The 70,253-nt window shown below is 49.2% G+C and overlaps 4 protein-coding genes across 5 annotated transcripts in view; all 4 read left to right on the forward strand.

Annotated features, from left to right (window-relative positions):
- LOC114220638 (latherin-like) overlaps positions 1 to 4,662 on the forward strand; it is an 8,319-nt gene extending 3,657 nt beyond the window's left edge. The window contains 4 exon segments of the mRNA XM_028118592.2: positions 701 to 850; positions 2,461 to 2,542; positions 3,392 to 3,455; positions 4,607 to 4,662. Coding sequence (XP_027974393.2) covers positions 701 to 850; positions 2,461 to 2,542; positions 3,392 to 3,455; positions 4,607 to 4,662 — 352 coding nt within the window.
- A 13,895-nt stretch (positions 4,663 to 18,557) lies between these two features.
- BPIFA3 (BPI fold containing family A member 3) lies at positions 18,558 to 28,406 on the forward strand. The gene is made up of 7 exons (XM_028118491.2): positions 18,558 to 18,681; positions 23,193 to 23,343; positions 25,179 to 25,286; positions 25,922 to 26,071; positions 27,333 to 27,417; positions 27,812 to 27,875; positions 28,372 to 28,406. The coding sequence occupies exons 1-7, from the start codon at positions 18,558 to 18,560 to the stop codon at positions 28,404 to 28,406; spliced, it is 717 nt and encodes a 238-aa protein (XP_027974292.1).
- A 7,242-nt stretch (positions 28,407 to 35,648) lies between these two features.
- On the forward strand, positions 35,649 to 41,792 carry BPIFA1 (BPI fold containing family A member 1). The gene is made up of 8 exons (XM_028118940.2): positions 35,649 to 35,693; positions 37,198 to 37,369; positions 37,541 to 37,700; positions 39,138 to 39,245; positions 39,387 to 39,536; positions 40,396 to 40,480; positions 41,314 to 41,377; positions 41,752 to 41,792. The coding sequence occupies exons 2-8, from the start codon at positions 37,210 to 37,212 to the stop codon at positions 41,790 to 41,792; spliced, it is 768 nt and encodes a 255-aa protein (XP_027974741.1). The 5' UTR covers positions 35,649 to 35,693; positions 37,198 to 37,209.
- A 23,843-nt stretch (positions 41,793 to 65,635) lies between these two features.
- The window catches only part of BPIFB1 (BPI fold containing family B member 1), an 18,400-nt gene continuing 13,782 nt past the window's right edge, over positions 65,636 to 70,253 (forward strand). Inside the window, exons 1-5 of one of the 2 annotated variants that reach the window (XM_088026268.1) lie at positions 65,636 to 65,697; positions 66,140 to 66,300; positions 67,396 to 67,537; positions 68,226 to 68,333; positions 69,697 to 69,846. In XM_088026268.1, the coding sequence (XP_087882394.1) occupies positions 65,687 to 65,697; positions 66,140 to 66,300; positions 67,396 to 67,537; positions 68,226 to 68,333; positions 69,697 to 69,846 (572 nt within the window). In that variant the 5' untranslated portion in view covers positions 65,636 to 65,686. Of the gene's footprint in view, positions 65,698 to 66,139; positions 66,301 to 67,395; positions 67,538 to 68,225; positions 68,334 to 69,696; positions 69,847 to 70,253 lie in introns of those variants that run through there. The other variant, XM_028118778.2, reaches the window with a different exon arrangement.

The following is a 70,253-nucleotide window of genomic DNA, read 5'->3' on the forward strand; positions in this document are numbered from 1 at the left end:
TGTTCGGTCTGCACGGTGCATCTTCAGGGAGAACAGGCATTCTTCAGTTCATCGCAGCTGTCACCCCTCTCTGTGAAAACCAGTCCCTGGTCTCCCTTACTCATTTCCAGCTCAAACCTGGCCCTGGAGGCCATGGAGTTTGTGACCTCTAGAAAAGTACTTTCCAAAGTCACAGTTTCTCAGTTTTGATAGGATCCTATACTTAGAATCAACCACTTCCTTTCTAACTGTCCCTTGAGCCAGAGATAGGGGGTATCAGTTATACACCCTGAACACAGACCTACCTGGCTTCGCCACTGGCTGGATGCACGACTTGGAGAAAGCCATCCCCGTTCTCCCGAATCACCTCTTTTGAAAAATGAGGAAATGATCTTCACAGGGTGATTTTTTTTTAAAGATTTTATTTATTTATTTGAGAGAGAGAGAATGAGAGACAGAGAGCACGAGAGGGAAGAGGGTCAGAGGGAGAAGCAGACTCCCCGCCGAGCAGGGAGCCCGATGCGGGACTCGATCCCGGGACTCCAGGATCACGACCCGGGCCGAAGGCAGTCGCTTAACCAACTGAGCCACCCAGGCTCCCCTTCACAGGGTGATTTTGAGGGTCCTCCACAAACATGGGGGAACTCTCATTCTGGAAACAAATGGCAGGAATTAAGCTCTGAGACTTTCTCCCACCAGCCTTCATTCTTCCCTCCCACAGGTTTCCGGCTCTTAATCCCTGCATATTCCATGTACGGACAGATATGATAGTCCAGCTTTATTTGGAGAAGGGTGAAGACAGCAAATACCAACTTGCCTTTGGGCATTGCAGGATTGCACCTGACACTGTATGGATCCAATCCGAAAATTTGTAAGTTCTCCATGATTCTCTCTCTGCATCCAACTGGTTGTGCTGTAGCCCCAAGGAGGCTTCACCTGAAAGACCTCACTAGCAAAACAATCCCTTCTCCAATGAGCCTTTTGTGTATATGGGGATGTGTGTCTTACAAAAAGAACTTCATGTCAGTTAAAATTTTTGCTTATTATGAAAACAATATTTTCACTGGCATGAAAAGAGATTCACTGAATAGTACCAAGGACAAACAAAGCAGGCTCACTCAATTATTGGCTGACATTTAGGTTATTTCTGAATTTTTTGCTGTTGTAAATAATCCTGAACCTTTCAGTGCAGGAAATTATAGATTCCTAAGATTACTTAAAGAGTATAAACAGTTTTATGACTTTTAAATTTGAAGGTATGTAATAGTTTTAAGGCATTCCAAATCCCCTACCAAATACCTCGCCAATAGAACTGAAGTGAGGTGTTTCTGGCTGACATTGGTCAAGTTTCACCCCATAGCCAATCTGGACCAATTATTCTCATTTTTACAACTTTTCTCTTCAGTAGGGATTTTCAGCAGAAAATCCCATGGATGCCATTCTCTTGACTACCAGTAAAGCAAGGATTTTACCATCTGTTTATTGGTCTGTGATACTTCCTCTTCAGAGTAACTGTTTTCAGAGGTTTGCCCTTTTACTAAGTGTTATCTTCTAAACTTATAATCTCTTTTTTTAATCTTCTTTATAAGATTTTTTAAAATTTAGGCTCATGTCCATGATTAACTGAATCCAATAGTCATCACCAATCTATTGTACACTGGGTCTTTTTCATTCATGATTTCTTTATTTTGATTCATCTCCCAGCTGCTCACTTGATCGAGAAAGATCTGAGTGTGGAATCCTTTCTGAGTTCTTACACGTTTGGTAATGCCCTCCTGTCCTGTTTTCCAGGTAAGGACACCCTTGACTCACAGCCATTTCCCCCAAGGGAAATTCTGTCAGTGTGGCTCTGTATCTTTTTTTGTCTTTTGAGATGTTGAAGGAAACTAGTCTTTCCTTTGAGGGAAATCTGCATCCTCAGGCTGGAAGTGGTAGATTAGCTGATTTATATATAAAGCAAACACTTGGCCTGAGAATGAGATTTACCCTTACCTGTAAGGATTATGGACTGAGTCAGGAATCTGAAGACACATTTACACTGCTATTTCCCCGCTTCTTTCTCTTCTCCCCCAACTGGAGAATATTACACTACTCCTTCCATGAAGGCATGACCATTGGGCTAAGGAGAAAAGTTCTGTTGGAGCATTAGATAATGAGAGGAACAGGAAAGTGCCGGAAAGAGAGTGATCAGGACCTAAAAGCGTGGTAGAAGCTGAAGAGGGAATTCCAGGAGAGAGGAACAAAATAGGCAAGGAGAGGGGGTTCATGGGAAACAATGATGAGGGCAGGATGATTTCAACTGAAAGATTAATTTTAAGGAGCCCTAAGACGTAGGTTGGAGCAGAAGGGCAAGGCTGGGTCATGGAAAGCTGTGGAAACAAGGAGACTTCAAATAATGTGGGGTCAACTGAGCACATAAGTGATGTAAAGAAAGGAGAATTTGGGAAAATTTAATCTGTTCTACTTTCATTCTTCATTTAGCATCACCCCAATGAAACAAATTATTGTGGAAAACGTAGAAAGAGTCCTGGGAGACCTGATAATCAATAATTTGGGAGCAAAAGTAAGTTTATAAACCCAAACTACTTCAGTTTTTTAGTCTAAGACCCAGAGCTTGGTGGACTATATCTTCTTAATAAACTGGAAGGAAACCGGGGCACGTGGGTGGCTTAGTCAGTTAAGTGGCTGCCTTTGGCTCAGGCCATGAGCTTGGGGTCCTGGGATTGAGCCCCACATCGGGCTCTCTGCTTGGTGGGGAGCCTGCTTCTCCCTCTCCCTCTGCCCCTTCCCATAGTTCTTTTTCTCTCTCTCTCCCAAATAAATAAATAAATAAAATCTTTAAAATATATCTATATAAACCGGAAGTAAATCTTTCAGACGGAGAGTTAGGGAGAGAAGAATGGCATTTACCAAGTTCCCATTTTGCAACCAGCATTGGTAAAGTGCTTTACAGATATTATTTAATTCTTCAAGTCAAAATCAGCACCTGTGTCGCTGGAGATAAGTTGATAAGCCTCTCCAAGACTCAGTTTCCTTATCTCTAAAATAAGTATAAGTAATCATAAAATGAACAGCTAATATTCATTAAGCACACAGGCACTGTGCTAAGGAACTTACATGAATTTTCTTATCCTCCAAAACAATCTCATATTCTAAATAACAGTATTATCTCCATTTTCCAGATTTAAGAAAAAGTTCCAGAGATGGCCAATGACTTACCTAAGTCACAGAGCTGCCAAATAGCTCAGCTGACATGTGACCTCTGGGCAGTCTGTCCCCCCAACCCCCCTACTTGGTTGTTCCCTAGGATACATTGTCTTAGAAGGAGAACTTGCCTTGACTGCCCTGTGAATATTCAGCCTCCATTGGTGAAGCCCTCCTCCTGACTCTTGCATACTTTCTTGTCTTTCAGACGTGTCCCTTCATTAATTTGCATCTTTATAATCTGAATCCGCAAGTGACTAACGAACTGATTAGTAAGTGCTGTTGGTGAGAAGACAGAGGACACCCCGGGACAAAGCTCAGACTCCTCCCTCACCCTTTACATCTCCTCTCCCCTGACACTTCTCCCAGACAAAACATCCTGGCCTCCATGAGGCAGAATGGTCCCTGCTAATAATGATCCTCATAAACTCAGGGACCGCTTGCTGAGGGAGTCCTGGGCACCACGCCCAGGGTTAAGCACTCTGCCGCATTGGCCATTGAACCTCCACCACTAGCCAAATACAGGCTGGTTTCAATTCCATTCTGGTCCCAAAGCTGAGACAAGCTGAGATATAAATGGGAGCTTCTCTGGGGAAGAAAAGCTGCCTGATTTTTCATTTACCCTTCTAGATTGGATGGTGTTGCATAACGAGCAGAAAATTGGCCTGGTTTCAGCCCAAAGACTGCTCCCTTCCAGTAGTCTCTACCTCCAGGCACCCGAAGTTTCCAGGTCCAGAAGCCGAAGCAGGCAGCTGGGAATCTGAATCTGAAAACCAATGGGAATCTGAAAACCAACAGAATTTTCTGGGCGTAAAGGACTCTTCCTTCATTCACTGAAGATTCATTAGTCCTATTAAGTGCTAGCTGCTGGGGTTTCTAAAGTTCCTTTAAATATCTCTCCCAGCAAGCACTTTTCTGTCTTCTGCTCACATACCTCCACTGACAGGGAGCTCACTATTTATGAAGGAGGAAGCTTGAGGCAATTAATCTGAATGAGTCTTAAAGCTCCCAAAGTGCAGGTCCCAGATTCTCCCAAAGTAAATGTGAGTGGGGCAGCTTGACCAATACCCTCACTCCGCTGATATTGGGCCACCATTCTGGAGACATGGCCATGGAGACCACCAGCTGCTGTAATGTCAACTTCCTCCACGGTCTTGTTTCAATGTATAGTTCTTAAGTTACTAGCTTGGGAGGGAGCAGTTCTTCCCAGTTTATGGATGAGGAAAACAAGGCCCAGAACCGTCAGTGAAGTGATCAGAGATGCCAGCCACTAAGCAGAGCCTCCAGCTCCAGCTTCATGTCTTCAAGTGTTTGGCTCATTCCTTGACCCTGCTCTGCCCCCATGTGGAGCAGGAGAAAACTCCTTCAGCCTCTCTGATCCTCCTTTACTCCCACTGTCTAAGGTATCTGTTTTGCCTTCTAGGTCTGCTGCTGTAGCAGGGCAGGTACCAAGCCACCATCCAAATATCCCCAAAGTAAAGAAGCCATGGTTGTGCCAATCTGGTGAGAGATCAGAGCATATTTCCATTCCTTAGTGATGGCACTTGGACTTTAGGGTCATTATAAATGGGTCGTTCATTCATTCTTAAAATGTCAGTGAAGCTTCTACTATGCACTAACTGCTAGGGATATGGCCCTGAACAACACAAGACTCTGTTCTCCTGGAGTTTCTATCCTAGTTGGGTGTACTGACAATGAACTAGGAAATAAATGCATAGTCAACTAAATTTCAGAGGATGGTGGGTACTGTAAAGGAAACCAAGTACGGTGTGAGAGAGTGACGGGAAGGAGGCATCAAATTAAGAGAGTAGAGTCAGGCAGAAAGCTCTGTGAGATCTTTCGGCTGAGCCATGAACAATAAGGCAGGAGTTGTGCCAGGACCGAGGGGAAGAACACCACAGACAGGAAGATGAGCGTGTGCAAAAGCCCTGAAGTAGGAATGAGTTTTCCTTTCAGAAGCAAGAAAGGAGAGCAATGTGACTAGATGTGGAAGGGGCTCAGCCATACGAGGCATCTTTCTGTAAAAAGAGTTTTATTTATGTATTCTGTATTTATTTGCAACTATTCTATGTTGAATACACTCTGCTCAAGTGTCATCATCTCAGGTCTCTCAAAAAAAGCATATCTCCCACTCTCTTCCCTCCTTAATTTTCTTCATAAAATTCATTATTATCTGACTTTTTACTATACTGTTTCTTTTCTGTCTCCACTACTAGAATGTATATTTCATGCAAGAAAGGACTTTTTCTTATTTCCTGTTGTATCCCAGGTGCCAGCATTACAAAAATGAATTAGACATAGCCCTAAGAGTCCCCAGCCTAGTAAAGGGTCAAACAAATAAATAGGCAATTTTATATGCAGTAAAGTGTTCTGGTTGGGAGTCTGTGGAAGCAGAGAGGTAAGATCCAGCAGCATTGCCTGGGGACTTCCATGAGGGCTTCAAGAGGATGCAGGATTTAAACTGGATGTTGAAGAATGATTAAGAGTTTTCTTTATGGGGGAAAAAAAAACATTAAAAGCAGAGGATACATGATATGCAAATACACAGGAGTAGGAAAGGACCTGATGCTCTGAACAATGGGCAGAAGCTCTAGGTGACTGGTCATATGAGTCATGGAGGATGAGGGAATGAGTGGTAAGGATAAGTTTGTAGCAAACTATACACATGCTTTCTGAGAACAAGGGTTCATGTGATGGGTTGAGCCACCAAGAAGAAGGTGCAGTCCATGAAAGGAAATGTAAGAAATCGAATGGCCAACAATATAATTGAATCTATGTCTTTGGGTTGATAGCTTAGTTATGTAAGATTCTAAACTAATGCTGTCCAATAGAAATATAACACAAAATACACATGTAACTTAGAATTTTCTAGTGATAAAATTTTTAAAAGGAAAAGGAAACAGATTATATTTATAGCAATATATTTCATTTGTCAAATATATCCAAAATATTATCATGTCAACATTTAATCAATATAAAATTATTAATGAAATATTTTACCTCCTATTTTTTGTGCTAAGTCTTTGATATCTGGTGTGTATATCATACTTATAGAACATTTCAGTTTGGACTAGCTGCAACTGAAGTGCTCAACATCCACGTATGGCTAGTGGCTGCCATACTGGACAATGCAGTTCTAACTAACTTGCTGCCAATTGCAGCACTTTGAAAAGCCTAGAGCATCTCATTTTATACCCACCAATATATCTGGGCTGCCATCTATCACTGCAGCTCCAAACCGTGTCCCCATGTCATATTCAGTCTACATATTTGGTTCAACCTAGAAAGTATTTTATAAATGTGACTGTGTTGCCAATATTAAAAGTAAGAAATATGTCCTTTGATCAAGCAGGACATTTGGCAGTATTTTACATCCTTGTGTCATGAAGTAAGTCAAGGTGACAAGGAAAATCCATCATAGTTGATGAGAGACACTACAGGGAACAGAATTTTTTATCCAGGGATAGGCAGTGGCTGGATGTCCAGACTGGAAGATGGTTCAGCACCATGGATAGTGGACAGCATTACAAGGGAAGTGAGCTAGGGGCGAGGAAGAGGCTCTCAGCTCTGGTTTACACCCTCCTTAAAGAGGGGTACGAGGTTGACTAATATCTTTATTATATCACACAAAATCAGGTCCCGCTTGCTGATCTCCTCCTTGGAATGTCCTCCACACTCCAGACCATCACCTATATAGATGTTCATGTTGATTATTCAGATGCCACCTGGAGTTTCTTTACCCACCCTGGACTCCAGGGATCTCCCCTACTTCTCTGAATAGACGCTATTTCCCTGTAACTCCCCACCAGAATCCATGTGCTGATTCCCTGTAATCTTTTCACAATAAACTTGTTTTTTGCAGCTCTGAACTGCGGGATGTCCTGCCTCCGTAGTGCCATGTGAGCGGGGGGGGGGGGGGGGGAAGATAGCCAGAGATGGCAGTGGGTCTGATCATGATGACAAAAGTTTGCAGAATGGGGGAGGATTCCTAGGTTAATTTAGCCTTTATTTCAGAAATGCCTCAACACTCTGGCCTGGGGTTTCCCAAAAACTAAGGAACAAGTCTTTCTGTCTTGTCTGAGATATTTTCTGGATGATTCTGTGACCTTGGGTAGCTTGGCCACAATCTCCTCACTGTGAAGTGAGAGTTTTGGTCTCATCCAATAGGTCCCTCAGGCAACCTGCAAAGTTGTGGTTTATGGAAGAAAACTTCTCTCGGCCCTGGTAATCCCATTTTTCTTCCCTCTATCGCCAAACTTCTCAAGAGAGATATTGCTATCCATTGTTTCTACTTCCTCACCTTTATCCAGTGCTCAATTTTGGATAATCTGGCTTATGCCCCCAACTCAAGATAACTTACTTTAGGTCATCTATGACTTCCTTCATGGCCAACACCAGTGAGCCCTTATTCAGTGTTCATGTTCCTCAAGTCATTAGCAATTAACTTTGCATGACCACTCCAAACTGCTCCCCCTCCTCTTTTTCTCCTTATCACTACCTCGATTCATGCCTGGCACCCTTCTGTGCATACATACATTACATCACTTACTCTTTTAAATAAATTGTGGTGGTTATTAAGCTTTTATCTCTTGGTTACATATCTATATTTCTGTACTCTTGTTTTGCAGTGCTGGGTCTGGGACTCTGAAAACCACCTGTCTTCTTTACTGGTTTGCTCCTTTGTTAGGATCCTTTAATGGAGGAAGATTGCAAGGCTGAAGGAGGAGAAAAGAAAACTCTTGTCTCCTGTTTGCTTCCTCTTCCTCTAAACATCACCCGGCAATGGCTTTTCACCCAATCAGGGGAAGTTGGTTTCAGTTTACAAGTTGTTAGCTTTTGTTTTTGTTTTTTTAATGCTCCAAAACCAGCTTTATTACGTTCCTCAGAATACTGCACCAGCCAACAGGAGCCCCTTTCTCAGAAGTCTGCTTCCCAGTTGCATGAAGTTTCTCCTCCAAGATCCTTAAAACTCATCCCAACCACTCTTTGTTGCCAGTAGACCCATAACTTGGTTCAGATCTCAGCATGCTCCAAGGGGACAAGAATAAAGATTAAACAACTTACTCAAAATAATTACTTTTTTTGTTAATTTCTATCAGCAGACATGGGGAATATGTATAGCAACTGATGTGAAAATGTTAGGGTTCAGGAGCGAACGGTCAAGAAAGAATTCTTGAGATGTCTTCAGTGCAAAAAGGTAGTTTTATTAAATCATGGGGACAGGACCCGTGGACAGTAAAAGCTTCACTGGGGTTGTGAGGAGTGACTGATTATATACTTTCAATATAAGGGGGCTATGGATAGCTTAAGTCTCTAAGGAGTTTGGAAGCAAAGTTTCCAGGACCTTGAGGGACTAGCTGTTGTTAGGAAAAGGTCATTTACTACTGTCTAGTAAAACCCTAGTCCACTAGACTCTTAAGATGTATATCAGTGGGCCATATGCTTGGAGGATGATGGCTAACATATATCTTAGGGGGTAGTGATAACAGAAGTTTCCAAAGGGATTTTTATATGTTGAAGAAGATTTACAGGATCCTGGGGGTTAGGCGACTGTTAGGTTAAGGTTGCCTTTTGCCTCTGGCCAAGTATTAACACCAAGGCAGCTAAACTCCTTCAGGAAGGTCACTCTGCCAGTCCCAAGTACTTGTCAATAGGCTGTAAGTTATAAGGAAGTTTAATTCTTTTTCTTTTGCCTTTGTTCTCCGATGAGGGAGTAGAAGGCTAGCTGAAGACAAAGCACAAGCTGACACCTGCAACCTCCCCTCACCCCCACTCCCAGGTGGGACATGTGTGACATTCTTCCAGGAATCTCCCAACTATCTTAATGTTAATACCTTGCTAGTGGGGAAAACAACCTTAACTTGACAATGCCAAGGCCGCCAGTATCTTGTAGGTCCTCTTTAGCATATGAAAGTTCTTTTGAAACCTCCCTTTTCCTTACTTCCCAACTCCCAAGAATATAACCACTGCTCCTCACGATCCCAGTGCAGCAGCTCTTTCTGTCCTCCAGCCCTGTCCCCATGCTTTAATAAAACCACCATTTTGCACCAAAGACGTCTCAAGAATTCTTTCTTGGCCCTTGGCTCCAGACCTCACCCCACCAAACCTCACCTATATTGCAAAACCACATCATTCTCCACATCAGCAATTGATTCTAAATATGTTAGACCAAATAAAATATAAACTGGGTTGCTCCTAACTAATGGATGGGTACCTTTATCAAAGATTCTGGATTTAATATTAGATCACACAGCTGAAAATGGCTTTGATAACTTACTGTGTTGGTTACTGGAAAATAAACTCAAAAATGGCCTTCATTCCATGAGGCTGAGAACTTTCCAGGTTCGGTATAAGTAAGGAATCCAAAGGCTTGGGGAGACTGGACTGTTGGAGTGGATTTATCTTTTGCCAACACATGTGACCCCACCATTACTTTTCCTGAGAGGACCCAAACAACAATCTCTTCACTAAAAAATTGAAAAATACATTAGTTAGGAGAGCATCCATATTCTTGAAAAGCTGTTTTCTATTACGTCGGAAATGCTGCCATTGAGAAGCACTCCCTGATTTCAATGGGGGATGATGAGATATATGAGCAACATAGAGAAAGTGGTGGAGCTTAACTGGCAGAAAAAAAGACGGCACGCTTATTGTAATGGATAGCAAGGATGAATTGGTAATCAGAATATTTGGCAACTGCTAATTGATCACAGTTTCCCTAGAAAGGAAATAGATGGCCCACCTATTAAATGTTAATTGAGGGCGCCTGGGTGGCTCAGTTGGTTAAGCGACTGCCTTCAGCTCAGGTCATGATCCTGGAGTCCCGGGATCGAGTCCTGCATCGGGCTCCCTGCTCGGCAGGGAGTCTGCTTCTCCCTCTGACCTTCCCCCCTCTCATGTGCTCTCTCTCTCATTCTCTCTCTCTCAAATAAATAAAATCTTTAAAAAAATAAAAAATAAAAAATAAATGTTAATTGATCAGGAGGATCTCCAGGTTAGAAACTTGACTTGGGTTGCCAAAATGGAAAGTCAGAACTTTTCATCCAATTTCCAGTTAAAAGCCAGTTCAGGATCAGGAACCCCTTGATTGAAAGGGAAGCAAGGGATCCTGCAAATTTGCCACAGCATGTACTCCAAGTCTTCCTTCAAGTCTTTCCAAATTGGCCTGTTGACATTTATGAGAATCATGGTGCCCTGTGGAAAAATACCCAGAACTTTTGGGGATATGCGATACTGGCTCTGAATTTATGCTACTTTCCAAGAACCCAAAATAATTTTATGGTCCACCAAAGTGGGCTAATGGTGGTTAAATGGTAAATGGAGTTTTGGCACGAGTTTGATTCAGAATGGGCCTGATAATTACATGGACCTGTTCTGTGATTATTTCTCCAATTCTTTAACGTGTAATTGGAAGAGACATAATTAGCAACTGGCAGAATCCCCCTGCGGCTCTCTGATCCATGGAGGGAGAGCTTTTGGGAGAAGAAAGGCCAAGTGGAGAGCTTTCTCTTCTAACAGGATAATAAGCAAAGCAATACTACTGGGGGAAATTGGAGAGACAAAGGCCATCATTTTAATTTGAGAGACAAAAGGATGCTGAGACTTGTATCAGTCAGGATTAATGCAGAGGAGAGAAAGAGACAAAGAGAGGGATTACAAGGCATTGATTTACATGATTATGGGGGTTGGTTAAGCAAGATCAAAACCCATAGGTCAAGCCATGAGGAAGGGAGACTCAAGCACGGAAGCTGTCCACAGGAAGTATTTCTTCTTTTTCTCCTCCTCCTTCTCCTCCCCCCTCCTCCTTGTTCCTCTTTTCCGTCTCTCTCTCTCTCCCCCTTTCTCCCTCTCTCCCCTCAGCCTTACTTTCTAGTCCTCCCAACTAATTGTATTAGTCCTACCTGGATTATCCAGGATAATCTCCCTTACATTAAGTCATCTCATTATGACTTTATGGACTTTAATTACATCTGAGAACTGCCTTCAGATCAACACCTAGGTTAGCATCTGATTAGATAATGGGATTGTAGCCTAGCCAAGTGAACACATTAGGAAAAAAAAAAAACCTCACAAGACTTATCCCACCCCCATTTAACAAGACTTTTCACTGTCCTTAAAGTCAACCCAGCCCCTGACACCTGGGATTCACTATTGCCCTTGAAAATGTTTTTCCCCCTATTTCAAGGTGTAGGGACCATCAGAATCAGCTTGCTTTTACTTGGCAGTGCTATCAGGACAGCTTCATAGTTTTTCCCAGCACTACTGTGCACTCTACAGTAACATAATCTATAAAAATCTTGATCATATGGACATCACAGAACATCACATATGTCCAATACCTTGGTAACATTATGCTGACTAAACTTGATGAGCAGGAATTAATAAGCATTTAAAGGCATTAGGAAAATATACATGAGGAAGAAGGTGAGATACAATCTCATAAAAGCCCAGGTCCCCAGCACTTTGATGAAGTGTCTGCAAGTACAAAAAGGCACAAAGCTTCATAGGCCATTTTAATTTTTAAGGTAATGCATACCACAATTAAAAGTGTTATTCTGATGCATTTACGAGTAACTCTTAAGGTACCGGTTTGAGGAGGAATCAGAGCAAGAATAGGCTCTCCAGCAAGCAGTGCAAGTTTCTCTACCACTTTGTCCTTATGACCTAGCCAGAACCAAGTACACTTTCAGAGTATCTGTGGCAAATGAGGATGTTTATGGATGCTCTGGCAAGCTCTAATAAGAGAAACACAGCACAGATGTGTAGGGCTTTAGAGAAAAGCCTTATCCTGGTCTACAGATAACTGTTTTAATTTTGGAAAACAGCTCCTGTCTTGCTACTGAGTCCTCGTAGAGATGAATATCTAAGCATGGGACATCAAATACCCATGCAATCTGAGATGTCCTTCATGGACTACATATCAAGTTTCTTAATATGAGGTATTATACTGATTTTCAAATGCTAAACTAAACTTGATTTCTTGAGACAAACCCCCACTCAATCATGATGCATTTAAATCTGTATTGAAGTCACTAATACATTGTTGAGGATTTTTGTCTCTATGTTCATGATAAATATTGGTCTGTAGTATTGATCCTAGTCTGGATTTTGTATTAGGGTGAGGCTGGCTTCATAGAAGGACTAGATAAGTATTCTCTCCTCTTCAGTTTTCTCGAATTGCTTGGGTATAATGTGGTGTTTGGTGATGAAGCAATCTAGTTCTAGAGTTTTCTGTGCACTAAGATTTTTATCTACAAATTCAGTATCTTTAATAGATACAGGGCTTTTCAGGTTATCTATTTCTTCCAGTTTTGGTAGTTTGTGTCTTTCAAGGAATTTGTTCCTTTTATCTAAGTGGTAGCATTAATTGGCATAAAGTCATTCATGATATTTCCTTATTATCCTTATAATATCTGTAAAGTCTGTAATGCTGTCACCCCTCTCATTCCTGATATTGGTCATTTGTATCTTCTTGCTTTTTCCGAATCTACCTGACTAGAGTTTTATCAATTGTATTAATCTAAAAGAACTGGCTGCTGACTTCACTGATTTTCTTTAATGTTTTTCAGTTTTTATTTCATTAATTTTTATTCCAACATTTATTACTTCCTTGCTTTGTTTTTATTTTTTTTTAAGATTTTTTTTAAGATTTTATATATTTATTTGACAGAAAGAGACACAGTGAGAGAGGGAACACAAGCGTGGGGCAGGGAGAGGGAGAAGCAGGTTTCCTGCCAAGCAAGAAACCCTTTGTGGGGCTCAGTCCCAGGATACTGGGATCATGACCTGAGCCAAAGGCAGACGCTTAATGACTGAGCCACCCAGGCATCCCTAAAGATTTATTTATTTATTGGAGAGCGAGAGAGAGAGAGAGAGATCGCACACACAAGCAGGGCAAGGGGCAGAGAGAAAGGGAGAGAGAATCTCAAGCAGACTCTGTGCTGAGCACAGAGCCCAAAAAGGGACTTGATCCCAGGACCCTGAGATCAAGACCTGAGCTGAAACCAAGAGTCTGCCACTCAACCAACTGAGCCACCCAGGTGCCCCTGCTTGCTTTGTTTTTAGTTGACTTTTCTTGTTCAAGCTTCTTACAATGGATGCTGAGGTCTGATGTGCACTTTAAAGAGGACTTAAGCACATTTCCTCCTCCCCACTGGCTGACATTTAAGGCAGGCGTGGCTCTTGAATAGCTGGTCATTGTGAATGGCCTGCCTCCCTCATTTTCTCCTGAGAACATCTCCCCTAGGTAGGACCCTGGGCTTGATGCAGCCAGTTCCTGCCCCCTAGTGGTTCAGAGAGTTCATGGTTATGGTGAGACCTGCAGTTTTCACTCCCCCTGGTGGATCAACTCAAGCTCTGAAAATCTTGTGATAGTTGCCATGCATGTCCCCTGGAGTCTTTAGTGGCCTCTCTGGAATATGAGAGGAAATGCCACTGGACAACACAGGCTCACAGAGCCCAGGATGAAGGGCAAGGGCTGTGGGTGAATTTATCTAGAGATGAGATACTGCCTACAGAGCCAGACAGCCTGGGTTTGAATCCTGGCTCCAGGCTTACCAGCTGTGTGTCCTTGGGCAAGTGACTCCATCTCATCTGTGTGTCTCAGGCTTTGCATCTGTGAAGTTCAGTAATAACAACACAACCCTCCAGGGCTATTGGATTTTTTTTAAAGATTTTATTTATTTATTTGAGAGATAGAGAGCACGAGAGGGAAGAGGGTCAGAGGGAGAAGCAGACTGCCTGCTGAGCAGGGAGCCCGATGTGGGACTCGATCCCGGGACTCCAGGATCATGACCTGAGCCGAAGGCAGTCACTTAACCAACTGAGCCACCCAGGCGCCCCAGGGCTATTGGATTAAGGAAATTAATCTACAATGAACGCCTAGAGCAGAGCCTGGCACAGAGTTGGGACTCAATACGAGCCCCCGGTTGTTCCTCCTGCCTCTCCCTGCAATGCCTGTGGGGGCCGTGGGATCGTGTGGGGGAGCGGAGTGGGCTGTGGAAGGAGGAGGTAGATGGGGAATGAGCGACCGCTCCTCTGATCTCCCCTCTGTGGGTCTGGCTGCACTGCTCCTGCCCCAGCCCCACCTGGCCCCAGCTGGTGGCTTCAGGGATTGTGTTCAACTTCTCTGTGCCTCTGCAAAGGGAGGCCAATCATGACAGTACCTCCCTCACAGGGCCGTGTGGAGGATTAAAGAAGCAATTACAAGTAAAGCATTTAGACTGCCCTCTGAGCACAGTCAGCTCTCAACAAATATTGTCTGGCACCATCTTCCTACTTCAGTTACATGGTTCTCGTGCACCATGTGCAGCAGACTCACCCAGAAGCTTAGTCCCAGGCCCCACCTCCAGAGACAGACTCAGTTGCTCAGGGGTGGCCCAGGACTCTGCATTTCTACAAGCCCCACTTGTCCTCCCAAAAGCACTGCAAGGTACCCAGAAACTCCAGCTTTTCCACTTTCCCTTCCCTGCTTCAGGCCACACCAGAACCCAGAACCTCATCATCGTTTGTCAAGCCCGATATTCCATTCAGAAGGCACCCCACTCCCCTCCTACCCCTCACCCCCTTTTCAAGGAATTTTGTCTTTGGGTTAAAGTTCCAGTCTTTAGACTTCTATGATTGTTAAAAACATATATTTCTAAAAGAAAATGGAATAAATGAATGCCTGCGTGAATGATGAATTCCATTCCATAGAAGAGTGATTCTCAGTGAACTAAAGCAGCCTCCCCCGCTACTGAATCAGGTGCAGGAATCTTCCACCACTCTGTTTCTACCCATTCTGCTGCCCCCTGGAGTTTCAGGGCCTCTGCCTTTGGCTGGGGACCTGGAACTGCCTTAGAGCCCAAGGAGCTGCGGGGGGGGGGGGGATTTGTAGGGTTGGTGGAGGGTGGGCACCTCCGCCCGGCTATAGGAGGGTGCTCATGTACAAAAGCCTGCTTGGCCCTTGTGAACCAGGGGAAACTCCTGCCTCCTTGTCACACCGGACACCCCCTCCCTGGAGGCATGGGTGGGAGCCTGGGCACATGGGCACCAACTTCTGACCCAGCAGATGCAGCCACACCCATCTTCCTTTGTTCCTCCAATCTGCTGAGACTTTTCCCACCCCAGGACCTTTGCCCCTGCCGTTCTGTCTGCTAGACACACCCTCCCCCATCTACATTCAGTGTAGGCTCCATCACCTCCTGGACTCAGCTCAAATGTCACCTTCTTGAGAGACCTTCCCTACTCATCACCCAAAGTGGACTCCCTCCTATTCTCAATCTCACCCAACTTCTTCCCTTTGATACGATTTGTAATTATTCCATGTATTGTTTATTTTGTCTGGTTCTGATTCTCTCACCAGACTAAAAGTTGCTGGAGAAGAAGGGTGTCTGTTATTGCCTAGAGCCAAGCACAGGGCCTGGCACATCGTAGGCCCACAGGAAGCAATGGTTGACTGGATAAATACAATTTTATCCAAGTCAAACTCCTTGAAAGTCAATTACCCAGGAGAGCAGAGGTTTTAATTGGTATTGATGGGCACACCTTAGGAGTATGACGGAAATCCTGCTACTATGAGCAACATTTTTTAAATAGGTACATTTTGTTTTTCTGGACAAACCAAAGTTTTCATCACTTTTCAAAATGCCCCCCAAAAAGGTAAAGAAGTTTGTTCTAAAGAAAGTTCTTTGAAATAGTAAAGATCATGGCTAATAGATGAGCTTTGGGGCATCCAGCAGCTTCACCTTCCAAAGGAAACAACATCTCACAACTCAGGGGAGGACCAGAGAGCCTGCTGGGGTGGCAGCTCATCCTCATCCCGCTGGGAGCTCCGCAGGCCGCTGGCTTCCTCTGGGTTCCCGCCCCCCCACATGTGTTATGAGGGTGGAATGAGATCACCCGTGGGGCTGGCTTAGCACAGTGTTCGAGGCCCACCAAATAAATGTCAGCACCACCATCCTCGGAGGTAGCTGCTGGGGATTGGGGCAGGGTGGGGGGCGCTGGAGGGGATGGAGACACCACACCAGCTAACCTTTCCCTTCAATGTCCACTCAAATTCCGTCTCCTCGGGGAGGTCATTTCTCTGATAACCCTCTCCCCACTGCTCAGGTCTCCCCTCACTGGGCCCTCACAGAGCACCTCCCGCCTCCCCTTCACAACCACACGTCACCATCCCGTGCTCACAGCAGGGATGGTTGAAGACTGGCAGTCTCCCCACAGGGGCAGGGGCACCACAAGGACAAGGAACTGCAGAGCTCACCCCTGAGCAGTGCCTTCCTGCTCCCCTGTCCTGCACCAGGCTTGGAAAAGTCTACACTCTCCACCCCGTCATCTCTGTAGACTCGGTGGCCCTGAGAGCCACAGCCTGTGATGAGGCAGGACTAACAGCCCTCCCCACTCCCCAGTTCAGACCTCCAAAGAGCCAGGGACAACAGGTTTGTTCCTCCCAACAGTGGCCACTCTTCTCCAATTTTCTGGACAAAAAATAACAAAATCCCAACTGGTTACACAAGACCAGGAAGACTGGAAAAGTACATTTCGAGGTAATTGATATTCTACAAACATCCCCAAGGGGAGTGTGAACCCTTCAAGGACGTCAATTCCGGAAAGCCATCACCCTGAATTAATGCTTTCCTTATGATCTCTTACAAAACTGGATGCGAGGTGCCCAAGGATGGCCCCAGGGCTTTGTGAGCTCTGCAAAGGACCCTGCACATTCCCTACCGCCAGAGAGGAGAGCACAGGGAGTGAAGAGTGCCTTTTGTCTCAGAGCTCCCAGCAGCTGAACGGCTGAACTGTGGGGCCCAGACCCCCGAGGCCTGTGTGGCTGCAGTGGGAAACTTTAGAGAATTTGGAGCGGAGGAGGGCCCTGGTCTGATTAACATCTTAAAGTGATCTTGCAGGGGGCACTGCGGTGGCTCAGCTGGTTAAGCGTCTGATTCTTGGTTTTGGCTCAGGTCATGATCTCAGGATTGTGAGATCGAGCCCTCCACTGGGCTCTGCGCTCAGCAGGGAGTCGGCTTGAGATTCTCTTCCTTTCCTCTCCCTCTGCCCCTCCACCCACCTCAAATAAAAATAGATAAATCTTTTTTAAAAAATGACTGTACAGGCTGTTGTGTACAAAAGAGATTGTAGGCGGGCAAGGGAGAAAGCCACAAAATCAGGTAGGGACACCCCAGAGTAATCCAGGCCAATGTGAGGGTGGCTGAGAAGGAGCTGCTGGACGTGGTCAGATTCTGGAAGTGTTGGCAGCATTTTCTGACAGATGGGCTGTGGGCAATGAGGAAAGAAGAGTCAAGAGGAACTCCAAGGGCTGAGGCCAGAGCAACTGGATGGACTGTGGCACCATTTCTTGAGATGGTGAGGACAGGGGGATTTGAACCGAAGTTTCTCTGACCTCCAACTCCAGAGCAATGAAGTAAACCTAATGCTTTGGCTTCAAGGCTCTCTGTCTACCTCCTGTAAATCTTATCCATAAACCATCCATCCAACTGTTCATTCATTCATTCATTCGTTCGTTCATATCATTTAACAAACATTTATTGCTAACTACAGTGCAGTAAACATGGGAGGCACTGGACACTTGAGGATTAATTTGACTCACACCCTGCCCTAGAGAAACTTATATAATTTGGTAGGTGGTTCAGAGATCAACTATTCTCACTCATTCATGTATTCAGTCATTTAGTCACTCAACAAACGTTCATTAACACTAATTTCTGGCAAGCAAGCATCACAGTAGGCACTGCGAATGATCTTGCCCTTAAGAAAGTCCTAGGGGCGCCTGGGTGGCTCAGTCGTTAAGCGTCTGTCTTCAGCTCAGGTCATGATCCCAGGGTCCTGGGATCGAGCCCCACATCGGGCTCCCTGCTCCGCGGGAAGCCTGCTTCTCCCTCTCCCACTCCCCCTGCTTGTGTTCCAGCTCTCTGTGTGTCTCTCTCTGTCAAATAAGTAAATAAAATCTTAAAAAAAAGAAAAGAAAAGAAAGTCCTAGTCCAATTGGAAAGCCTGAAATTAGCCATCCTCATTCATTTACTGTAGGATCCCCAAGGATCCCCACCACCCAGCCTGTGCGGGGTCAAGGAGAGGACGGCTGCTGGATGACCCAACAGTGGGCTCTACTGGGCGTATCCAAGCAACACGGCCTCCCTCTGGGTCCCTGGCCCTCCCCCCAGGGTTCCACCTGCTGCCCTCACCATGTGAGCAAAGCCCAGCAGCAGCTGCCAGAGCCCATCACGACACCCGCCCCCCCGGCCACGGCATGCTCAGGGCTGACCCTGGTGTCGTCCTCCGACAGAAAACTATGAGTCCACTCATTCAGGCAGCCAACCCTGTAACCACCCTCCTGGGTACCATCTGACCCTTCTTGACACCCGCAGGTCCCAGAACCCAAGATGTGTCCAATCTGGAGGCTCCTGGTCCTCCTCAGCTTGCTGTCCGTGCCCTCAGCACTGCACGAGCAGCCCTGGCGTGGCCTGACCAAGACCCACATGGACAGCAAACCAGCTCTGGCGAGAAGTAAGCTCAGCCCGTGCTCTGCCCACGGTCACAGGGTGGGTGGGGAAGGCATCATCCTGCTGGGTGACCTCGGGTCAGTCACTCTCTCTCTTCCTTTTTCTCTTAGACCTCAAGTACAGAAAACTGAGGTTGAATTGATCATATGCCAGTTCACAGCACGTCATCATTACAGTGAATCATGGCAAGGCCCTCTTGTGTTTTTTTGTTGTTTTCCCCTTTACCGCTTATTCTCACTCCCACCCCCCTTCCTCAGCAGGCCCTGCGGTGTGTTTAACGCATGTGTTTATATATGCTCATGTCCTGATACAATATACAGTGTTTTGATTTGCATAGATGATACTGCCATATGGATCTTGTTGGTTTTTACTGTTTTCATTGGACACTGTGCTGTTGACGTCGGTTGCTTCAGGCTAGTACTGAGAAGTCCATGAGATTGGACTCACCACTGCTTGGCCATTTCCCTAAGGACAGGCACCTGTGTCGTCTTTAACTCCCCACTATTAGAAGCTACCCTGAGAGGAACATCCTTGCACGTGGCCCTGTGAGGAGCCAGGGAAGAATGTCTCGGATAGACCCAGAAGTGAACGGGTCGCTGGGCCTTAGGGTGGGTACAAATTCAATTTAACTAACGACTGCCAGATTGCTCTCTAGAAGGGCTGTGCTGGTCTATACCCGCCCCAGAGACAAACGAGCACAGCTGTCTCCCCACACCTGTTCCCCAACACTGGAGAGGACCCATCTGCCTCAGTCTACTCCAGTGGCCACAGCAAGCTACCACAGGCTGGGGGGCTCAAACAACAGACATTTCTTTTCTCACGGTTCTGGAGGCTGGCAGCTCAAAATCAAGGCGCCCACAGGGTCGGTTTCTGACGAAACCCCTCCTCTCTTCCTTCTGGCTTGTGGGTCTCTCTGCCCTCTCCCTGTGTCCTCACATGGGCCTTCCTTCTGTGTGTGCACAGAGAGTGCACTCTGCTATGTCTCTCTTTTCTTAGAAGGACTCCCCGTCCTTACCTCTTGTCCATGTTTCTCTTTGCCTCCCGGGGATTTTTTTATCCTCTCTGATTTGAGTGTTAATTTCTTCTTTTTTTTTTTTTAAGATTTTTTATTTATTTACTTGACAGAGAGCGAGCACAAGCAGGGGGAACGGCTGGCAGAGGGAGAGGGAGAAGCAGGCTCTCTGCTGAGCAGGGAGCCCGATGCGGGGCTCCATCCCAGGGCCCTGGGATCATGACCCGAGCCGAAGGTAGTTGCTTAACCAACTGAGCCACCCACGCGCCCCTAGTGTTAATTTATTCTTGATGCTGGTCCTTCATCAGGTTTAACCAGTGCTAACATTTCTCCCAAACTGTCATCAACTTTGTTTGTAGGTCCTTCACCAAACAGGAAGATTTTCAAACTCATCAAAATTTCATCCTATGGTTTGTGTTTGATGAGTCTTAAACCCTTGTCTCTACCCCAGGCATCTTCTACTGTTTTCCCTAATAGCTATATTGTTTTACCCTTCACGTTCAGGATCTTAACCCATCTGGAGGCCACCTTTATGTTGCTTATGCATGTAAGTCACGGCCCCAGCCTCACTTCCATCTGTGTAAGGAGGCTGTTTTCTCAACCCATCTCTGAAAGATCAAGTTCCCAAGCACATGGATTCCCTTTGGGGCTCTGCATTCTGTGTCTGTGTAACTATTTCTACACCACCAGCAGAGTATTTTAAATACTACATCTTTGTAAAATGCGATTTTATCTGATTTATCTTCTTGAATTTTATTTAGAGTGTGCTGAGTTCTTTAAAGAAAAAAATTACCTGGAAATTTGATTTGGGTTTCACTGAATTTGTTAATTTAGAGAGACCTGACATTTTTGCAATGGGAGGTCACCCATTAGAAACTTAGTGTATCTTTCAGGTTTTTCAGATTTTTGAAATCTTTTTTATCATGTTAAAGAAATCCCCGTAGTCCTGGTTTTCTGAATTTTTCTTAATCATAAATCAGTATTGGCTTTTAACAAATGTTTTTCTGCATCTAAAAATTACTCCATTTTTTCCTCTAAACCATTAATGTGATAAATTGTATTAGTAGATTTTTGTCTGTTGAACCCATCCCAGCATTTCTGGAATAAATATGATATTTTTGTGACTTACTAGAATGATATATCCATACTGTACTATTTTTATAATGTATTAGAATGTATTTATAATGTATCATATTAAAATATATTTTATAACGTAATGTATTTTTATAATGTGCTATTGGCTGGCTAGTCAATTTGTTAGGTAATAATTTTATAGGACTTTAGCAGATTTTTCATACATGAAATTGACGTGGACCTTTCCTCCCTGTACTATTCTGGAAGCTTGGCAAGTTACACTAGCTCATAAAATGAATTTGGCATCTTCTTCTTTTTTTATTTTCTTTCACAATTATCTCTTTATATAAAGTTTGGTCAAACTCTTCCCCAAAACCATACAGATCAAAAACTTTTGGGGAATGAAATCTTCAATTACTATTTCTTAAATCTTTTAGATTATCAATGTTTCCCACTTCCCTCATCACAACTTGGCATTTTATGGTTTGCCACAAAGTTATCCATTCCATTTAGGTTATAAAACACATTCATGTGTATTTGGGAGCCCATGCATCCTCATGGTTATAATGGGTGTAGTTGGAATGCTATTTCATGGGGCTGCCCTGGAGATTTAAATGACAAGAAGCATGTGCCAAGTGCTTTTTCAACTGTGAATATATTTATCACTATAACCACCTCTCATATCAGTTAGGGCACTTAGCTGCACAGAACAGAAAACCCAACTCAATATGGCCTAAATGATGAAAAAAAAAACAAAACGTTATTTCATATAACCAAAACTCATAGGCAGGACAAACCCCAGGTCTGAGTCAGTCAGCAACTCAAAGGTGCCATCCATCCAGAGCTGGATTTTATCCTTTTTTTTTTTTTTTAGCTCTGCTCTCATCACAGTTTCATCCTCAGGCTGCTAGTTCCCAGTGTGGTAGGAAAATGGTGGCCAGTGACCAAGAGAGCGACAAACTGGCTTGCTCCCTCCCAGGAGGAGACAAATAAAGAAACTTCCCCTCAAACATGAAACATAAGATCTTCCGTTTAGTCTGATAAGGCCAACTTGGGTCACATGCCCACTTTAAACCTGAAAGAGTCACTGGGCAATGATGGCTCAGATAATCAAAGGCCTCATCTGGACCAGGAATTGGAGAGAGTGCCTGAATCAAGACAGGGTTCAGATGGGAATGACAGGGTGGATGAAGGGGAGGATGGACAGACAGATGAATAGACAGGTGGCTATTTGGACAGAGGGAAGATGGATGGGAGGGTGGATGGATGGATAGACAGATGGGTGGATGTTGGACAGAGGATAGATGGATGGATCAGTAGGTGGATGGGTAGATGGATGGATGGATGGATGGATGGGTAGGTGGATAAATGGATATTGGACTGGCAACTACTAGTGTGTACTGCTCACAATTATCCAAGTGTTGTTATCATTAACCAAGAACTACTAAGAGCTCTAGGCATACCTACAGTATCACTCAATCTCTGAAACTATTTGGTCAATGTATGTCTCTCTTACTAGACAGAAAATTGGTTTGTGTCTTTGGCCACAAGGCCAATAGATGCTCAATAACATTCTTTTATGGATAAATGATATTTATCCAAATATCTTTGGATAACTTATCTCAATATTCCTCACAAGAATCCTGTGAGATGGGCATTATTATTGTCCCCATTATACAGATGAGGAAATCAAGACCCAGAAACGTGGTAGCATTTCAACCCAGATCTAGGACTCTAGACACACTTTCTTATTGGCAGGCAACAGAAACATGGGATAATGAAAGGGGGTCTGGGAGCTGGAGGGAGGGGAGTGAGGAGGAACCATGGTTTCTGCTGCTCTGCAGTGTAGGTTCTGATCACAGGGAGGGTCAAGTCAGGGAAATAAATGTGTCCTGTGGTATGCTCGGACGTTCATCAGAGCTGGGCCCAATCCTAGCGCCAAGAGAGGCAGGATTTCAGCATGCCCAGCACTTGAAAATCCCTTTCCTTTTTGGAATTCATTCTTTTCTGCTGGTAGTTCCGCTTAGTCCTACAGCTTATTCTGGGCACAGTGTGGGAAAAATTATATTCATTCTCTTCTTAGTTGTTCTCTTCAAGCAATATTCATTGGGACATACATGCTGTACGTTAGGCTCTGTGGTCCAGACTCAGAAACTGCACCGGGTGGGCTTTCCACTATTATATCTCGTTTGAGCAGCTCTTGCCTGCCAGACCCTCTGCAGGGGTGTTGCCTCAGCCCTGCAAAGCACCATTTCCCAGATAAGGCATGTGGATTCCCATGTAGAGAGTGGAGTTGGGGGGTGACAAGCACCCATCACTCAGCAAGAAGCAAATGCACCAGCCCACACACAACCTAGGCCTCTTGACTCCAAACCCCCTACCTTGTCTATGACATTGTGCAATGTCATTGGTCCCTTGTCCATTTCCAGTTATTGCCCAGGGCCTCATGAAGCACAACGCAGAGGGCCGAATCCAGAACCTCCGCCTCATGGACAGTCTGAATGCCTCAGGGCAGACGGCCCCAGGGATGGTGGGCTGGCTAATAAGCGGCATGAGCCTCCAGCATCAGCAAGAAAGCAGGTGAGCCCCTGAACCCCATCGCTGGCCCTGGGACTCTCTGGAAAGCTCTGGGTCAGAGGGCAGAGCTCAGGGCATGGAGGCTGTGAAGAGAGAAAGCAGGAAGATCGGAAGGAGAGGATAAAAGGCCCAATATAAGAATGAGTGAGGGCCCAATATGAGGGGTCATTTGGGGAGGCAGCATAACAGGGTAATTAAAGCAAAGCCAGGAATAAAGCTTCTGCATTAAGTCCCGGTTCTGCCACCAACCTTGGTGGAGCACTCCAGCCCTCTCTATAACATGGGTGCCCAGAGTACAGCCTGGATAAACGTCTGGGGTGCCAAAGGAACCCAGGACTAGAGTCGGACATTTGAACCCCACTCTCTTGCCTGATAGCTGTGTGACTCTGGGTAAGGTGTTTGAGGTCTCTGAGCTTCAGCCTTAAGCCCTCATCAGTGAAATGGGCGGAATAATTGTCCCTGCCTCAGGGACTTGGGAGCTTTCTCTGTCGCACACAGTAGATGCATAGGCATTGGGTGCTCCGATTAACCCAGCAGAGCTGGCCCCGGCTGCTCGCCTACAGTCCCACTCCTTCCTCTGGAGGGCCGGGCCTCCTCAGCTCCCAGGCTCCCTGCTGCTCCAGGGCAGCACCCCAGCTCCAGCCTGCCGCGCCCTTGAGCTCCCTTCTCACTCATTCCGCCCCTAGCTCTCGCCATTCTAATGAGCACTGGTACTTGCCAGCAGGGTTTCCCTGGACATGTGCAGCCACAATCACCTCCCTCCTTCCATTCCCTTAATAGTTGTTACAAGTATTTGTTGCGCACCTGCTGTGTACCAGGATCTGGGCTGGATACTTGGAATACAGCTATGAATGGGACATATGGTCACTGCCTTTTTGGATCTTACATCCAAGTTAGTGCGTTAAGTCACAAAAGTAAATCACTAATTTCACGTAGAGGGATATGTTATAAAGACAACTTTAGCAAGGTAAGGGGTAAGAGTGAGGGGCTGATCAGGAAGACCTTTCTAAAGACAGAATCCCTAGGAAGAATGAAGAGAAGGAAGCAAACCACGTGAGGGACATAGAAGGGCAGTAAGTGCAAAGGCCCTGAGGTAGGAAAGAGACTGGTGCGTCTGAGAAAGAGAAAAAGTCCTCTGTGGCTGGGTGAGCAAGGGTGTGGCTGTGGAGGCAGGTGAGGCCAGACCCTGCAGGTCTTAGGGGCCATGGTATGGAGTTCAGCTTTTATCCCAAGAGCAGTGAGAAACCCAGGGAGAATGTTAAGTAATAGGGCTGCCTACTGGCTGCCGCATGGAGAATAGTTTGTAGAGAGGCCAAGTTCATGGCAAGGAGCCCAGAGAGAAACTAGAGCATCTCCAGGCAAGAAGTGAAAGTGACCTAGTCCAGGTGAAAGGGACAGAAGGAGTCGGAAGTTGCCAAATTCCAGGTATATTTTGTAAGCAGAGCCAGCATGATTCACTGATGGGTTGAATGTGAAGGTGAGGGATGGAAAGAAGGCCAAGAAGGCTCCCGGGGCTTGGGCCTGGGCACCTGGGCAGGTTGTGGGGCCCTGTGCTAGGAGGCAGTGGCTGGGTCTGAGAACAGCCCCAGTCCGGGTCTGCAGCTGGCTACGGGTTGAACACGTTCATCGTGTGGAGCTGTGAAGGGCCCTCTGGGACACCTTACAGCCCCGGGCTCCTGCAGGTGGCTCTTACCCTCTGAGCATCTTTAAAAGGATCTGACTCCAAACCTAATGCCAAGCCCTTTTCGTAAACAGCATGCCAGTCTTTTTTGTCAGCCTGAGGCCTTGACATCTGAGCTCCCTCACACTTGAATGGCCTCTGCTCTTTCCTTCTGTAGCGCCAACATCACCAACATTCAGTTAGACTACGGTGGGATCCGGATGTCTTTCCATAAGGAGTGGTTCTCAGCAAACATCTTACTTGAATTTGACATTGACTTGAGACTGTAAGTCACACAGCAGCAGGGTCGGTGGGGTGCTGTTCCTCCTCAGTGGGAATCTGGGAGTTGGGGGAAGGGTGGAGTTTGGCAACCTGGGGAACCTAGATCTTTCTGACTCCAACCTGGTTCAAATCCTGGTTTCTGAACTCACTCGCTGTGTGACCTTGGGCAGGTCACTTCACATCTCTGAGTCCCAGTTTCTTCAGCTGAAATGTGGGTGGCAATCCCCGGTCATTTGCTCATTTAAACCTATGTGAGTTCATTACACTGATTTAAAAAAGAGAGACAGAAACACTTTAATTATATCATCACCTTCCCTCCATCTGTTCAGACTATCCTTTATCATCAGCTGCCCCCAAGAAAAGGGAGACCACAGCTAAACGGTACAGATTTTTTAAATAAGATGAACTCCCCACTTCTCCATACTGAAAGGCCCCTAAGCTGGTCTATCTAAAGGATTTTCAGAAGTCACTCTGCCTAATAGCATTTTGTCCTTGGTCACCGGCTGGCCTCAGGAGTCCACAGGCAGGGCTGGTTTGTTGAAAGAGTCACTCTCCCCTTTGTGTTGGCTGTTTCCACCGCCTTCTCTGTCTCCTGCCCTTTCCCTCCTCCTCCTCTCTCTCTCTCTCTCTCATCCCCAGGCCTTTCAATAACAAGATCATAAAGACACATGCATGCATGAACCTCGCTGTGGAGTTCTGGCTGGAGAAAGACGAGTTTGGCCGGAGGCATCTGGTGATAGGCAATTGCTCTGTGGAGCCAAGCAGCAGCTACACAACAGTCCTAACCGAGTAAGGCCCCAGCAGCCCTCGCCTGGGCTGAGCCCCTTCCTGCCTAGCCTCAGCTGTGGCCACACATCTCCACCACTTCCTGGATGAGCCCAACACAGACCTCACCCTTTCCCCATGATCTACTTCTCTTCCTGAGTCGGCATTCCAGTGATAGCCCAGCCACCCTCCCAGGAGCCACAAGCCTTGTGTGTGGCTCTTCCTCTTCCCCACGCCTTGCAGCCCACCTTCACTGGTTCCCATCAATGACCTACCGGCAGCCCCTGCTTGACTCCTCTTTCTCCAGCCCCACAGCTACTGCCCTGGCTCCTAGACCTCTTCCTGGACCACTGCAGGAGCCAGGCTGGCTTTCTCAGACTCAGACCTCACCTCCTTCACTCCATTCTCCCCCCTGCAGCAGAATTAACTTTCTAGCGCAGAAATGTGGTCATGTTCCCTAGCTCCTGCTCCAAACCCTCCAGTGGTTCTCCAAAAGCCTCCGAATGAAGAGCAAGCTCCTGGATGTCAGTCAGGACCCCGCTCGTCCTCCCACCCGCCCCACTCTGTAGCTCTCCGCCCTCTTGTGCCACTGAAGGACCTACCCCTCCATCAACACACCACGTATTTTCATGCCACCGTGCCTTTGAACATGCTGATCCTTTTGCCTGGAATGCCCTTCCCTTCTTCTCTAGAACTCCTCCTCATCACTCATTCATTCAACAAATAATGTTTGAGAATGTACTATGAGCCAGACACGGCATGCTTGATGCTAGGGATACAGTCGTGAACAAGACAGAAAAAAAAAATAGAGCTATTTATAAGGTGCATTTATTAATAGAGGATAATAGATTTATATACTGGCTGACCATATCTATCAACTCAGCAGACTATGAGTCTCTTGAGGGTAAGATTTGGGTGTGATTTCTCCCTGTAATTCCAGAATGCTGAAAGCAGCTAGGTCTTCAGTGGGTATCCATTCATTTATTCATCAGATGTTCACTAAATGCCTAAATCATGCCAGGCATTCATGGCTAGGACAGTGCAAGGGAAGGACTGAACTCTGGAACTCTAATGACCTGGTTCTAATCTATTCAGCACTTACTGGCTGTGTGACCTTAGGCAAGTCACATCACCTCTCTGAAGTTGCCCCTTCGACCACTGCTGACGGCAGTGCCTTTTATATAGGGCTGGCTGAGGATTAAATGACTGTGTAAGGTGTACTCAATGCATCTGGCATTGGTACTGCATAGATTTATCTGTTCTGTACATCTACTTCTCTTTCTAGAGATATCTCACCAAAGATGAAACATTTTCTCCGCAACTTCAGGGGGAACCTGGCAAAAGTTATCCCACACCTAGTGGAAAGTCAGGTAAGTTTGAGAAAAATATTGTCCCCTAGGGTATCTTTGAGTCTGAGGGTCAGGACATATATACTGGCAATTCAGAAAAGAGTTTCTAATCTTGGGCTTCAGGACCTGAAAAATTTCCATTAAAAATTTCAGTTTTGTCATCTACTGGCTGTGTGTCCTTGGCAAGTGACTCAGCCTCCCTGTGCCTCAGTGTCCCCATCTGTAGCATGGGAATCACCACAACCCCTATCTCACAGAGTCATCATGAGGATTCCGGCAGACAAGAAAGTGCTGTGCATGGCATCCTGTTGGCGCTCAACACAAGGGAGCCGCTCTTGCTATGATTCCCTGTGGAAATCTAGTTTTCTCTTCCTAGTCCCTGGCCTGACCCATCTCTCTGTGCTCACCGGCCCAGGTGTGTCCTCTGATCGGTGAAATCCTCAGACAGCTGGACGTGAAACTGCTGAAGAGCCTCATGGGTGAGTGTCTGCATCCAGCCGGGGAGGAGGACTCAGGATTGGCAAATGAAAGTGGTGCCCCAGTGGAACTCCCAGTGAGGCCTACTGAGGGGCGTCTGCATGTGCTCTGAGAACACTTAGAGGGGACCATATGATGATGACCATTCCTGTCCCCCGAGAGAGCTGGGACAGCAGAGGGCACCCCTACCAAGCAGGCTGTGCCCCGCCAAGTCACCCAAACCTCCAGATTACCAGATTACTACTCAGTCCTTTAGGGAGCACTGCCTCCAATCCAAACCTGAGACCACCCACCATTTGCAGATAGATACAGTCCCCACCTTCACGGAGCTCACAGTCTAGTAAAAGGAAGAAGCGTATAACTACTTATCATTTGGAAAGAATTTTAATGCAAGTGCCTCAGGCACTGGCCCTTGGTTGGCATGGATGGATGAGAGTCCCCTGCAGGGGCTGGACGGGCCATCACACTGGTGACTGATCCTGCCTCTCCTCCTTACAGAACAGGCTTCTGCTCATGAACGCAACCAACTATGAGTCCAGCCAACCCTTCGCATACCAGGCTTGAGCATCCTCCGGCTACCTACTGATCCAGAAGGAGATTTCACACCTTGGGGCCTTAAGTCTTCCTCAGAGTGGGGTTTCCACTGCCCCCAAAAACCTTTACCACAGGCCCTGTGGAGTCCTTCCTGTCCCATAATAAACTCTAACTCTGAAGGGTACAGAGGACCCTCTTCCTGGGCCCTGAGGTTAGGGTTCCAGAAGTGAGACTTGATGAAGGTCCATGCTAAGACTAAATATGCCTGGGTTTGCTCATCAGCCTAGAAATACCAGAAAAAACACTGTGTTTTCCTGTAATTTGCAGCCAGAAGCCCATCTCGAGATTTGCTCATCAATGCGGGGAAGGCCCTGTTGAGATTTCCCATTCCCTCATTCATTCGGCCCATATTTGTTGAGTACCTACTATGTGCCAAGTGCTTTGCCAGGCTCCAAAGGAGTGCAGGGAAAGGATGACAGAGTCAAAAAGCATAAATGTTCGCACTGAAGAGATCTGAGTTCAAATTCGATTCAGCCCAATGAGAAGTCACATGCGGGTATGAACCATGTGCCTCAGAGTGGCTGCTGACCCCCTGGCCCCCACGGGCCCCCATGGGGCTGGCACAGAGTGTGAGCTCAGCAAATGCTTGTTGTTAAGTAGTAGATGAATTTGGTTTGAGGACTTACTGGCTGTGTTGGGGACAAGGCACTTTACCTTCAGGTCTCCATCACCTGCAAAGTGGGGATAGAAGTCTTCCAGGATGTGGAGCAACAGGAGGCTTGACACCGCTGGTGGGAGGTAAGGTGCACCACCACTTTACAAGTCCAGGTGGCGGCATCTACAAAAGCGCCACATAGGCCTGGCCTGTGCCCTAACAGTGCCACTCCCTGGCAGGCGCCCCACAGAAGCATGCGCCCGTAGACACTGGGGGACATGGGACAAGACTGCTCATAGCAGCAGTGGTCCTGATAGTCCGAGTAAAAACCCTGAATGCCCATCAAAAGAGTGGGTAAGGGGCGCCTGGGTGGCTCAGTCGTTGAGCATCTGCCTTCGGCTCAGGTCATGGTCCCAGGGTCCTGGGTTCGAGCCCCACATAGGGCTCCCTGCTCCGCGGGAGGCCTGCTTCTCCCTCTCCCACTCCCCCTGCTTGTGTTCCCTCTCTCACTGTGTCTCTCTCTGTCAAATAAACAAATAAAATCTTAAAAAAAAAAAAGAGTGGGTAAATACCGTGGGACAGTCACCCAGGGGAATGCTGTGCGGTCATGAAAATGACCTATGACAGCACATGACCACGTGGGTGCATCTCAGGCACATAACAAAGCCAGGCACGGAAGAGCACACGCTGCATCTCCCATTTATATGAAGCTCCAAAACAGCAAAGGAACCCGTGCTATCCGACGTGAAGCCCGTGCGTAGCCCTGAGGAGAGCGTTAGCGACCAGGAGGGGCTCCAGGCAGACGTCTGTTTCTTGATCTGGATGCTGGGTGTGGGGAGGGTGTTTAATTTGTGAAAATTCACTAAGCTGTTCACTATGTGCATTTTTCTTACATATGTTAGACTTTAATACACATTTTTTAAATAAAAAATATTTACCACAGGATGCCTGGGTGGCTTAGTCGTTAAGCGTCTGCCTTTGGCTCAGGTCATGATCCCAGGGTCCTGGGATCGAGCCCCGCATCTGGTTCTCTGCTCAGCGGGGAGCCTGCTTCTCCCTCTGCCTGCCACTCCCCCTGCTTGTGCTCTAGCTCTCTCTCTCTCTGACAAATAAATAGATAAAATCTTTTAAAAAAAAGTATTGACCATGCAGGATGTTTGTAGGAGTATATGAAAACACATTTGCAATATGTTTAGCATGCACCAGGTCCATGGGAAATGCTTATGAAAAGTCATCTAAATCATTGTTAATTATCTGATTAATGACTATTCAGTTCTTAAATATTGATTCCCACCCTATTCCCAAAGGGAGGCAAAGCATGCTGAGAAATCAAGGGGAAATAACACATACATATTAGTCGTAGTAGCACGCACATAATAAGCACGGGCATGTGCCAAGCTTGGTGCTCAGAGCTTCTGTTCAGCGTCTCATCAAATCCTCATAGCAAATCCATGGAGGAGGACCCCGAGGCTCAGAGAGAGAAAGCCCCTAGCCCAACATCACACAGCAAGGAATGATCAAGCCAACTGCGCTCAGGCAGCCAAACTCTAGAGCCCAGGCTTGGCCCCTGTGGATCCGCCCTCTGGTCCTCCCTCCCTTCCTCCTAACCCCCCCCCAACACACGCGCATACACACTGAGGGGAAACCGATGACAGAGGCCATCGGCTGGATTGACAAGTGCAAACAAGGAAGTGTCAACAGCTCAGAGATGAGAATAGGGCGAGAGAGCCTCCTGTCTCCTTCTTTCAATTCAGACCGCCTAATCCGAAATGCTTCGTTGGGGATTTGCAACCCTAAACGCCCATGTTCTCACACAGAGGATTCCCCTTGACAGCCTTGAGTGGGGGTGGGGGCGGTTCTAGCTCACGATTCTAAGAGCAAACATAGAAGGGCTGGGCTCCATCTTCCAGTGAGGTTGCCTGGCCCCTTGCTGAAGGCAGCTTTTGTCTGCTTTCCTCCTGATCCTTCAGAGGGTGACTCAGGGGCCTCCTTCCTCAAGGGGACTCCTTGGGTTTCTCAGAATTCTATTTTTGTTTTGAGGTTCATAGAGCCATGGAATCATCATGTTTTCTCCCAGCAGAGCTTGTTGCACAATGGGCTTCTATTATAATACCAGAGCTGGGGTCTGGGGGGGATTTAAGCAGAAATTCAGCCCCAAGTGCCCAAAAGCTTGCTCCAGGCCCCACCTGTCCATGCCTTTTAACTTCTATGCCCTTCCTTTAGGGAGTTCTGATTCTGCACCAGGCACTGGGCTGCAAGCTACATTTGTTTCCAGCTTAGCCCTCTCCACAGCCCCGGGGGTGGGTGCCATCTGCCCCACGTTGTAGGCGAGGGAATTGAGGCTGCAAGAAGGAAAAGCATCTTGCCGAGGCCTCAGCAGAGCTGGGCTTGGGACTCAGGGCAATCTGACGTCACAGGGATGGGAAGGCTCCAGAGAACATAAGCAGGAACTTTCTGAAGATTCTGTGACATAAACTTACTTGCAAAGTTAAGAGCACTGAAGCTGGACAGCCCAGGATGACGGTCTGACTTCACCTTTTCCTAGCTGGGCTGACCCTGGGCAGGTCACTGTCTTCCCTGAGCCTCAGTGCCTCCATAGGGTTGTTCTGCATGGTATAGAGATGCTATAGAGCTCTAGGGTCTCATAAAAAAACTATTACTATCATTAGCTGCAAATGTAGGTGGGAAATTCATCTCCGAGGTAAATGGGACTTAAGCAAACTCTGCTTAAGAAAATATATTTTCTCTCTTGCCATTTGCAATGACATAGATGGAGCTAGAGGGTACTATGCTAAGCGAAATAAGTCAGAGAAAGACAAATACCATATGATTTCACCCATATGTGGAATGTAAGAAACAAAACAGATGAACACAGGGAAAGGGAAGGAAAAATAAAATAAGATGAAAACAGGGAGACCAACCATATGAACTCTAGGAAACAAACTGAGGGTTGCTGGAGGGGAGAGGGGTGGAGGGATGGGGCAACCGGGTGATGGGCATTGGCGGGGGGCACGTGATGGAATGAGCACTGGGTGTTGTATGCAACTGATGAAATCATTAAATTCTACCTCTGAAACTAATAAAAAAAATCAAGAAAAAAAGATAATTATTTTCTCATCAAAGTTGGGGCACCCAGCTCCCCGTGAACCCTTTTTGCCTCTGCCCTGCAACAAAACCACTGGGGTTTCCAAGGCCACCTGAAGATTACCCCCCCAACGCAGCCCCCCGACCTGATCTTGCTCTCGGGCAACAGAACCCAGAACCAACACACCACCAAGATATAGGACGCAAAGGACACCACCTACAGTTTCTGAGAAACACTTTGGGAAGGCACTGCCCTCATCAAGGTGGAAACGGTGGTCTTGAAACATTAGCAGCGTGACCTTTCGTGTCTCCGGATGCCCCACGGGCCCCTTGCCCTCCTCAGGGCAGTGGGACATGCAGCTCCTGTGGTTGCAAGGAAGGGCCACTCCGGCAGAAGCAAAGAGTTTCCAAAGCCTGGGTCTTCGATGGAAAGGTAGTGACAGAGAGCAAATCAGTGGTTGCCAGTGGGTGCGGGGAGAGTGTGACAACAAAAGGGCAGCGCGAGGGCGACTGCGGAGTTACGGAACTGCTCTATATCCGATTCTTATGGCAGCTACGTGAAACTATACATGTGTTAAGAGTCACAGAACTACACACCAAAAGGGGAAAGAGCCAATTTTCCTTAGGTTTTTTTTTTTAAAGATTTTATTTATTTATCTGACAGAGAGATATAGCAAGAGAGGGAACACAAGCAGGGGGAGTGGGAGAGGGAGAAGCAGGCTTCCCGCAGAGCAAGGAGCCCGATGTGGGGCTCGATCCCAGGACCCTGGGATCATGGCCTGAGCCCGAAGGCAGACGCTTAACCGACTAAGCCACCCAGGCGCCCCTGTTTTTTTTTTTTAAAGAATTTTAAGACTGTGTTTCTTTATTTCAAAACTCAGAGCACAAAATAGCATATATATATATATATATATATATATATATATGTTGAACTGAAGCAAGATTTCCTGCCCCCAAAACCAGAACATTCTCCATATTAGGTTGGAGGAGTGTGCAAGTCCAAGAGACACTGAAGAGAACATAGTTCCAGTAGGTTCTGAAAAGTGCCTGGTGCCCTTGCTACTCCCCAGGCAAAACCTGGCAGGAGAGGAGGGACATCAGAAACCCCAAGTCGGTGTGCTGGATTCAAGAACGGAGGGCACCTGTGCCCATGTCCCCTTCCAGAACCACGAGAGGTGGCAAGACCCCAGGGAGAGAATGCTAACTGGAGGGTCTAGGGGGTCCAGGGAGATGGGCTGGGGTCACTACAGTCCAGCCTGAGGCCCAAGGAATTGAGAAACAGCAGAACGATTCTGAGTCCAACAAGGAGTAGGAAGTAAATGCTAAATCTAAGGGAGCCTTAGACAGGAGAGAGGCACAGTATCCCAGCAGTAAGGGGGGGCCAGAGAGCAAGTGGATGTCTCTCCATTTCCAGTCAAAATAGGGACAGGGCAGCCTCCTTTAGATGCCTTGATACATTTGAAGCCCCTGGGACAGAACTAAAACCCCAGAGGAAAATGGGGAAGTTTCTGCTACCCAGCAAACTGGGCATTTGAAATGGTAACTAAGCTACAGATACATGAGAAAGAAAAACATAGACACTTAAGATTATGAACTGAGATTCATGCCTGCTCCCCAGACCTCATCCCCCCACAGCCCAGTGAGGTAGATATTTTCCTCCTATTGTACAGATGAGGAAACTAAAGTTCAAGGGATTAGAGTCACTTGCCCGGAGTCAGGGGATTTGAATCAGGGCAATCTGCACCCAGACCCATCCCCTCTCTGCCATAATACACGTGCAGCCTCCTGGCTTCAAACCAGAGGCTGTTAGCTGTCCAGAAATTAGCTGCACAAACTTCAGTCAGTCCCTCCACTTATCGACCTCAGCTTCCCCACAAAGATAGTAGCAATCCGAACGAACCCATAAGAGTTGTACCAAGATAACAAAAAAATGAGGCCCCTTTGAGGATGGCTGACAACACACAAGCTGTGGGAGTCTAGAGAGTCTTTCAACAGGTAAGTGAGTTCAAAGCCATGGCACGAGCCCCTTGGAGGCACCAGCCAGACTCCAACAGGAAGGAGAGCAGTTCCAGTGAAGGCCTGGCACGAGGGAGGGCAGCATGCTCATCGATTACACGGGCGTGAGACACAGAGGTGAGTTTTGACTCCACCATTCACTTCCTGTGTATCCCTGGGAAGATGTCCCCTCTCTGAACCTCAGTCTGCACATCTGATATTTGAAGGGCAACGACACCAACCACTCCCAACAAAGATGAGAGTCAGATAGGGAGAGCACCTGGCATATAGTAGGTGCTCAATAAATATGCATCTCCTCTTCCTCTTTCTGCTTTTACTCATAAGGTGTTGGGTTTAGCTGCTCTCGCCAGTCTCAGATCTTGACCTCTCCATGTCTCAATGGTTTCATCTGTGAAATGGATTCAAAGGCCTGAGCAGTGGGGACAAATGGCTTATTAATTACTTCATGTGGGGAAAGGAAGAAGAAAGGGTAAAAGTAGAGACCAGGATGCCACAGCATCCTTCAGGCCTGGCAACCTGGAAAGACTTTTCCAGGGTATAAATGTGAAATTTCAAGGGATCACGACATGCAAGAAAGCAAAATGGGCAATGAGTGTACAGAAGTTGTCTTCATGTCCTGGCACAGTGATTCGGAGAACAGACTGCAGGCAGTGTGAAGGCTTTGGCCCCAGGCCCGCTGTGCGCAGCTGGACATGTCTACTTGCACCACAAGCCTCGGTTTTCCCCTTGTAAAAGAGGGGTACTCGTTCCCAGCCCACACCCCTGGGAGGATTCGTGGGGATGCCGTCTGTGGCAAACAAAGCCAGGCTGGCATTCGGCAAGGGCTCGGCAAGTGTTGGCCGTCGACAATGTTTCACTGTGATCGTCCGATGCAAGAAGTTCTGACTCTACCACATCCTGTGTCTTTGGGCACTTGCCCCGCTGTGCTCCGTGTCCTGCTCTGCAAAGGGGGAGAGCAGCATGTCCTTCCTCCCAGGGTTCTGATGAGGATGGACAGCCCCCTGCACACGACTGTCCTGCAAGAGACACCCGATGTAGGAAAGTCAGAGGCAGTTTGAATCTTCTGACACTTTGGGAGCAAGAATCCTCCAAATGGAGAAAAAGAATTGGACCAGGAATGGTAAAGAGCCTCAATACGAGACTGAAGCCCATTTCCGGGCTCCCACAGGCCACCTCGACCCACATTCCGAACGTGATCTGCCCGGCCACCTCGGAGCACGGGCCCCCGGCCTTGGCCCTGCTCAGGAAACCATGAAGTCTTGAGTAACATCCCCATCTCAAGTTTTTCTCTGTTTAACTTGTCCATCAAGTGGCTTAACTGTCCCACCTACTAATGTGATTGGCAATTATTTACTTTGGAGAGCCTTGAAAGACACTACCAGACCACAGAATTCTGAATTATCTAGAAACCCATCACCCGATCACACATTTCCTGATCTGCACACTATAAAAGATGCTAGCCCCTCGGCGGAAGCAAGCAGAAGAGGGAAGAGGCGAACAGGAGAGCCACCAGGACCTCTGAGAAGCCCAGGTGAGACCTGCCTGTCCCACGCCCGCTCTGCCGCCCTGGGTGGTAGGGCTGCCGAGCTCCTTGCTGTGGGGTGGGCACTGGCTGGCTGCATTTAGGATCGCTCATCAGGGGTCTTTTTCAGAGGGATTTTCGGGGGGAGGGGGAACGGCCATTCACTCTGCTTCCCTGAGAGACCGGGTGCCATGGATGTCAGGTTTGAATGTGGAAACGTAGAAAAGGGGATTTGATGAGGATGGGGAGCATGAGGCTGCAGGTGCACGCTGCAGAAATCCCATGTTAGGGTTCCCTCGTGAGCATGCTCTTCTTACCCTAAATCCAAATCTCTACGGTGGGAGTTTTAACTTGAGGTTACCATTGTGGATTGAGACCATTATCCACAAACCTCCTAAAACCCACCCTGTTTTGTACATTTTTGATGCATTTTTCTGGGACAAGGGTCCTTAGCTTCCATTGCACTCATACAAGGTCTGTTGTCCAAAAGAGATTCAGAGAACGCAATCTAAGTGTACCTCCCCAGAGAGACCACAACGGGCTCTTTGTACCAAAAAGCCCTTTCAATTCCAGCCAGCCATAGCAGTGACAGTGGGGCTTTGGCTGAATCAGCCAGTTGATGGAATTCTGCCCAAAGAAGCTTTCAGCACCTTTGCTCGCTACCAAATAGACCTAGGAGAGGGTTGGTGATACCTGGGAGGGAACAGTGCAAAAGGTAGCCGGATGTCAGAGGTTGGCCCCCAAATTTTGTTCAGGTTAGCTTAAGGAAGAAGAGAAAGGTATAGAAAAGACAGTGTGTATGCCTGGAGGGGTCAGAGACCTATCTCCAACCACAACTCTGCCATCAAGTTGCTCTGTGACCTTGGGAAAGTCACTACCCCTCTCTGGCCCCGATTCTTCTTATGCAATAAGGACTTTGAATGGCCCCAGGATTTCTCCAGCATTGGTCTGGATGAGATGGTGGCTATGGCCATCTGACCTCTAATCAAATCTGTGATTTAAAAGGGCTTCCACAAACCATCACAGGCTAGACCCAGGCCAAAAGACTTAATGGGGATAGTGGCAAAACAGTTCAGTCCCTCAGCCTTTTCATTTGCTTTGTCTGAAGAGTGAAAACTTGGGGCAATGATTCAGGTCGTTGCAAGCAAGCCCAGATGAATGGAGAGTAAATGTGATGGTGACTTAATTAAACAGATGCCTCTGGGTCAGACAGATCTGGCTTCAAATCCTATCCCTACTGTGTGCTTACCATCTTGGGGAAATTCACCTAAACTCACTAGACTGCCCTTGCCTCACCTGTGCAATGCGGGTGATGAGTGCCCACATCTTAGGGGGCGGTTATGATGAAATCAGTTACTGGGCATGGAGTGCTCAGCCTGATGCCTGGCCCAGGGGAAATGCTGAGTAGCTTTAGCTATTGTTATTCACTTCCTGGAGTACTGGAGGTCGGGGGCAGATAGATGGTAGATGAATTCCTCTCTGATAGCCATGCTACCCACGACTCTGTCCACAGATACCAAGAGAGATGTTTCAAATTGGGGGCCTCATTGTCTTCTGTGGGCTGCTGGCCCGGACCACAGCCCTGCTGGACGCCTTGCCCTTGCCCCTGGACCAGACCCCGCTTTTGCAGGGGACTCCAGTCCAGGACCTAAGCCCCACAGATCTTGCTGGAAGCTTAACGGATGGTAAGTGAGAGTCTGTAACAACCTCTTTCAGGTATGTGTGTGTGTGTGTCTCTGTGTGTCCACCCAACCGTTCAGTGTGGGGAGGGAGACAGGGATGATTGGGGAGAGGGGCTGAGGATCTGGAATTATCAGATCTGACCCCCAAGGATCCACCCTTATACCCATTTTTAGCCCTCAGCAATGGCCTGCTCTCTGAGGGTCTGTTGGGCATTCTCGAAAACCTTCCACTCTTGAACATCCTGAACACTGGAGGAGGCACGTCTGGTGGCCTGCTTGGGGGCCTGCTTGGCAAATTGACTTCAGTGGTCCCTCTCCTGAACAGTATCATTGAGTGAGTAGTCAGAGGCCTTGGTACCCACCCCCACTAGAGAACCTCTGATGGAGATCTGGGGGCCCCACACAGTGGCCCTAGAGGAGGGAGAGGGGTGGTCTGAACGTGAGGCCAGGACTCAGTGTGAGACCCTTCCCACAGCCTGGCAAGGAACACCAGTCCTCTTGAACCAGTGACTGCCCCCAGTCCTGAAGCATATCTTGAGGCCCCGGCATCATCTATAATCCTGACAACGCTTTAGGGTGTAATTAATAATCTCCAATTTACAGATGGCAAAACTGAAGCACAGAAAGGTGTCTGTGCTCACACAACCAGAGTGATGCAGAGCCAGGGACCGAACTCTAATTTACTTAAGTCCAAAGCCAAGGCTTTTCCACCGCACCATGGTAATTCTGTTCTCCTCACCTGTGGAGAGCACAGGTGGCCTCTGATGTAAGCGAGAAAGTGTAAGCTACTCTCCTGAATGACATCCTCAATGTAATGGCCAGTGAAGGGTCTGATGTGGGATTTCCCATGAGACACTAGAGAGCTCTCTAAGCAAGTAGCAATAATGGGAAGCTTGATGCCAGGGAGCCGGCAAAGCCTGGGTCCTTGACAGGGCTGGATCAAAGCCATTTCCAAGGCTCCTACCCACCCAGGTGCTTGCCCCTGACTTGAAGACAGACAGATAGCCTTGACTTTGATTTCCAAATGCACCGTGTACCTGCTGGGTGACAGGGCACAGGGCACTCAATCTCTCTGGGCTTGGTTTCTCCATCTGTAAAATGGAGATCATGGTGCTCACAGAGAAAAACTGTTGGGAGGACTGGAAGCAGTGCAATCACCTGGCACAGTGGTTGTGAGGTCGGCTCATGGAAGAGGCTCGCTTCCATCCTCTCTCCATTCTCTCCTACTTCCTGCTCCTCGATCTGCATGGTAACCATTGTTGACTGACCTGCCACTGAAGGTTATGGCAGGATAAGTGGTTCCTACCCGTAAATGTTTGTGAGGGACTTACTCCACTTGCCCATACCTCATCCACTCATCCACTCGTTCATCCCTCCATTTGTCCATCCTCTCTTCCATCTAACCAGTGACTCTCCCATGCATCTGCCTACCCACTCATCCCTCCACAAAGTCAACCAGTATGGAGTAGGCCCCTTCTTTGTAAGACTCTGAGCTGGCATGCAGCATGTAAATAGAAGCCAGACACAGCCTCCACCCTGGCATACCTCAGGGACTTGAGATGAGGAGAGGGCCAGGGTGTATCAGGATCTGACCCAGCGCAGAGGTTGGGAAACACTGATGCGTGTTGCCGCAAGATGCCCCTCCTGTCTCCCCCTTCCCACCTCATGGGTAGCTCCTCCTCTGGGATGAGTCGAATTGGGTTAAAGGTGGTCTCTAGGCCTGGGGCTGAAAGAACTAATATTCCTCCCTCCAATGTTGCTCCATGGGCAGTATCAAGATCACTAATCCCCAGCTGCTGGAACTGGGCCTCGTGCAGAGCCCCGAAGGTCATCGTCTCTATGTCACCATCCCTCTGGGCATAACCCTCAATGTGAATATGTGAGTGGGCCCCACGGGGGGGTGGGGGTTGGCTCACCAAAGGACACCCTGAGGACCATGCGTAGCCATAAGGGGGGTGCTGGAGTCTGACAGACATGAGCCTTCAACTCAGATGCAGATGCAGCAAACTTTCCTCTGCAGGCCCCTGGTCGGACGTCTGTTAAAGGTGGCTGTGAAGCTAAACATCACTGCAGAAATTTTATCTGTGAAAAATGAACAGGGGAAGACTCACCTGGTTCTTGGTGACTGCACTCACTCCCCTGGGAGCCTGCAAATCTCCCTGCTTAATGGGTGAGGCCAGAGGGGTGGCTTCTCCTGCCCAGAAACGGTACTAATGGGATGAAGGATGGATGACTGGCAAGACGGAACAATGGGAGGAGAGAAGGGTGCAAAGGTGAACAGGAGGGAGGGAGGATGGATGGATGGATGGATGGGTAAATAGCCACTTACCTCTTCTTAGGTTGGGCTGACCAATTTTATGCTCGAAGGCCATAAAAAATCTGAGTTCAAGCCCACTGACCAGAGGGGCATGTGGAAAGGTGGAGCAGTTCTTGTGTGAACTCGGACAGTGCTTCCCCAGCTAGAGTCTCAGCTTACTCAGATTACTGTATTACGGAGATACATTGCATTCTTGAGTGAATCCACTAAGATAATAGGTGTGAAAGTGCTTTGTCCCAGTATGGGGTAAAATAGCTCTGCAGCAAATAGCTCTGCAGCCTACCTGGATTCCTTATTTCGGTTACCTGTCACAAGGGACAATGAGTCACACATAATATGTTGGAGTCGTCCCATCATGTTTAATGTTTACTCAATACATATAATGTGTTTCCCATGTATCATCTCGAGTCCTCATGACAACTACATACTAAGCATTGTTCATCCACTTATAGATTCTACAAAGTCTCACTGAATACCTACTGTATACTGGAACTAAATGTTTATTCTACACATACCCACAGTGTGCACTACTGTGTAGGGCGCCACTCCCTTCAGACAGGCCCCCTGGTGTTTGTCTGCATGAGGGTGGGGGTGGACAAGGCCCCATTTCAGTCATTTAGTACTGAGACTGATGTGGGCACAGTGGCCCCTCTAAAGGCTTTTCCATACCAACCCCAGGCCTCTGCACTGCCCCCTGGATGTTCTCTTTCAGATTTGCTCCCCTCCCTGTTCAAAGCCTTGTCAACAGTCTCACCAGCATCTTGACTGAAGTCCTTCCTGAGCTGATACAGGGCAAGGTAAGTGGGTAAACGTGGCAGCTCCTGATCCTTGGGTCTTAGAGCTTCTCAGGCTGAAAGAAGCCCCTGGAGTAAGCTTTTCTGAACTCCTCAGTTTGATACGTATATTCCATCTACCAGTCTATCTGTCCACTGATTCATCTATCCATGTTTCTTCTTTCCATCCTTCAAAATGCATTGATTGGGTCCTGCCCTGGGCCAGGCCCTGTGCACGTCCACACTACAGCTGAAACGGACTGGACCCAGCCCCAAGAAGCTCCCAGTCCACCCCCCACTATGGCTGTTGACAGGCGCTCTTCTAGCCTATGCCTGGGTGCCTCCTACACCCAGAAACTCACCCCTCAGCTCACCCTATTTAGAAACAGGTGTCACATCCCAGGGGCACCTGGGTGGCTCAGTCGTTAGGTGTCTGCCTTTGGCTCAGGTCATGGTCCCAGGGTCCTGGGATCGAGCCCCGCATCGGGCTCCCTGCTCTGTGGGAAGCCTGCTTCTCCCTCTCCCACTCCCCCTGCTTGTGTTCCCTCTCTCGTTGTCTCTCTCTGCCAAAAAATAAATAAAATCTTTAAAAAAAAAAAAGAAACAGGTGTCACATCCCACAGGGAACACTGGCTCGGTGTGTGACTGGGCACTTCACATACATGCCTTCCATTTCTCCATCTGCCCATGTCACTGTGTAAGCATCCATCTGTGATACCACTTAGAACCAAACACTCTCAGACACAGAAAAATGATAGAAAATCTCCCCCAGAGAATCCTTCTGGGGGTTGCTGCTGCTCCCAGGGCCACCCTCCAGGTGCTGCTTTGCCCAGTGCCTCTCTCTGCCCCTGGCTCAGGTGTGCCCTCTGGTCAATGATGTTCTCAGCCAGTTGGACATCACCTTGGTGGATTCCATTGCTGGTAAGTCCCCCCTCCCAAGGCCTCTCTCCCTCTTCAGAAGCAGTGATTTCCCCCAAGGAGCTCTGTCCCTGCATACCATAGGAGAGAGCTAGATCCTTCCAGCCTCAGCTCTCCCCATTTCGGGTTTCTTTTTTGCCTTGAATTATCCAGATAATGTTGAGGGCTGGGCCCTGCCTACCCCCCCCTCCCCATCAGCCCCGACACTGAGAACAGCTGAGCTGATTGGTGGAAGGAGGTCCTGCTCCTGCCAAGCTTCACCTGAGCTTAGTTGGATCACCAGAGTTCCCGTGCCCCAGCCCCCGGCCTCAGGGGGAGTGTGGGACACCCCTCAACTCCTGCACACTGAGATCATCATTCTGGTCTGCATCTTCCAGACTTACTGATCCATGGGCTGGAATTTGTCATCAAGGTCTAAGCCTTCCAGGAAAGGGACCCAGCCTCTGTTGAACTGGTGAGTACTGTTCCCCAATCCCCAGGATTTGGGTGCTTCGGCTCTTCTCCTAGCAGGGGGCCACAGAGGGCTCGGGACAGAGGGAGGTAAACAGTCACACAGCGGCAGAGACGCACGGAGCAGTCTACAGAGACGCTGACAGAGGTGGACATACACAGGCAGCACCACCACACGGCTACAGAGGGAACATACACACACGTGGACACACACACACACACACACACGGACACACTCTCACACGGACACACACTCACACGGACGGACACACGGACACACACACACACAGACATGTGGATACAAAGACACACACTCACTCAAACATATGCACAAAGAGCCCCCTGGCCCCGGGCCTGGGCTCCCCTTGGGGCAGAGACAAGATCCCCAGCCTGAGGTCTCAGCCCCCTCCCCGCCCCTGGAGGGCAGGTTTGATGATGGGCCAATACCAACAAGAGTCAGTGACCTCAAGTCTCCATTCTGATCAGGGGCTTCTCCCAACAGAACCATTTCCTGCTGCTCAATCCACTCTCTGCCCAGAAGGTGGACCCATGTCCTGGACAGTGACACGGCCACTATTTGGGGACCAGAGCAGCCTTCCCTCCAAGGAAACTGCTCTCCCCCTTCACCCACCAGGCATGTGTTACAGTCCATGTTCCTCACCAAATAAAGTTGCTCTTTCTCTGCACAGGGCCCTTGTCATCCTTCACCCTCATTCAAGGGCTAATAGATCGGAAAGAGCCTTGGCCTGGGTGGTTGGAGCCAGAGAATCGAGTTCTGACCTTACACTGTAGAACCTGATGGTCTTAAGCTGGACAGGGAGATGTTCAGATGAGTGGGCATTTCCGAGCGACTGCTCTGGGGTCCCTAGGAGGGGTGAACAAGGGCTTGGAGGTAGATGTAACCCTCTAGGTAGATGATGATATGCAAGTCCACCACACAAGAAGTGAAATGGCAGATCTGAGAGATGTTCAGGAGTGGACCTGGGCATAGGTGAGGGAGCAGGTGAGGTGCAGGTTGCTGTCCATGTCACAGGTGGGGGAGCCTGAAGGTAACTGGGGATGTGGGAGGATGAGCTGATTCCAGCAGGAAGATGATGCCTTCAGCTGTGGCCATGCTGCATGGAAGTACCTGGGAGACCCAGGGGGAGACATCCAGGAATCGGATGAATACACGGGTCACCTGCCACTCCTCTTTTGCTCACTGGCATCCACTCAAACTGACTTCTGTTTTCTCAGCAAGAGGATGAGAAAGATGACAAACAGGAAGTGTAGAAGGAAGGACAAACGGGTCCAAGGTGTTCATTGCTCGTAGACATAGAGAAGGGTCAATGGAGAAGCATATAAGGTTATTGATGCCATGGATGAGAGTCCTATTTTTGGAGGAAGATGCCTGATTTTTAGGAAGAGGAAGGGATGAAAGGAAGTTGAGACTGAATGCAAATAAAATTTATGAAAAATTGGAGACAAGAATAAAGAACAGGGCTACCCAAAGCTGGGGGAGGTTGTCCCCTTGAATAAAAACTAAATATGCCATCATTGTTTGAGACCCTTAGAGGACTAGCCCAACTGTTTCACTCCACAAATGAGGGTACTGAGGCCTTGGGATATATATGTGAATGACTTGCACAAGTTATAGTATGACAAAAAGACAAATCAAGGACTGAAACATCCCAGACGTCACAGAAAGCCTTGTCCCTTGTGCTCTGGGAGCCCCACTGACCTTGTGAGAATGAGCAGATTCAGGTTGGTGTTTCTCAACCCCTATCAAACATCTCTCATCCTGTCCAGACCTACCACCCTCCCCACCTACTGTGGTCACCAGCCAACCTGGCATTGTGGGAAGACAGTCCCACAATTCAGAACTATGGGGTTTCTTGTAGGAAACCAGCTCCTGTGTTCTGGTGCGGGGACAGAAGGAAGCACCTTCCACGTTCATAGAAGTGGAATATCTTTGGGCTCGGGATGAATAGTTACATTTCATAAGCAGCTGAATGATCATTGTGAATGTCTGTCTACCTAGTCGGCAACCTGAAGCACAGAAGGGCCTTCCAGACTGGAAAACAACAATTAGGGCATGACTGGTTTTGAAGAGAGTCCAGGCATTAGGTCAATACTGTGTGTCGCCCTTGGCTGAGGTCCCAAGAATCACGCTGAATAGGGACAGGGCACACATGCCTCGTATCATCAGCCCTGGTCCTGCCACCCTCTGACCGTGGCACCAAACTGCATTCCTTCCTGGACACACATCCACTGCCTGTCTCTGAGTACCATTTTCCCACTGCTCCCCTGGACTTCTTCCTATGGCCCACAGATGGGTCTTCCCCTCTGCTAACAACCTCAGTTCCTAACTAATTAATCTAAATACAAAATAGTCAGACAGGCAGCCAGGTCAATCAGAACACATTCATGGCTTGTAAACGGTGACAACATTTTCACATTTTAAAAACTCTCTAGAAGGATGTCAGTGACAATGGCAGATGAAAGACCTCTGAAAATTCTCTCCTACAGAAAAACAATGAGAAAACTGCCCCCCTCCCCGAACTGTTAGAACCAGCTTTTTCAGAACTCTTGGAAATTCACCAAAGGTTTGCAGCAATCTGGGGTGTGTTTATTCAATAAAACTGAATAAAAATTCAATAAAAATTGAATCTTGGTAAGAACAGACAGCTTTGTGGTGTTTTAGTTTACTCTAGTCCCATCCCCCACTCTCCACAGAAGACTTGAAAACCCAAAGCCCACACAGTCATGGTGAAAATCAGTAGCCTGGAAGCATCTGGAGACAGGCAGAAGAGTACTGGAACAACTTCAAAGCCTCGTTCCCTGAATACTGTCATTATTTGATCTGCCTTGTTAAGTTTCCTGGAAGATCCTACTCTCGAGGCTGTCTTGACTTGACTCAGAGTTCACCTGGTATAAACAGCTTCTTCTCCAAGGACATCTGTCAAAATGATAGACAGAGCTTAAGACTGGGAGTTAGTCTACACTCAGGCTTCGGCAATTTGTCATAATTACACTTTATGTGTTCCTACCCAGCAGCCTCTGCCTCCGGTAAGCTGATCTTGGCTGTGATTCTATGTGTTCACCTATCTCTCCAGACCTGCGGAAGGCAGTTTGCCCTACAACCTCGATCCTCCGACAGGCCTAAGACGGTTGCTGATTGTCCATGTTGAGCCCTTTTCTTGTTGTGAGGATAGGAGTGACAACCTCCAAGCTCTTTACATGTTGGTGCGGAGATGGAAAGTCTGGGTTTTTTATAGTTTTCACCAGTTATGTTTGTTTCCCTGGAGGATGGGCCCCCAGGGCTCCTCACACCACCATCTGGAAAGTGAGACTTCATTGAAAGTTGTCAACAATTATTTCTTCAAATTTTACTCCCCACACCATTCTTCTTTCTCTCCGAGGCTCTCGTGGCATGAATGTAGATCTCCCATTATAGTCCCACCGGTCCCTGAGGCTCTGTCCATTTCTTTCAGCTCTTACTCAGATTGGATCCATCTCCAATGTGTTGTTGCTCCACACGCTTTTAACACTATGTTATGAGACTCTGGATCCTGCTTAAATCCACTGCTTTTGAGTCCAGGATGAAAGACACGGGAGGGATAAAAACCCAGGAAACTCACCTGTGGATCACTCATTCTTTCAGTGATGACTTTCCTTCTCGGTCCACCTGCCACCATTGAGTTTTCAGACTCCTCAGAGAGCCACCTCATTCGCTGTGTCCAGGGTTCTAGTTTCATTCCGGAGGAAAGACAAAGTAGAGTAAGCTTCCTCCATCCATCTCAACTCTCCAATCTGCCAAACCAGGTGGCTTATGGCAGATGACGGTGGACTACCAGTAACTAAACCAAGTACCCTCCTGGTCATAGCAGCTTTACTAGAACAGTTGAATGCAGCCTCTGATGCTTTGTATGTAGTTATTTATCTGGAAAATGTGTTCTTCTCAATCCTCATCAGATAACCACTTAGGAGGCCATTTGCACTCCCTTGGGATGGACGATGGCACACATTCAGTCTTGTCCCTGCTCTCTGTCAAAAATATAGTCTGAAGCCATCCCCTCATGTTCATGTTCTAGCTACTATTTCTGTGTCACATACCACCCCAAGATTAAGTGGCTTAAATAGCAATACTCATTTCATGATGTTCCATGGTTTCTGTGGGTCAGAAATTCAGGAAGGCTCAGGGTGAAGTTCTGGCTCATATCCTCTGCCACTGCAGCTCGACTTGTAATCGCTTCTTTAATCCTCCACACGGCCCTGTGAGGGAGGTACTGTCATGATTGGCCTCCCTTTGCAGAGGCACAGAGAAGTTGAACACAATCCCTGAAGCCACCAGCTGGGGCCAGGTGGGGCTGGGGCAGGAGCAAGGCAGCCAGACCCACAGAGGGGAGATCAGAGGAGCGGTCGCTCATTCCCCATCTACCTCCTCCTCCCACAGCCCACTCCGCTCCCCCACACGATCCCACGGCCCCCACAGGCATTGCAGGGAGAGGCAGGAGGAACAACAGGGGGCTTGTATTGAGTCCCAACTCTGTGCCAGGCTCTGCTCTAAGCGTTCATTGTAGATTAATTTCGTTAATCCAATAGCCCTGGAGGGTTGTGTTGTTATTGCTGAACTTCACAGATGCAAAGCCTGAGACACAGAGATGGAGTCACTTGCCCAAGGACACACAGCTGGTAAGCCTGGAGCCAGGATTCAAACCCAGGCTGTCTAGCTCTGTAGGCTCTGTCTCTTCTCTAGATAAATTCGCCCTTGGGGAGAAGTAGCCCCCCCTCTTAAAGGGAGCATCAAAGAATTTATAGGGAGACAATTTAAAGGGGAACATTAAATAAACAGAGGTAATGGTGGCTCACATGTGGCAGAAGTTGTGAAGGTGAAAGGTGAGTGACTGGAATCTAGGGAGCTTGGGGATCCGTCCTGCAGCGCCTGACTAACCTAGCTGCTGGATCACCTGAAGGCCCCAGGATCCTAGCCTTGCACCAGCCCTCGCACACATGTCCTGTGACCACTAGGAGGCGCTGCTGCAAAGCAACCCAGCGGTCATCTTGAAGATTAACATTTACTCAGCACCTTGCTAAACCCCTTCAATGCAACATTTTATTTAATCCTTACATAGATGGAACCTCTAAGGCTCAAGATCATAGAGCTTGTGAGCAGTGGATCCAAGATTCTAATCCCAGCAGTCGAACTCTAGAGCCCAACCCCTTTGCCAGGGGTTCCAAATTCACGAGCCTCCAGCCAAATCTGGTACACTGTTTTTCATTTTTACTTTAAATTACTTTAAATGCTGATTTCTCTCCAACTGAGTGTGACTGTAAATGCATTCACCATTTCCCCGAACGCTGTCACACCAAACCGTCCTATGCTATTAAATGTGTGGTCCCTAAAGTAGGGTTGCCAGATTTACCAATATGGGGCGCCTGGGTGGCTCAGTTGGTTGGACTGCCTTCGGCTCGGGTTGTGATCCCAGGGTCCTGGGATGGAGCCCTGAGTCGGGCTCCCTGCTCAACAGGGGGCCTGCTTCTCCCTCTCCCTCTCCCTCTGCCACTCCCACTGCTCGTGCTCTCCTGCTCTCTCTCTGCCAAATAAATAATTAAAATCTTAAAACAAAAAACAAAAAACACTAGACACCTAGTTAAGTTTGAATTTCAGATAAACAATGAATAATTTTTATAAGCATATCCCAGATACTGCAAGAAATGTACTTAAACTAAAAAAGTATTCATCTAAAATTCAAATTTAAATAAACTTGTATTTTTTTCTGGCCAAAATAATTAAATGGCCTCCTGTATTTTTTCTGGCAACCTTACCCTATAGGCACATGTCCTACAAATACCCTACAGGCATTTCTAACTCCTGTCCTGTACTTCATTCCCCCACAGCCGGGAATTTATTGAGCATCTACTTTGTGCCAGCTTTGCGCGGGATCTGGAGCACTAACAGGCTCTGCCACGGTTCCAGCTGCAGTTCCAGCTGCGCTACTGCTGGAGCCATGTGATCGGCAGGCTTCACGGTCCCAGAAGTGTCTGCGAGGGATAAAGATACGGCGCGGAGTTTCTGACAAACCCCAATAAGGGAGTCACAGAGAAGATCACTAGATTTCAGGGTCAAGGCCAAGCCATCTTCGGCCCCATCTGTATACTATTAGAAGAACAGCTCCTGGCATGTTCCTGAGCCCTGGTAGAGAAGAGGCATCACGTGACTGGGAGACCAGAACTGACCATGCCCTCAGCACGTTATCTACCAAGTCATAGAGTCAGGCAAGACCAACAGCCATCCATCATCAGATAGAAGGATAGAAGCAGTATGTCTAGTTGGGGCTTACAAGGACGCAGCAGGCACAAGTAAGCTGCATGAGCCAGACCCCTCATGTCACCTGTGTCACCTCCTCATGGTGCACCAACACTTCTCCCTCAGTTCACACCTCTGGCCATAGGGGCATTCCCCGAGACCCGCTGATGGGGGAGAGAAAAACCGGAGCCCATGACAGCCCTGCTCAGGGGTGCCCTTGGAAGAGCAATGAGAGGAAATCCAATGAAGGAAATCCCTTCCAAAGGCCTTGGATGAGCTGCAGGCTACGTACTTGGTCATCCACTTTGAGAAAAGAGAAAAATGACCGAATATTTATTCTCATGGGCTGAGGCAAGTGACTTAATAGCTTAGTCAGGGACCTGGAAGAAATAAGACTTAAGGATCAGGGACACTGAGGCGGATTAGTTAACTGCCACTGAACGCACGACCGGCCAACAACAGGGACCAACACTGAGCTCCAGATATGGTGGCGTCCATTCAGGTGACCAGCCAGCCACTTGGGCCAGTGGTAGGGCAATTTCGAATGGAGAGGAGAGGCGGGGACTATGCACAGAGGCCTGACTATGTCGGTCAAGGCCTCAGAGCAGCGGCGGCAACGTCAGGGCCTCTAGTGAGTATTGTGAGTTTCCCCTGAGTGATGACTACCTCAGTCCGCTAGGGCAACCATAACAAAATACGACAGACTTGGGGGCCTAAACCACAAAATTCACTTTCTCAAGGTTCTGGAGGCTGGAAGTCCAAGATCAAGGCGCAGGCTGGATTGGTTTGCTCCCGAGGCCTCTCCCCTTGTCTCGGAGATGGCCACCTTCTTGCAGCTGCTTCACATGGTTGTGCCTCTGTGCACATGTGCCCCTGACACCTCTCTGTGTGTCCTAATCACCTCTGCCACTAAGGACACCAGTCAGATGGGGTCGGGGCCGCCCAATGGCCTCATTTTAACTTAATCACCTATCTAAAGGCACGGTCTCCAAATTTAGGAGGAACACGATTTAGCCCATAACAGTGATCGCCCAGAATCCTGGAGCAGCCGTGCCTGGGTAGAGAGCACTTAGAATGACAATGCAAAACACAATGTCATCTGATCCTTCTACGATCATTGTAAAAGGAGAAGTTCCTTCTGGAAGGATAGACAAGGAAGTGTTCACGGTGAGTAAAGCTCCAGGGTCGAATGGGTTGAGGGAGAGGAGAATATACATATCTGTGCTTCACTCAATATCCTTCTGTGCTGATAGGATATTACCCTGTTCATGTAGAACTTTTCCCTCAATATTTCATTACTGTAAAAATATCCAAATGTTTGAAATTTGAAATACCTGCATAAGCACCTACAAACCTACCACCTAGTTTCAGTAATTAACAGTTCACTATGCTTGCCCTATCGCCTGTCGGTCTATCCAGCCTTCCATCCATCCAAGTATCTTATTTTTGATGCATTTCAAGGAAAATTGCAGATAGCAGTTCACTTTATCTTTCAACACTTCAGGCTTCATTTCATTAACTAGAGTTCAACATTTGCTTATGTTTTTTAACTTTAAGATAAAAGTTCTACAGCATGAAAGGCACAAATCTTTAAGTGTATCTATGTATCTTTTTTAATATCTGTTTCCTAATTTTTAAAAAAAAAAAAAAAGAGTGCGGGGCACGCCTGGATGGCTGAGTTGGTTAAGCGACTGCCTTTGGCTCAGGTCATGATCCTGGAGTCCCGGGATCGAGTCCCACATCCGGCTCCCTGCTCGGCGGGGAGTCTGCTTCTCCCTCTGACCCTCCCCCCTCTCATGTGCTCTCTCTCTCTCTCTCTCTCTCTGTCTCTTTCAAATAAATAAATAATTCTTTAAAAAAAAAAGAGTGTAGGTACTGGCATCCATGATCCACTCTCAGTCAGCACTTATGGAGCCCCTCCTGTCTGCCCCGCAGTGTGGCAGTGTGCTGGGGTGACACAGTGTGACAAAGTTGCAGTTCCCATGAGCTCACCGTCCAGGGTGGGGGACAGATGATCAGCACATAAATGAATAAGTAAAAAGGATCACTGAAGGCTGTGATGGGGGCTCTGAAGGCCAGAAGGTGAGGGGATGTAATGGAGAGAGCTGGTGCTGTGGGTGGAGAGAGCAGGAAGAAAATGCAAGAAGGCCCAGAGGAGGGGCCGTGTGAGCAGATGCCTGAGTGGTAAGAAGATGCCCAGACACCTCCTATCCCGGCTGTTTCTGGGGCCAAGCCTGCGGGCCTCCCTAGGCCTCTGTTCTCTCGCCTGTGTCACAGGGATGGTCCCACCGCTCCCTCGTGGGGCTGCGATGAGGATGAAACGAGCGAGCTGCTGTGCGGCACTGGGGGGGGGGGGGCCCCGCACGGGCGAGCATGCGCGGTCGCCACCGCTGCCTCTGTACTGCTAGATGCACCCGAGCCCCTAGTGTGCGCAGCCTCCACACTGCATGCGAGAACACGGGAAGGAGTCAGAACGGTGTCCTGTCTCAGGGGGTTCCGAGTCTAGAGGGTAAGCTCGTTACAGATAGGGGTGATCCGAGGTGCAGGAGAAACAGCTGGAGAGGACCTGCATGGCCCCAGGGAGGAAATGACTTCCTCTAATGGTGAGTCTAAAAGAACCATCGGGGGCACCTGGCTCAGTCATTAAGCATCTGCCTTCGGCTCAGGTCATGATCCCAGGGTCCTGGGATTGAGCCCCACATCGGGCTCCCTGCTCGGCAGGGAGACTGCTTCTCCCTCTCCCACACCCCTGCTTGTGTTCCCTCTCTCGCTGTCTCTGTCAAATAAATAAATAAAATCTTAAAAAAAAAAAAAAGACCATTGGGAAGTCATCAGATGAGCAAGGGCAGGAGCACATTCTAGGCTGAAGAGGCAGCCACGTGAAAGCAGAGAAAAATGAACTGACCTGCTGCATGCAGGAAAAGCACGTGCTCAGGTGAACGTAGTAGGAAAACGAAAGGGGAGGCTGGACCGAGAGGGGCCAGACCTTGGAGGACTCAGAGCTGAGGCTGAGAGCCGGACTTTCTCCCAAGAGCCATACCCAGCCAGCGACACGCTCTAGGAAGAGATGGTGTTGACACGCTCCCCAGAAAGACTAAAGTGAAAGGACAGACAGCACCACGTGCTGGTGCCACGGTGGAGCTACCAGAACTCTCACACACTGCAGGCAGAAATGTAAAGGGTACAAATGTTACGGGGAGGGAAGATGGGTCTGGCTATGGCTACCTTGCAGACAGAAAATTTGAGGGGGCCAGGCCGAACCTGGGGAGGCCAGTGAGGAGGCTGCTGCAACTGCCCCAGGCAAGAAGTGATGGGGCCAGAGGTGAGGCCAGGCCATGCAGGGAGGCCAGAGACACCGTTGGTGGGGGGACTCAGGAGGCAAGAGGTGAAGAATGAGTGGAAATAGGTCAGAAGCCAGGCCCTCTGTGCAAGGAAACTCTGGAGTAGCCTCACCCAGGAGCGAAAAATGCTGCAGGTACAGAGAAGCAGGGTGGGAAGCAGGTGGGGGGAGGGGGGTGCATCCTGAATATCCCTTCCAATTCAGTGATGCCCCCACCTTCAGGCAGGTCTGCTGGTTCACCTTTCCCCTCTCCTGGAGACCGGGTGACTAAGTGAGTAAATGTTAGCACAGGAACCTAATCCACGTGGGTGACTTCGAGCGAGGTACCTGATGGGTCCCCCTGCTCCCCTCCCAGGCCCCAGGAAGTAGAGATAAGCAAAAAGCAAAATAAGTGACGGGGATTAAGAGGGACAAACTTACAGTTATAAAATAAGTAAGTCACGGAGATAAAAGCTACAGCAAAAGGAAAGGAGTCAATAATCTTGTAACAACTTTGTATGGTGAAAAATGATAACTACACTTGTGGTGAGCATTGTGTAATGTAAAAAAATGTTGAATCACTATGTTGTACACCTGAAACTGATATTCTATGTCAACTCTACTTTCATTTTTAAGAAGTGAAAAAAATGTCCCAGAGAAATGGTATTCATAATAATCCTGAACTGGAAACAGCTGAACAAGAGGGCGAAGGAATAAACAGGTGGCACACTCATACAGTCTTGTTGCATCCATAAAAAGGAATGGCCTGCCAGCGGCTGTGGCTGAGTATCAGCAACGTTAGGCTGAGTGAGACACAGTAGAGGACACACTGTATGTTCCATTTACATGAAGACCAAGAACAGACAAAAGTAAGCTAAGGTGATTAAAAAAAAAAAGATCAGAACCTACCCCCATGGGGGCTCAGGGGGAATTGGCTACAGGGCATAAGGGAACCTTTTGGGGTGATGGTGAAATTCTGTATCATGATAGGGGTTTGGGTTATACGGGTATATTTATTTGTCAAATCTCAGTAAATGGACATTTAAGATCTGTGCTTTTCGTTATATGCTGAAATGTTTTCCATTGCAGCCCACAGACTGGGAAGTCCCCAGGATCTCTTTACTGGTTCCAGAGAGTTCTCTGGCTAACAGTTGGTGCCACATCTGTTGGGCAATGTTGACAATCTAACCAAAAGTAATATTCCTACTGGGGCCCCTGGGTGGCTCAGTCGGTTACAAGTCCAACTCTTGATTTCAGCTCAGGTCATGATCTCAGGGTCGTGAGATTGAACCCCACATCAGGCTCTGCACTGGGCATGGAGCCTGATTAAGATTCTCTCTCTCCCTCTCCTTCTGCTGCTCCCCCTCTGCTTAATGCTCTCTCTCTCCCTCTCAAAAAAAAAAAAAAAGGTAATATTCCTATGTACTTAATATTTTTCTGCTTCTCTCTGTGTGTGCATGGTTCCTTGAGGTCTGTGATAATCGGGGCAGAGACAGAAGGTACCCCTCAGTCTGGGCCTGTCTGTTCTGAATAGTCAGCTCCAATGTAATCTTCAGATCCTTCTAGCCCCCAGCTCCCTCGGCGATGTGATCACCAACCTTTTTGGAGACAGACCCAGGGAGCCAGTCTTGGGGCTAGCACAGATGTGACACCCATTTCCCCACCGGCACACAACTTCAATCTTGTTGGGTTGAACTTGGGCATCATGGAGGAAGCAGCAGGTGTTGGATGAACCCAGGTGCTGGACGGCCAAAGAATGGAGCACCTTGGCCTTCCTCCTAACTGAAAGCCCATGTACAAACAAACAATGGACTCCAGGTAATGATATACGTGCTGAATTACTTAGTGGGAAGGGGACTGACACCAGCAACTTATGAAATGCATCAAACAAATAAGATGGATGGGCAGGATTTACATGGTGTTACCTGTAAAACTAACTTTGCTGGGGCGCCTGGGTGGCTCAGTCAGTTAAGCGTCTGCCTTCTGCCTTCAGCTCAGGTCGTGATCCCAGGGTCCTGGGATTGAGACCCACTTCAGGCTCTCTGCTCAGTGGAGTCTGCTTCTCCCTCTCTGTCTGCCACTCCCCCTACTTGTGCTCTCTCTCTGTCAGATAAATAAATAAAATCTTAAAAAAAAAAAAAAGAAAGAAAGAAGAGAAAACTTTCATAAGAAAATGTTATGGGGAGGGAAGATGGGTCTGACTATGGCTACCTTGCAGACAGAAAATTTGAGGGGGCCAGGCCGAACCCAGAGAGGCCAGCGAGGAGGCTGCTGCAACTGCCCCAGGCAAGAAGTGATGGGGCCAGAGGTGAGGCCAGGCCGTGCAGGGAGGCCAGAGACACCATTGGTGGAGGGAACTGAGGAAGCACTGAAGAGTGAGTGGAAATAGGCCAGAAGCCTATTTGTGCAAGGAAACTCTGGAATGGCCTCTCCCAGGAGCAAAGAAATGCTGCAAACATTGTTCAAATGTACAGAGAAGCAGGGTGGGAAGCAGGTGGGGGGAGTGCATCCTGAATATCCCTTTCCCGTTCAGTAATACCCCCACCTTCAGGCAGGTCTGCTGGTTCACCTTTCCCCTCTCCTGGAGACTGGGTGACTAAGTGAGTAAATGTTAGCACAGGAACCTAATCCACGTGGGTGACTTCGAGTGAGGTGCCCGATGGGTTCCCCCCGCTCTCCTCCCAGGCCCCAGGAAGTAGAGATAAGCAAAGAGCAAGACACTGTCAGTTCAGAGAGATTATGAGTCCAGAAAATGTGCAAAGATGTTCAAGAATTCCCGTCGTTTGGCTTCTAGAGCCTCTACTGGTACCAGTGGACACAACTGCCACATGGTAAGACATTTGTAATCTGGCTCGCCCACACTCAGAACGCCCTCCAAAGCACTTCTTGATATGTGATCGATAGCTTGGTGCAGGTCTTCCAGAAGCTGGGCTGCCTCCCACACCATCAACAGGAATGAGAAAGTCATTCACCTTCCTAGTCGTTCTCAATCCTTCCAATACGAAGGGCTCAGCAGAATGCTAGAATGCCTTCAACACCTCTCCACTGTGCACTCTCTCCAGGTGCCCTGAGCAGGCAGCATGGCGAGCCAGAGTTCAACAACGTGTTTCTGTTTGTTTTCACTGTGACTTTAGAAAAAAATATGTCGCCTCTCTGAAGGGGACTCATCCAAACCTTATCCGAAAAACAAGGATAAAACAGTGCCCACCTGCAGGCATCGGCGTGGCGTTAAATTATAAAACTGGTTAATAATGCAAGCAAAGAGCGCATGAGTGCTCAATAAGCTTAACTATAGCCATTAATATCCCCTGTAGCCCTATCATCGTGTTGTCACCTCCGATTTATGGGAAGCAGTGTTGCTTTTGCACTTTGGGTAGAGTTATACCATTTCATGTCAGAAACAGAAAATCACGGAGGCGCCTGGGTGGCTCATTCGTTAAGCGTCTGCCTTCGGCTCAGGTTATGATCCCCGGGTCCTGGGCTCGCCACTCCGCGGGAAGCCTGCTTCTCCCTCTCCCACTCCCCCTGCTTGTGTTCCCTCTCTCGTTGTCTCTCTCTCTCTCTCTCTCTCTCTCTCTCTCTCTGTCAAATAAATAAATAAATAAATAAAATCTTAAAAAAAAAAAGAAATAGAAAATCAAACGTGATTCCACTTACCAAAATGCATGTTGAGTAGACAGGAATCGTAGGCCTTGGCAGACACTGCAACATGTGAAGGCAGATATGGCAGGCAGGTGAGGACAGGACACGGACAACAGACGTGTGGGAGATGGCGGTGGAAAGATGGAGCACAAGTTCGTTGTCAGATGGACCAGAGATCAGATCCCGGCCTCTGGTCCTGCTAGCTGTGTGACCTTGGGCAAGTCAGCCTGCCTTCCTGCACCGCCATTTCCTATCTGTCCAATGAGGGGAGTAGTAGTGATCGGGCTGGCTGGAGGCTCGCACTCAGAAATGGGAGCACCATGCCTATTCTATACCTCAGGCAGCCCCTCCTCCCATATGTCATTAGGCCCCCAAGTTGTGTCCAAGGTCAAACGTGAAATGTGGAAGCTGAACAAGGGGAGAGTTGCATGGGGCGCATGTGCGCCTGCGTGTATGTGTGCGTGCGTGCGCGCGCGGTGCTGAGGGAGGCTATCAGGTTCCCAGGACACTAAAGCCGCTCAAACCCTCACGATGCTCTGATGGTAGAGTTCCAGCATTTATTTTTTGTTCTCTGTCCTCGCGGCTGAGACAAGTGAGCGCTGTGTTTTTTACATTTCCTTGTCCGTTTCTGGCTCACGCTCTTTCTCCCCAGGAGAATGTGAGGCCCGGGAAGGCAGGGGGGCATTCTGTTTGCTCCCTGCTATGCCCAAAGCATCCAGAATTGTGCCCACACACAGACAATGTGTAATACAATTAGCTGCCGGCCAACTGACCTGCTGGCTGACTGCGTCTGTCCCTCCCGCCAGTCCTGCGCTAGTACAGAGAGGGAGTCAGGAAGAAATATTGAGGACAGACCACTAAACTGCACAGGTCCCTTCCCCCCGCCCCCAGCAAGTCTTCAGCTGCAGGTGTAGGTGCCTCCCTGGGTCTGCCCCACCCTCCTGACCTCGCCACCCCTGAGACTCAGTCTCCGACGATGACCATTTGGGGAAAGAAAGGCTGAACCTCTGAGCCCCCCAAAGCGAGGCCCCCCTTTTGCATATTCAGCTGCTCCCAGAGGTCTGATTCAGGGACCCCCATCTCCTAGGCGAACCCGCATTTTCCAGCCCCCCCCCACACACACAGCCAGACCCTGTTTCTAAGAACAGATGGAAATTCCAAACGACAGTTCTCATAACATTCCCCAGCTTGTAAAACCACTCGATTTTTCCTTTATCCAGGTGTAGCTACACGGTGTCCATAACAACAACTACAATAATCATAATAGAAAGCTTCGTATTAAGAGCGCCCTCACGCGGCCCTGGCTCTGATCGAAGTAAGCGTTCATCAGGCTGTCCCAGCTCAGCTTCCCAGCCCCACGGCCATGGGGGCGGGGAAAGAGTTAACAGGGGGCTAGAACAGGGCCTGGAAAGGGAGTGAGTGCTGATATGGTGGGCGGGGAGGGTGCCTCTCAACGTCCACAGCTGAGCCAAGCTCGGTGATGAGGGCAGGGCCCCTCTGGCCACACGCATATTGGGCCGAGGCCACAGGCCACACGTGTGTAGCGGGGTATCGCCTCTCAAAGCGCCAACACCTGCGCTCTCCACAGGGCTCCCCCAGCGCCCTCCTGGGCCTCTGAGGTGGCACACAAGAGATGGACAAAGACAGAGGAGACAAAGACATACAGAAACCAACTTGGGGTGTGTGTGTGAGAGAGAGAGAGAGAGGGAGACCCGAGGACAGCTGGGGCCAGGGCGTTCAGACAAGCAGGGTCCTGGAGGCCTGGTTTCAGAGCACAGACCGGACTGGGCCCCTGCCTAAGGGGGGCTCCCCTGCAGCCTGCGGCATGCTGGGGCGTTCCAAGGGGCTACCAGGACCCCAGCCCCACTTCACCTCCAACCGATGGTCAGGTTTCTGGTGCAAATGGCCCCAGCCCACTTCCCTGCCACCTACTCTCTGTTCCATCGCTTAGATGAGCCCCCAAACTCACTCTCCAAAACCCACCTCCTCTTTTCCTCTCCTCCCAGAAAGCTCCCCTCCCCTAGCCCTCATTCGCAGCCCCTTACTCTTCTCCCTGAAGCCCAAATCAAATGTCACCCTTTCCATGAAGTCTTCTCTGATCTACCCTCCTCCTTAGTCAAAGAGCACATGCCCTCTGGGCTACTGGCAACTGTCCCACACTAGGTGGTTGTGGACCCCCATCGCAGCGCCGATCACCTACCTGCTCTACCATTTGACACACTTTGCCTGTGTCCCACACTCGGCCCAGATGACAAGCTCTGGGCTGACCTCCATCACAACAGTTGCCACAGCGGGCCTGGGTTCACCTCACTTACGGCACTATCATCATGGGCTGCCCCTTCTTAGAGCACTTACCAACATCTAGCTGACCTCTACCCTATCCCATGCTGCCAGAGTTGGTGGGGTGGGGGGGGGTGGTGAATCACTGTGTTTGGCCCTCTGCCTGCGTTGACCCTGATCATGACCCAAAGCCTGACCTCTCTGTCCCTCTAGGACACACACACAACCCCCACCTTGACTGTGAGCCCTACAAGGGCAGGGCATATCTGGTCTTTGTTTCCCCCAAAGAGCTAGACGTCTGGCTTAGCCAGCGCATGTTGGCACTGAATCTAACCTATTCCTGTCCCACAAAAGAGGGATTATGCTCAGGAGGCTGCGGTGGCGGTTCCGGGACCAGCATGACTGGGCTTTTGTTGCAGAAGTGCCCTCTCTGCCCATTTGCCGGCCAGCCCGTGCCCCGCTTCCCTGGAAGCCTGCGCAGCAGGACCTGGGGGCGGCCCTGGGAAAGGAGTCCAGCGCTCTCCATAACCTCGTTCTCTGCCCAACCTTTATTTACTCATTTTCAAGCCATTTCATGGGGCTGTTTGCTGATCAAAAAATGCATTCAGTGTAAAAACTTTTTCAATTCTGAAAACACAAAGAAAATGGTATAAGTCACCTATGATGACACTTCCAAGAACTAAGCATTGTTCCCCTTTTGGTGAGTTTCCTTCCAGTATTTTTTCTAGATGAAAAGAAAATTTTTTTTTCTTAAAAATAGAAGAACCTCTCCTTTTTTCACTTGCTAAGAGTCTTCGGTTTCTCTACATTATTTTGTGACAGCTGCCTGGTGGCCCACAATTTATTTGATGAGTCCCCTGTTGCTGGACATTTAAGCTTGGTCCCACCTTAGGGTTGTTATACAGAATGCTGTCTGGGCATCTTCACAGTCCATCCTGCCCGCGCCACTGGACAGTTCCCTCAGGCAGAACCTACACAGGCCCTGGGTCAGTGGGCCTGAGGCTTCCCGAGAACAAACGAGCCCTCGGGGACAGGCCATTCCTCACTGCTTATTTACTGAACTCCCTCCGCTGTAAGCAAAGGTCATCAGAGCCAGCCTGACCCACAGCATCGAGGAGTCCAACATCCTTACCTAACAGTTGGGGAGACTGAGGCCCAGAGAGAAGAACTGACTTGTCCGAAAGCATTAGCAAACTGCATGTTGTCTAGATAGTTTCTCCCCACTCTGTTAGCTCTTTGATGCTTTGCAAGGGAATGTGAAATCTTCAACAACAATGCAGGCGGGACGCAGCAAGGATGCAGCATCTGTATGGCTCATGGCAGATGTTGCCATTCAATTATCACACTCTTCTGCTGAGGCCAGACCCTTGAGGACTCCAACAGCCATTTCTAAGCAACAGAATTGGCACCGGAGGTGAAATCTTTCTGCCATTCTGGTGGCATCTTTGGTGCCAACAAAGAGTCTTTTTAAATCGAGGGCCTGAGCCCACCTGAGTGAATTCTTCAAGGAGGCTTCCTTCTTGTCTTCTGAGAGAGTAAAAGTCCTTCAGATTTTCAGCTGTCCAGCATGTCCTCAGAGACCCACAGGACCATGGACTTCTCAGAAAAGGATGCCCCTGTCCCAGCCGCAGGAGATGGGGTGGGCTGAGACAAAGGGGCAGGTCATAGGCTCCACAGTCAGAACCGGGTTCAAATCCTGACTCCACCTTTTATGGATGTGGGACCATACTTCCCTTCTTCAAGAACTCCATGCACCTGGAAAATGGGAGCAATCTCTTCTACTTTGACACTTTGCCATGTCTGTGTGTCTGGCTTGATTTAACTCTCTTTGATTTCACACTTTCTCCCCACCCCTAACCAAGGCTTCTATGGACTGGCTTAGGGGAGGAGAGGCTCATGCTCATATTCTCTCTCCCCCACCTTCTCTCTCTCTCTCTCTCACACACACACACACACACACACACACACACACACACACACACACACATACCCTTGGCTAGTAATATTGCAAGATGGCTCTCTAGTCTCTGGGGAGCCAAATAATGTTTAGAGCTCTCCTGGGCACCCTCCTGGGGATTTTCAAACCTTCCTGCCAGGCCTCTCAAGCTGCAACCCCAGACGAGGGCAGAGCTCTTCCAATGGCTGACCACCCTGCGTGCCACCCCCAGCCCCTGGCTCTCTGGAAACCTTTCCTCACCTGCCCAGGAGAGGGTGTTGTGAAGGACTTAAACCAGCCCCAGACCAGATTGCTGTCCTGCAGGGTCTTTGGAAAAACATACACACAAGCTTTGACCCTGTCCAGAGCCATCATTTTCCTCAGAAGCAGCTCTGCCCACTATGACTTCAGCTCATCAGCCTCTTTCTCTCAGGCAAAAGATAGAATCCAGTCCACTGTATGCCCCAACTCCAGAGGACATACCCCTCAAGCCCCTAAATAGTCCCTGAAAAGCCCCCTCCCGCTAGGCCCGCAGTAGGGGCAGACACCCCCGCTCTCATCACTGGGAGAGTGGGAGGAGGGACCACAGCTGTAGCCGTCTTGTCCGAAATATCTTCACAGGGCACCTGAGTGGCTCAGTCAGTTGGGTGTCTGACCTCACTCTTGATCTCAGCTCAGGTTTTGACCTCAGGGTCATGAGTTCAAGCCCCGCATTGGGCTCTGCGCTCGGTGTGGAGCTTACTTAAAAAAAAATAAATAAAATTTCACAGACCTTCCTTCTTTGCCCATGATCCTTTATCACCTTGCTCTGGGTCAGAAACCTCCACATAGCAGTCCCGAGGGTGGTACAACCAGTTCTTGGCTATCCGCTTGCACTGTGGTCCGGCCCCTCTTCTTGGCATGATCTGTGGAACCGTGGTGCCTCAGACAACACTTGAGTTTTCAGATTGGAGTGCTAGTGAGGACCCCCATCCGTGGTCGTGAGAGAGAAGAACAAGAAGAGCCCTCTTTTAGCAAGGGTGGCCAGGAAAGACCTTTCCAAAGAAGGGATACTGAAGCTGAGACTTGGTGAATGAGAAGGAGCCAGGCTGGGAGAAGAGCACTCTCCTGGGAGAAGGCTCAGCATGTGCAAAGGCCCTGAGGGAGGAGTGAGCGGAGAGAGGAGCAAAGTGATGAGAGATGAGGGCTGAGAGGGAGGCAGCAGCCAACCATGAAGGACCTTGTAGAGCTTGCCTTTTCATGCAAGAGCCACAGGGGCCCTTGGAGGGTTTTAACAAGCAGAGCTGTGACAAAGTCTGAGTCACGTTTCTAAAGTTAACTTGGGCTGTTGCGTGGAAAGTGGATTTTGGTAGGCGGGACTCAGGGTGGAAAGCGGGAGACCAGTGAGGAGCCTGGAATGAATGAATGAATACATGGATGGATTGACGAATGCATGGATGGATGGATGGATAAAGTGGACATCTCTCAAGGCAGAGGAGGATCCAAACCCCCAAGAGAGTAAATAGTTGGTGCTTTGGGGGCCCCCAGGAGGGCACAAAGACATCAGGACAGAGTCAGGCAGCTTTATGCAGACCGTACCTTCTGAATTAAGCCTTAAAGATCCGTGATGTTAATATTCCAATAATAATGGTAGCAATTTACCATTTACTGAATCCTCTGACGTCCCAAGTATTTCACATTATCTTATGTGACCCTCAAAACAGTCCTGTTTTATACCTGAGGAAACAGAGGCTCATAGAGAGAAAGCGATTTTCCCACCACCTCACAGTTGATGAACCCAAGAACAAGGATTGAACCACATCTGTCAGACTCCAGAGGCTACCCCCTGACCTGCTGCCCAGACAGGGCAAGATGGATGTTTCGGGGGAGTGGTCCAGGCATTCCAGAAATAGGACACAGCACAAGCAAGGCCCTGGGTGCTGGAAAGACGTAAGGGTGGGACAAAAAGTCCCTCGGCAGCTTGATGGGGACAACTGAAGGCCACTGAGGACAGGGCTCCGCTGGCTCTGAGTTCCAAGGTGTGCCAGGCCAACAGAGAGCAGTTGTGCGTGTTGGCCCTTGTCAGGGCCAAGCGGCAGGAAGCAGGAGCTGATGCAGGCCCAGGCCCTGGCACCAGGCTCAGATCTCCCACAGAGGGGCATTGTCGCCGGGCAGCAGGCCTAACCAGCTGGGGAGCCCAGGAGGGGGCATTCGCCTCTCTGGAGATGTGCCCAAGGGACCGGCAGTTCCCTACCAGGAGGCCTCCCCGCCCCCCAGAGCATCTCATCTTTAGGCGTTTGGTACATTTAAAAAAAAATTTTTTTTATTTATTTATTTGACAGAGAGAGACACAGCGAGAGAGGGAACACAAGCAGGGGGAGTGGCAGAGGGAGAAGCAGGCTTCCCGCGGAGCAGGGAACCCGACGCGGGGCTCGATCCCAGGACCCCGGGATCATGACCTGAGCCGAAGGCAGACGCTTAACAACTGAGTCACCCAGGCGCCCAGGCGTTTGGTACATTTTGTACACGTGGCAAGATGGCAAATGCTCTCACCTTTTTCCTCTTGACAACTCCAGGAAGGGGAGACTGACCAGGGCCAGGCCACACACTGAGGGGCCTCGGGGCACTCACTGTCCCTCTCCTATCCCACTGCACGTGGAGACAGGATTCAGCAATGGACCGCTCAGCTCTAAACCACAAGCCCAGCTTCTAGACTGGAGCAGAGCAGCAAGGATGACTCCCCAGATCATAGCCAGAGGCCATGTTTGCCTCCCCTGACCCCCCGGACACTGACCTGGAGTCACTGGGGGAAAGGACAGTGGGTGGTAAAGAGCTTATGTTTGGGACTAGACAGATTGGACCCACGTCCCAGCTCTGGCAGCCCTGGCTACAGGAGCTGGAGCGAGCCAGTCACCTCTCTGAGCCTCAGATGTCCTTGGGAACCCAGGGCTGCTGACACTACCTCCGAGTGACTTGTGCAAGTTAAAAGAGGCAAGGCTTGCACCCAGGCGGGGGGGTGATGGGGGTCCTGGGGGACCGCTCATTTGTTCCCTTGGTTCACGGTCATGGCTCATTACTCATTCGTTCCACAACTATTCACTGAGATTCCAGAAGGCAGAGGCAAGGCCAAGTGGGTACTAATTATTGCAGAACGAATGACTAAAAACACTTGCTAAGTGCTATGTGAGCACACACCTCAGTTCATGCTCTCAGCAGCCTCTGAGGGAGCAGCTATGATTATCCCCATTTTACAGATGAGGATGTTGAGGCCCAGAGAGGTTAAGTACTTTGCCCAGGATCACACAGCAAAGCGACCCAAATGGGATTCAAACCTATTCTCTGGAGGGAATTAATTAATGGAGATGTGTATCTTTGGATGCATTTAGGAATAAGTGATGGGCAAAGCTATCACTTCCTTCCCCTGGGTCAATTACCTGGACCTAACTATCATCATTACCTCTCCGCAAAGGCCCACGCTATTACAAGCAGTAATAACAACAACAACCACCACTCACATTTATTGAGCACATACCCTGTGCTGGGACCTGCGCTCTAAGCACGTCCACCGTGCTCCTCTTAGCACACTGGCAGGTAGGTGCTACCACTATTCCCATTTCACAGATGAAAAACTGAGACTTGGAAAGGTTAGGGAAGGCATTGCCAGGGAATGTGCCCCAAGTCACACAGCATGCAAAGGGTAGAGCTAGGACTTGGACCCAGACGGTCCCCAGGACCTTGTGCACCTGCCAAGCTGTAGAGACAACCCAGATAGGTTTTGAAGTCCGAGTTCTGGTTTGAATCCTGGTTCCACCATTTGCTGACCATGCGAGGCGGGTTCCTCCATGGTAACGTTGGGATAATGACCCTGATCCCGGTGGGGACGAGCCTCCCCTGACATGAACAACGTAAGGCCCGGGGCATCACCTGCCATGTTGTAGGTGCTTAATACATCGTCACTGCTACCGTCCCCATCAGCGTCCCCCTGGAAGTGACTCTGTCCAGAAGGCAGGGAGCCCCTTCCACAGGCCACACTGTGCCCGGTCTGGCTCCTCTGCCACGTGCCCCCATGCCCCGCCCACCCCTCCTGCCGGCCCAGACCCTCCTTTCTCCAAGCCCCAGGAAGCTGCCTCCAGGCAGGGATGTGGTTCACCAGAAGCAACAAATATTTACCTTGGAGACCTCAGCCCAGCCCAAGTCCTCCCCAAATGCAAAGGGTGACTTCCCAGACTGGGGTGTGCAGGATATAAGGCTAGACTTCCAGATCCACTGTCCAGATGAGGAGAGGAGCAGACTAAGGACTCTGGCATGTCCAGATAAAAGTGTAAGAAAGGGGCTGAAAGCCTAGGACACCCGGAAGGTTCTAAGCTGGAGACACCTGTTGCAGTCAGGTCAAGAGCAAGACAGAGGCTTGGCCCTGAGGTAAGCCCCCTTAGTCCACTAGGACCCTCTGAGGTCAGGACCAGGGGTAGAGAGGCGCTCAGCCGCCTCCGCCCAGAAGACCAAAGAACAGCGATGAAGGAATTGGACTGGCTGAGTCTTTCCCTGATCTGATCCCAGTGACATAAACCCACCCTGCACACACCAATTTTTCTGTGCCCAGCCCATGCTGGGGTGATTCTGGGGACAAGGAAGAGTATCAGACTAGCCTGGCCCTCAGGTTATTCCCAGTATGGGCCAGTGTGGTACATGCTGTGTTCAAGAAAAGACCAGGGACACTGTGGTAAAGGGCAGTCAGGGAAAGCTTCCTGGAAGAGGTGGCATGCCAGTTGAGAAGCCAAGGAGAAGTTGGCTGGACAAAGGAAGAGAGAAAGGCATCCCATTGGAAAGGGGACAGCATAAGCAAAGGCCAGGAGGTAAGATATGACGTGGTGATTGTGTATATGGTGCTTGGATTTGGGGAGGAGACACTTTTCCCCAGGAGGCGATGCTACCATACGGTTGGCTCCCTGAGCAGCTCTGATCAGAGGACAGAGTGGTGTGCAAAGATAACAAAGGGCAAACAGGGTCAAGGTGCTTGAAAGAGAAAGACTATGGAGTGGGGGTGAGGGGCTTCCTGAGCAGAAGAGCAGGGCGCAGGGCACTACCCCTGTTTTCTGGCTTTGACTGCAAGGTGGCTCCTTCTGACCCCAGTATTAGTGATACTAACTGTCATGATCATAACAGCTAACACTCATCGAGCTCCTGTGGCTCATTTAATCCTCCCCAGAACCCTGTGATATAAGTCCTATAATTATCCCTTATTTTACAGATGGAAAAACTGAGGCTCAGAGAACGTAAGTCATCTGCCCCAGATCACACAGCAAGTGGTAGAGGCAGGCCTCCAGCTCGGGTCTATCTGACCCTGAGGCCCATGATAGTTCTCCTCCACTCTCAGTCCCCATGGCCCAGACATGCTCAGTGTAGCAGGCTTAGATTTCCCATTCTTCCAGGGCTCCCAGAGGCCATTCATTCATTCATTCATTCATCCAGCAACCATGTATTTATTAAACACCCACTGTGTGCCAGGCACTATGGCAGGTGCTTGGGACACATGGGGAACCGCTAGACCCAACATGCCCCCCTGGAGCTCACAGCGCAGTCAAGGAGACAGATGTTGAATCACGATAGCAAGTGTCTCAGAGAGCTCATGATGCTCCTGCTGAGAGACATATGTCATCCAGATGCCATGTTTGTCTTTGGCAACAAGAAACCCACATGCTGAGCCAAGCAAGGGCTCAGATCTCCAGCTCAGCATCTTCCCTCCCTCCAAGCAGGACAGTCCACAGGAGGCAGAAGCTTCCCTGGAGCTTGGAGGCTGAGCCAGGGTGTAAGCTGGAGAGCTGGGGACCAGCTTACAGGGGCTGATGCTCTGCCTCACGGCAGGGACAGAACAGCCAAGGAGCCAGCATCCCCCAAGGTCCTCTGCCAGGAGGCACCCACAGGCTCCTTCCTCTCTCTGCCTTTCTCTCCTCGGCTCCAAGAAACCACCTCTTTCCTTCTCAAGCCTCTTAGTATCAGGCAAACAGCTTTCCTGCCACTTGGTGTCCTGAATACACATTTCCCTCCTGCCTCCAAACGTCCTGTCCTGGGCAGACAGCAGCCCCTAAGGCAACACTTCTCCAAGTGTGGTCCAGGGTCTCTGGCTGCAGGAGAGGGAAATCTTGACAGAGAAAGGGAAGTGTGGGCAGAGTTCTAAAGGATGAATAAGAGTCCAGCAGGCAGATAAGGAAGGGGGAAAGCACCACAGGAAGCAGGAAGAGTTAGGACAAAGGCACAGACAACAGGACAGAATGGAGTATGTTCTGGGAACTTCAAGCAGTTTGGAATGATCGGAACCTTATAGAGCAAGAGGGAAATAAGCAGGAGGTGAAGTTGGCTGAGATTGGACTACGGAGGGTTTTAAGTGCCAGACTCTATGAAGTGGGGCACTGCTTCATTATGCCCATTTGCCAGATGAGAAAACTGAGGCCTAGCGAGGCTAAGCTGCTGGTCCAAGGCCATACAACTAGACCTAGCAGCAGAGGCAGGACACAGACCCAAATGGTTGGCTCCAAAGCCCACACTCTTTTTTTTTTAAGATTTTATTTATTTATTTGACAGAGAGAGACAGCAAGAGAGGGAACACAAGCAGGAGGAGAGGCAGAGGGAGAAGCAGGCTTCCCGCGGAGCAGGGAGCCCGATGCAGGGCTCGATCCCAGGACCCTGGGATCATGACCTGAGCCGAAGGCAGACGCTTAACGACTGAGCCACCCAGGCGCCCCTCACCGCCCACACTCTTAACCACTTCACTTAAACAGCCTCTTCTGGACTTTGTGCCCCAAGTCACCAGGCATGGTGGGCCTGCCCTTGACCTCTCTGCCCAGCTAACAGGTTCCCTCACCTGTGCTCACCCCAGGTTCCTTCCCCTGCCACCTGCTGCTCACCGATCCCTAAAAAGATGGCTGGCCCATTCACCTTCACCCTCCTCTGTGGTTTGCTGGCAGCTACTTGGGCTGGAGCCACCCTCAGTCCCCCTGCGGTTCTTAGCCTCGGCCAAGAAATCATCAAAGAAAGTAAGTCTTGGGGGGCATCCTTCTCCCTCTGCCCCCCTTAAAAAAAAAGCAAATCTCGGTCACCCAGGCCTCACCACCATAAGGCAAGAGGGCAGGTGGAACAGCCCTCCACAGGAGGGAGAGAGTTCCCCATCACTGGGAGTGTGCAAGGCACAGCTGGGATCCCAGCTCTAGGGTGAGACTCAAGTGGATGAGTTGTAAAGGCTGGGAGTGCCTATGATCTCAAGACTCCGTGATTCTAAGATCCTCCCTTCAATTCCATGATTCCACTGGGCCCCATCCTTCTTTATGTCCCTCCAGAGCCTCCACGGACAAGGCTTAACATTTTGCCAGCTGGCAAAGGAGGAATAGTTACAAGTCCCACCTCCATTATCACAGAGCAGACGAAAGGAGCAACACACGGGGACTCTGGGACACAGTGCGGGACACATACCCAGGTCATCCTGCCAGAGGGCTGAGGGAGCTGGGGTATTTATACACCCATTCCCCTCAGTCATGGGCTGAGGGCTGCTTCCAGAGCTGCTTCTGGAGCACCCAGCACTTCTGACCTGCTCTTCACACAAGCCAAATGGGCTCTGGCTGCCAGGGGAAAAGTCCAGCAGGGACCAGAACCCAGGACTCCTGGCTTCTCCTATCTCAGCTCAGCACCCGAGGCTCTCTGGACAACAGGCCCATATGATGCGGGTGTCAGAGAGTTGTTAGCAAGTGGCTTTTGGCAGCAAAACAGTCCCCAACAAAGCCTTGCGTCTTTCCTACCTCTTGGCTCCAGAGAGTTTGCTGCTGGGCTGGTGGGAGGGATGCAGGCCCATATGCCCGGATTCCGGCCAATGCTCCCACAGAGGCTGGCAATGCTCAGAGGGGTGAATGGTCCCACCTATGCCCCCACCTTAGGCCTTATGTGCAAATGACCTATCTGGACCAACATCCTCAAAACCACATGTCCACAGTAGATGGTCAGGATGGAGCCATCCGTCCCCTGGCCTTATGTCCGGGTCCAGGCAGCCCTTGGTGATGCCACCTCCAGGCCTGAAGCCACTGCCAAGCCATCCGTCTCGCCCCTCCTGCTGGCCCCTAATCTCTGGGATCTGCCTCCAGGGCTGACACAGAAGCTGAACAACCACGATGCCATCGGCATCCTCCAGCAGCTGCCACTGCTCAGCGCCATACGGGAGAAGCCAGCCGGGGGCATCCCCATACTAGGCAATGTGGTCAACTCCATCCTCAACCATATCATCTGGTAAGTGGAGCAGGACCAAGCTGGGCGCTAGCTCCTTCCCCACCCCTCTGCCCAGGACACACTTGGCATGGTCAATCGACCAGTCAACAAGCATCAGTTGGTGTCAACTCTGTGCCTGACCAAGAAAAATGGGTCAAAGTCTCTCCCTCAGAAGCTCCCGGAGGAGTTAACAATAACCATAAGAGAGCGACACAGGAACCCTAACAGGGTGACCCCAGAGGAAGGTTGCCTGGGGAAGGACAGTGAAGGGGAAAAGTGACACTTCTCAGTGGAGGCGGCAGGTGAGCCAGTGACTCCATGCTCAGCAGGAGACAAGAAGAAAATGGCATTCCAGGGATTGGGAACAGCCTGGGCAAGGCACAGGGGGGTGAGAGTCACTCAGACCCCAAGGTATGGAAACTGAGAGGTCAGTGGGGCCGGTCACAGAGGGTCTTCCACGTCAGCCCAAGGATCTGGAATTCATCTTAAGAGGCAGGGAGCCATGGAAGCCTGTTTAGCAGTGGTGGAGGGAGGGTTGGGGGCCATACCATGCTGGGGAGGAGTCAGTGGAGAGGGCTCAGGTCCAGCTGCTGGCTGGACACCCCTGGCTGGTCACCAGGGGAGACAGGAAAGAGTCAGGGGGCCAGTTTGGGGATGATATCAAGTTGAGAATGAGGCATGAATCTCATCTCTCCCGTGTCCCATCCAGGCTGAAAATCACCTCAGCCAACATCCTGCAGCTGCAGGTGGAACCCTCAGATGAAGGCCAGGGGCTGGCGGTCAACATTCCCCTGGACATGGTGGCTGGACTCAACACGTGAGTGTCCCCTCAGTCCGATACAGCAGGCCTGACAGGCTCATTCACACATTGCCCCTTTTCTCCGCACAGGTATCTGATAAAGAGAGTCCCAAGCAGAGGGAAGAGCATGTGCAAATTTCCTGAGGCAAGAGTCCTTTGCCCTGAGGCACTTGCTTTGTCCAAAGAATGTCAAAGAGAATAGAGAGAGAGAGACAGAGGGAGAATGGTGGGAGGTGAGACCCTTGTGGGGCCTTGTGGGCCAAGGTGAAGACTTGGCTTTTACTGAGTGAAACGGGAGCCACGGAAGGTTCTGAGCAGAGGAGAGGCATGATATGACTGAACTTTTAAAGAAGCCCTCTGCTGCCTTTGAAGGCAGAGAGGCCATCCAGAAGCACCTGTTATAATTTGGGGGGAGATGGAGATGACTTGGACCAAGGTTTGGGGGCAGGAAGGTGGTGAGAAGTGGTCAGATTCTGATATGTTTCAGAGGTAGGTAGAGACAACAGGATTTCCTGATGGATTGAATGCTAGAGAAAGAGAGAGAGGTCAAGGCTGACTCCAGGGGCTTTTCCTGGGTAGGGTGAAGAGGCCAGCAACAAGATGTGAAAGATCATGAGAGGAGCAGGTCTGGGGAGGGAGCCTAAGTTCAGTGTGTGTGTGTGTGTGTGTGTGTGTGTGTGTGTGTGTGTGTGCGCATGTGTGTGCGTGTGTGTGCGTGTGTGTGCGTGTGTGTGTGTTAGAGACAGAGAGAGAAAGTGCTCAGGAGGGGGGTGGTGGAGCTGAGGGAGAAAGAGAATCTTTTTTTTTTTAAAGATTTTATTTATTTATTTGAGAGAGAGAGAGAGAATGAGAGATAGAAAGCACGAGAGGGAAGAGGGTCAGAGGGAGAAGCAGACTCCCCGCCAAGCAGGGAGCCCGATGTGGGACTCGATCCCGGGACTCCAGGATCATGACCTGAGCCGAAGGCAGTCGCTTAACCAACTGAGCCACCCAGGCGCCCGAGAAAGAGAATCTTAAGCAGGCTCCATGCCTAGCTCGGAGCCCAACCCTGAGATCATGACCTGAGCTGAAATCAAGAGTCGGACACTTAATCGACGGAGCCCCCCACGTGCCCCCAGAGTTTGGTTTTGTACGTGTTAAATTTGAGGCACCTGTAAGACATCTGGCTAAGGAGTTGGGTATAAGTGTGGGAACTGTTGACATAGGCAGAGGATTTAAACCGGGACAGGAATCCCAAACCTGAACCCGGTGGGGTGAACCCCGGGGGGAGATGAGGAGAAGCCATCAGAGGAGCTGGGAGGTGAGAGAACCTGCAGACTGAGATAGACAGCAGGTTTGCTCTGACCTGGGGCTGAGACAGTGCGGGCACATCCACTCCCAGGCCCCTGATCAAGACCATCGTGGAGATACACATGGAAACGGAGGTCCAAGCCATCATCCGAGGGAACACCGGTGAGAGAGGCCACGCCCACCTCGTCTTCGACGGCTGCTCCAACAGCCAGGGGAGCCTGCGCATCAGCCTGCTGCATAAGTGAGTGTGGCCACCTCCCGCCGGGCTCCCAGCACGCCTGGGAGGGAAGCCAGGCGGTGACGGAGAACACTGAGGCCCAGAGAAAGAAAGGGACTGATCCTTCCTGACTCTTGAGCTGAGGCTCCTTTCAGGGAATCTGGGATGCCAAAGAAAGTTCAAGCCATCAAGGGCAGAAACAAGGATGGTGGGATTTCAGGCATCCTGCCAGGAAGTGGGGCAAAGATTTGAAGGTGGAGAGGAGCCGCATTCTTAGGGCCCCTGAAACCACCTCAGGCAGGCCTGAGTGGAGCTTTGGGTAAAAACATGCTTTGGAGTCAAGCCAATGCATCACCTTCATTTACTGTCCGTGTGCTGCTGGTGAGCTGCGTCCCTGGGACTCAGCTTGGAGGCCACGGTGAGGGGATGAG

The sequence above is a fragment of the Eumetopias jubatus genome, unplaced genomic scaffold, assembly GCF_037043125.1.
Source record: "Eumetopias jubatus isolate StellerSeaLion01/CBP00866 unplaced genomic scaffold, mEumJub1_p1.0 scaffold_9, whole genome shotgun sequence".
In the NCBI taxonomy this organism is placed as follows: domain Eukaryota; kingdom Metazoa; phylum Chordata; class Mammalia; order Carnivora; family Otariidae; genus Eumetopias; species Eumetopias jubatus.

Coding starts and splice junctions, on each gene's coding strand:
- BPIFA1 (XM_028118940.2), top strand. CDS start 37,210: ATGTTTCAAATTGGGGGCCTCATTGTCTTCTGTGGGCTGCTGGCCCGG. Junction 37,701..39,137: donor CTCCTGAACAGTATCATTGA/GTGAGTAGTCAG, acceptor CTCCATGGGCAG/TATCAAGATCACTAATCCCC. Junction 41,378..41,751: donor CTTGGTGGATTCCATTGCTG/GTAAGTCCCCCC, acceptor TGCATCTTCCAG/ACTTACTGATCCATGGGCTG.
- BPIFA3 (XM_028118491.2), top strand. CDS start 18,558: ATGTGTCCAATCTGGAGGCTCCTGGTCCTCCTCAGCTTGCTGTCCGTG. Junction 23,344..25,178: donor CAGCATCAGCAAGAAAGCAG/GTGAGCCCCTGA, acceptor TTCCTTCTGTAG/CGCCAACATCACCAACATTC. Junction 26,072..27,332: donor TACACAACAGTCCTAACCGA/GTAAGGCCCCAG, acceptor TTCTCTTTCTAG/AGATATCTCACCAAAGATGA.